General features: G+C 45.7%; 3 protein-coding genes across 5 annotated transcripts; 2 read left to right on the top strand and 1 right to left on the bottom strand.

Annotated features, from left to right (window-relative positions):
• The first annotated feature begins 12478 nt into the window (after window positions 1–12478).
• CCND2 (cyclin D2) lies at window positions 12479–39486 on the top strand. The gene is made up of 5 exons (XM_082280034.1): window positions 12479–12838; window positions 14294–14509; window positions 17027–17186; window positions 28217–28347; window positions 38597–39486. Exons 1-5 carry the CDS (start codon window positions 12644–12646, stop codon window positions 38750–38752), a joined length of 858 nt encoding a protein of 285 aa, XP_082136160.1. The 5' UTR covers window positions 12479–12643; the 3' UTR covers window positions 38753–39486.
• An 8011-nt stretch (window positions 39487–47497) lies between these two features.
• TIGAR (TP53 induced glycolysis regulatory phosphatase) lies at window positions 47498–58236 on the top strand. Of its 3 annotated transcripts, none has more exons than XM_082280971.1 (6): window positions 47498–47652; window positions 49044–49081; window positions 50948–51069; window positions 53661–53738; window positions 56234–56344; window positions 56775–58236. In XM_082280971.1, exons 1-6 carry the CDS (start codon window positions 47621–47623, stop codon window positions 57231–57233), a joined length of 840 nt encoding a protein of 279 aa, XP_082137097.1. In that variant the 5' UTR covers window positions 47498–47620; the 3' UTR covers window positions 57234–58236. The 3 variants fall into 3 exon arrangements, with proteins under 3 accessions (XP_082137097.1, XP_082137099.1, XP_082137098.1); XM_082280973.1 differs by having other exon boundaries at window positions 56234–56349; window positions 56775–56879; XM_082280972.1 differs by lacking the exon at window positions 53661–53738.
• Window positions 58237–64698: 6462 nt separating this feature from the next.
• Window positions 64699–68119, bottom strand: FGF23 (fibroblast growth factor 23; the record flags this gene model as incomplete). Its single annotated transcript, XM_082281165.1, has 3 exons — window positions 64699–65136; window positions 65597–65700; window positions 67891–68119. The coding sequence occupies 3 exons, from the start codon at window positions 68117–68119 to the stop codon at window positions 64699–64701; spliced, it is 771 nt and encodes a 256-aa protein (XP_082137291.1).
• Between the last annotated feature and the right edge of the window lie 2240 nt (window positions 68120–70359).

Genomic DNA, 70359 nt, shown 5'->3' with positions numbered 1-70359 from the left:
ATATTCTGATACTCAGTGCATACTGTTCCTATTGCTCTCCAAGAGACTTGCAAACAGCCTTTCCCTTTCCACCTCATCAGAAACTTCCCCTCCAGCTCTGTTTGGCACTGAAAACTTTTTATTTGTCACTTTTTTCTGAATATTTCTGCTGGGTTAATTCTTTGTGGGGAAAAAATAAACCAACAAAACACCACAAAACAACAAACAAAACCAACAAACAAACAAAACCAACAAACTAGAAAGTTTGGAAGTTGTTTGATGAAGAACCACTTTTAAGGAACAACAGTGAAGTAAAACTCCCTGTTAGTGCAGGAGCAGACCATCTCAGCAAAGTCCTTGATCAGTTTCCCATGACACTGTTCTCCCATGCCTTTTTGGGGGGTTTTCATGAAGGATTTTCTTATGGAAAGCTGAAAAATTTTCTGAGCTCTGATGGGTTGTTGGAAATCAATGGTGGATGAACCCCTCTGTGCTCAGCACCTTTGCTCAGCAGCCTGTGATTTGCAAAGGACTTGCCTTGGGGAGGAAGGTGATCCCTTCTAATCCCATGCTAGTTTTTAGAGCAAAATTTTTGTTCCTCTTGTTTACAAAATACTGTCCCCATTAAAAAGTTTTTATAGATAGTAATAATTCCTCAGTGCAAAATATTAAGTCACTGTGCGAGCAATCTCTCCAAGACACATTGTTTTCTCTAAGTCTTTAACTAAAAGCCTTTATAGCAGTTGGGTTGTCTCCGATACGTGTTCTTTCACCTCAGCTCCTGGGTTTACTCAGATTACTGCCAGATTTCTTAATTCCCCTTTGTGCCAGCTGAGATGGTGCAGTATCTGTGGGCCAGTACCACACTGTAGCCTGTCAAAATGCGGTGGGAGATGGCCCTGAAGCCTCCCTGACTTAAACTGCAGCTGTCATTTTCCATCAGTCCCCACTGCTGGAGCTTAGCTCCTGCTGGCACAGCACCCTAGGCACAGTTTAAGCCCTGCTTTTTCCTGCAGGTCTCCATTTTTCACACAACGGACACATTTTACTCTCTCCCCCTTCTCTTCCCCAAGAAAAGCTTCCTCTTGTTCCTCTGACTGTTCTTCTCTGGCCCTGTTCCTTCTGTGCCTGAGGTCCCATATGCTTCCTTCCCCTCACTCACACCCCATCCATGCTTCCACTACAGTATTAAGCCATAATTAGTAGGAATAAAAACCAAAAAGCTTCCAAGGAACCCCTTCCTCCATTCTCAGTGTTAGAGGAAGCATATTTGCAATTAGGTAGGTCGAGCAACATGTCCCCAGCATAAGACCCCACTCTTAGAATACTTCATCCACACTGCCTGGAGAGCTCTGTCCCTGCGGGGCTGGAAACCACAGCCCAGGCTCCCATTGTGTGCCTGGCCACACAGGCAGCAGGACAATGAGGGGCAGCAGGTGGGGCTGCAGTGGAGGGCAGGGAGCCCAGGGAAGAAATGAGCTGGGACCATCCAGCATGCTGAGCAGCAATCACAGGACACCGGGGGCATTGCCACTGCCAAGTCTTTATAGGGGCCAAGGGAGACAAGAGCAGCATGGAAGGGTCTGTGGGATGGTGAAAAGGCTCAGCACCTTCTTGTGCAAAGACCAGTACAGGGAAAAGTGCACATTTGTTGGAAAGTGCCAAAAGTGGATCAGTTGTATCCCAAATACCACTTACCCCTTCACGTTTCTTTTCCTCAACCCACTCAGTTACAGGTGCTGATCTCACTGAGGGGATGAAGACAGGGAATAACTTTTCCAGAGCAGAAGCTGGCGCTCTGGCTTTGTGGCAATTCATACAAGAGCTAACTCAGCCAGACTATTGCATTTTTACCAGCTGACCACAGGATAAACCTTCCACAAGTCTGACTCTCCTCCACAAGGCCACAGTGCCCACAGGCCTACCCCAACAAAGCAGTGTGTCTGGGCAGGCTGACATTTACCCAGGGCAGGCTGCACTGTCTAAAGCTGTTAAAAATCATGTCATGCTTTCACTCGGCCCTTGTACCACCTGTAGGAGGGAGAATGCCACGGAAGCCTTCACATATTTCACTACAGGTGTGTAACACTGGGGCTGCCCTAAGAGAAGTGGAGATGAGCCTGGATCTCCTTGCTGGCACACGGACAGTGTTTCCTCAGGTGTCTGACTGTGCTCAAACACAAATCAATGGCCCAATCTTTTAACCTTGCAATGCTGCACCTGAGACAAGAGACAGATGAAGCAAAGTGGGAAAACAATCGGACACAGCTGAGCCAGTTCAGCCCAAGGATGCACCTAGCCCTGTATTTCGTCTCCAGTTATTCTCAAATTTCTTTTATTGCTTTCTTTTTGTGTTCCAGCATCAGGCCTGGGTCTGGTGCTCCTCCTGCCTCTCCCCCTGCTTACCCCAGAGCCCACCCTGGCAGTGTCCCAAGCAGCTGTGACACAGGGAGCAGAGCTGGCCATAACCCTTCTACCCTCCCTTGTCCATCTGTCTGTATTTGCCTCCCCCATCCTGAGCCCACACTCCACACACAAATGTCCATGCTGGCAAAGCCCCTTGGCAGAGGGGGCAAAGGGTGGCCAGCTCTGTGCCAAAGCCATTGCTGAACACTCTGGCCTCTTCTTTTCCTCCTCAAAAAACTTCCTGTACTTTCCTTGGGGTGAGATGGCCAGAGAATTCCCCGTGGTGTCCTTTCCCATTGCACTAGGATCTGTCTCTGTGTGATCCTTGTGTCCCCCTTGTCCCCCTGTGTGCAAGAGTGGACACTGGATGGTGGCAGACAAATGGGTCCGTTGCTGCTGATTTGCAAATGGTTTTATTCATATAAGTGGAATAATTACTTCAAGAATGGAAAAAGAAGCTAAGGACGCAGGAAAAACAAACAAATAAAGCTGCTGTCCCCAGGGTCCTCAGGCAGAACCCAAAGGAAACGTGAGAGAGCTGCAGGAACAGGACAAATGTACATTCAACTTCCCCACACACGCTCCAATTCCCATCCCCTCGGGACACAATGGCAGCCACTGTGCCTGGCTGGGCCCAGCAGCTGAACAGCTGGCAAAGTGCACAGAGTCCAGCCTCAGAGCAGGGCTGAGATGGACATCCATCCAGAGAAATGTATCTGCTTCCCTTGGAGGCACAGGGAAGCTCTGGGATTTGCACGTGCCCCATCTGGAACTCCGGGGAAAGGCCCGATCCTCCCTGAAGCTCTAAAAACAGGGGCTCTCCTCAGAAGGGCACATCCAAGTCAAATGGCAGATAGAAATGCAAGCATTAGGCTGGGAGATAGCACTTCCCCTTCTGTCACATGAAAGATGAGTCCATTAGGGAACATCCTCTCTGGAGCCTGTAGGGAAAAGCTTGGAGGCTCACAGATAAAGCAGCTTGAGTTATGTCTTCCTTGGCTTTCAGTGAGGACAAGTACAAGGATTTCCATTGTCCGCACTGTTAGCAACATTGCATCGTCCAAAAGACCTTGTTCATTTATCAGCTCCCTTAAAAATCTTTTGTTCACAAGCCTGCTTGTGTGTGAACACAGAAAAAAATCCAGCTCTATCTAGTATCAGCCTGCAGCTGTTCACTGACAGAAGGACTCAAAAGCTACGGATATGAACATGGGAAAATCCACCCAAAGCAGAAGGAAGACACAGTAAGCAACAGCTGCATGACAAGAAAATGCTGTTTCTGTGGTGTGAGGGGGGGAAAAAAAGCTACAGTTACAATAAGCATCAGAAAGTTGTCAGCAAACATTATAATCACTATTCAGCTCCAAAGATAAACCAAATTACTTCTACTTCTAACTTTCTCTGGGTATCTGATGCTTTTCTGGACATATGTTCTGATTCCCATCAGGGTTTGGAAATTCCAAGCCATCTCTGAACCATCTTCTAAGTGCTGGAATCAGCAGATATCAATGTGTCCCTGACTTTCACAGGAAAAAGGACAAAATGAAAAAAAAACCCCAAACCTCTGTCCCCCAAACCTGCTGAGTCCTTTCAAAACCCTACATATAATACTTTGATTATTCATAAGAGGGTTGTGTGTGGGACATGGCAGATGGTTTTTGTGCTGCTTTAAACCAAACAGATCCCAGGAACAGGAGTTTTCTAAGTGTGTTCTCAGGACACAGCTCCTCCCTTGAGTCCTCTTTCCTGAGACCCCACAGCCAGCAACAGGGCTTTCCCAGCTCTCCAGGAGTTCCAACTCATATTTCTGTTTGCATCCCACCCTTGCAGGCTGTCTACTTTATAATTTACCACCTCAGGGATAAATAACTATTAAAATACATAGCAGAGCAATTGTGTAATGTTTGTAAAAATGATCACGCTTTACTTGTGATGTGCAAGAAAATCTGTAGAGCCAAATAATGCAACAGCAGAGCCTATCTGCATTTCCCTGCCTCTGGTTCTTCACTGTCCTTTGCCAGCCAAATCCTCTTAGGACAACCTTATTTCATTCCTGGACATCACATCAAATTGAAGCCTTTCTTCTATAGCTCCCTTTCACAGGTACTTGATTAAAACAGATTCTCTTCTGCAGAGTTGTGTTCCCTTCTTGATTTTTTACCTTCCCAAGCTTTCCTTGCAAATGGCTTCTTAGCCCTGCTTCTAAGGGAATGCTTGTCCCTCAACCCCCAGAGAATCTACATAACCTGATCTTCTCCAAGATGGAGCAATTCCTTTGTTATCTGAAGATAACAAGCCCATTCAGGTGCCAACAGTCTCTAATAGTCCATCTATTCATAGACAGAGAAACCAGTTGCCCTCCCTTCCTTCCAGTGCAACATTTGTAAGATAGGGGCACAAGAGAAGGTGGTGCTAGAACACAAGTGTGGAAATCATCTGTAAAACGAACCTTCCTCTCTGATGAGGGAGGTGTTTCTGTCCAGGAACCGCTGTTACACTGGAAAGGCAGTGCCACTTCACGATGTGCCATGGAGCTCATGTAAGACATTGCTCTACAGCATAGAGCCTCAGATGTTTGTAAAACAGAAATGGTGCTTTCCTGACCTGTGGGAAGGTTCTCTTTTGAGGATGGTGGTTGGCATCAATGAGCCTTCTAAATAAAAATTTGAAACCCAATAAAGAAACAATCCATGTCTGGGCATGAGAACCCGCTCAGGCAAAAGGGCTCCAACCCAGCCAGCAGACAGTACCTCGGGAAGAGCTCAAGGACAGCATGAGGAGCTACCAACATCACCCCAGGAACCTGCTCCAAGAGGTTATTGCCATGTCAGGATGAGGTGAAAGCCCAGGTGAGAGTTTCAGCACACAGAGAAATGAGACAACAGCACAACAGTTTTGCTTGGGGTACAGATTTCCACCACTAGGGATGAGGAAGGACCAAGAACGGAGCCAAGGGAGGAGACAGTGGAGGAGATCTGGAGGTTTTAATGAAGGAGAGCAGCGTGGGACATGTGTTAGTGATTTTTTTAGTTACTAAGGCAATTTCCATTCACCTATAAAAGCCACACTACAGATCCTGCATGCTACATCCTGAGTTATGTATATGAAATTATGACAGTGGCCAGCAAGCACCCACCACTGCTTCCTTCTGCTTTTCAGATACTCAGGAGACTTCAAGGAGATGGACAAGAATTACAGCCAGGCAAACTCTGACCAGCCACAAGGATTCTTAACAGAGAAGCAGAAGTTCTTAACCTTTCTTAACAAAGGTTCTTTACAAGGTTCTTCCATCTGACACTGGTGCAGCACTGAGGCATTACCCAGAGAGACTGTGGGATCCTCATCCTTGGATACTTTGGCTGCACAAGGCCCTGAGCAACCCAATCCAGCTTGGAAGGTGGCCCTGCTGTGAGCAGTGGACTGGACTAGATGTCTTCCAACCTAACTCTTTATAGGAGCAATGTTTCCCTCAGACCTGTGTATATTTACATGCAGTAAAACATCTGGAAGGCAGCATAAGGTCGTGCACAGGAAGTTGTGTCTGTCAGTTAACTCCAGCTCCAGATTCAGGGAAAACAGCAGTGGAGCAAGAGGGTTTCTTAGCTGAGAGTAAAAAGCCAGGTGCTGCCAAGGTGAGGTAGCAGAGCTGCAGAGAGGGGAGGACATTTCCTCAGACACCCCTGGAGAGACGCAGCCCTTGAGAAATCCCTCACCACTGCCCAGCTGCTGCTGAAGTGTTCTGCCCGTGTGGAGTGATGGAGGAGATTTGGGAGCTCTCCAGGGGCAGCAGCAGTGGATTTCACAGACACCTGTGAGAATTTCTTCACCAGGAGGGCCACTTCACCAGCCTTCCTGTCTCTGCCCAAACGACCTTCTCACCCACATCAGGAGCTTTGCCCAGACCAAACAAGGACCTCCTCAGACTTTGGATGGAACTCAGACAAAGCAGACGTGACTTTGATCATGCCTAGCAAGACACCTCAGTCAGCCAAAACCTGCCTGCGTGTAAATGCTGGGAGCTGAGATCTGAACTAGCTGAGGGCTGAGCTTGGAACAAAGATGTTTGTCACCCCCCCTGAGCAGAGGGATAGTCCCTGAGCTCCTGTTTGCCCATCACTCACTCAAACGCCCAGCAAAGCCTCACCACGGGCAGCAGTGCTGAGCAGAACGATTTGGGGAAGCCAGGGATGCTGAGTAGCTCATGGGTGACAGGGTTTTCTCACTGCCCACGCTGTCTGAATTCTCAATAAAGCCATTTATTCAAAAGCCATGTGGCACCTGGCCAGTGACTGAAGGCTCTGGCTGTAAGTGCCACTGTGAGAAGGAGCAACACCTTTCAAAATGCTTCAATCTGACCACTATAAAATGCATAGTTTTGGAGCACACTGGTGTTGGAACACTCTGTTATGAGATTAAAATGCTGCATTCCCAAAAGAGAAGGAGAGGAAAAAAAAAGCAAATGATAGCACTGCGTTCAGGTGGTCATTAATATTATATGCAATGTAGTATTTTAGGCTATTAATATTTTAAAAGCAATTAATTTTCCCAGGTGTAGGTGTAATCGATACAGAGCCGAACAGTAAAATATCCTGGCAGTTTATCCATGGGAACAGCTTTTAATTCAGCAGTTTTGGAAGAGGAAATTAACAAGTAAAATAATTTACATCAGTAGAGAGAATTTATTTACACCATTTTATTTTGTGATATTATTGTTTTGAGGGTTTTATGTGTTTGTCTCTTTGTCAGGCAATAAAAGTTTATTCTGTTTGTTTATCTGATCATGTTAAGAAGACAAAAGTCAACAGATGTAGAGATTGTCCCTGGAATGCAAAGGGGACATCCAAAATACTGGTTGAGAGCCAAATATTTCTTCATGGACAATTTTTGATGCTTTCACAGAGGTAACAAGACAAGCTGTTCTTCCCTTTAAAAATCCTCCTGTTTTCAGAATTTGGATGTTCTCTACACATTTGCACACAATGAGAGGTCCAGCTTATCCCCCTCCCACAGTCATTCACATGGCTTCCAAACCAAAATCCCACCTTGATGAAGTTCCATATAAAACATCTCGTTCTTTGCCAGACAATACGTGCCTCATATGTTTCAGCAAACTATTCAGTGCGGGAACCTATGGCAGGATAATTCTCTCACTGCAGATTAAGAGAATCAATGCACTTACCTTTCAAATACAGCTGCTCTCCTGGGAGTAAATACCGTGATTATTTAGCAGTTCGCAGCACTGTTAAGACAACTAAGATATGCCCTTCCCAAATCCCCATAAAAGGAGCAATTTCCTCTTAACATGTTGCTTTCCTGTTCCCTGTTTGTACAGATCTGGGTGTGCTACACATGTGTATGAAATATAAAATCTTTGCCTCAGTGTAGACAGAAAGCAAATAAAATGGAATTGAAGCTCCACGTTTGTTTTAGTTAGAGCAGAACCACCTGAGAGACCACAGAGAAAAGTCTGAGCATTGCTTTTGAAAGAAGGAAGGAAGCTATGTCACAGCAAGATGCTCTAAATATTGGAGCTCAGCTGAAGGTTTGGGGGCAGAAAGTCTTTTATTGATCTCTCCTAATAGTCTGAAAAGAAAAAAAACCTCATGCATTTACGTTGAAGCCACTCTTGAACTAAGGACTGGTACAAACATGCCAGCAGGTAGGGAATGCAAGAGGTTAACAGCAAAGCTGTTTTAAGCAGAAAAGGAAGCTGATTCATAGGCAGTGAGGAGAAAAGGAAAAAAAAAAGGGAGGGGGGATTGTCACCTTCAGATTCTACCATATTATTAATGATGAAATAGATATCAGTGGTTCATACCTGTAATTTATCAGAATCGTGCTTGCTCTTTCAAATATCTGCTCCAAAAGCAAAAAGAAAAAACCCAAACCCAAGAAAAGAATGACGGTGTTTCTGTACAGTTCTGCATGCCAGGGTAAAAAATGTCACTTTCCATTGACTTCCTGACGTGTGGGAGGCACCTGTTCCCTGTTCCTTGTTCTAGTAAACGAACACAGCCTTATCACCCTGCCCCCCCAGGAGAGGAGCGCGGCGGCAGCAAAGGACGCGGTGCTCCAGATAAGGCAGTAATGTCAACCTGGGAATTCTTTGGGCTAAATGCGATGAATTTATCGAGTCTTCCAGCATAAGACATCAGTCCCATGTACATGACCAGCTTTTTTTTTACTCCTTTCCCATCCCACCTAATAAAGAAATCTGACTGGAGTCGTGCACTCTTTGCACAAACACAGTTTCTAATTACTGCTCTGAAAAAGCTTGAACTAAGGAATGAGAAAGGTTAAAGAAGAAACTTTGCACGAAACAGAAAGGAGCAATTATTAAAAATATGTTAATCAATCACAGAATACAATAGTTAATGCTGTTAACTACTGAGCCTGCATAAAATCACCCTTTAAAGGTAAGAATAGTTTTATTACAGGGTATGTTTCACCTGCTCAGTACTTATGTTGTTGGATATGGCTGTTAATCATAAAGCTGCTACCCTACAGTTATTTAGAGTTGAAAACTACCTCTACATTTAAAATACTCCTTGAAAATACATGGGTGATAAGCAGCAGATCCTGTGCTATTCAAATCCTTTCCTAGTCTTTAATCAAAACCAAGAGGAAATAAAAGATATTTTTTATCATGTTTTTCCTGTTGAATTTACAGCATGGAATTATGTAATATACCTTTAAAGGGCTAAAAACCAGATATATTTTAAAAACCCCAAACCACTAAGATAGACTATTTCCAGTGACTGAAGCCGGAATAATTTTATTTCAAATATATTGCACATTTTATTATTCATGGTGTTTGTTTGCTTTCAGGGCTTTCCTCAGCTTGGACAGTGGAAACACGTTCATCCGATTCTTTTTTGGCTTCCAGTCGGTTTCACTTTCAGATTCTCATGTTTCACACTCCAGCCTTCAGGTTTCAAGCACTGCAAAGGAATACTTATGCCATTTAAACAAACAAAAACCCCGCGGCTGCCGGGCGCACTCACACCCTGTCTATTGCTCTGCAAAGCTGAAGCCCATCCTGTCCCCGCAGCACCTTCCTGATGGTTCTCTGGGATTTGCTGGGAAAAGAAATTAAATAAAGAGGAGTGATGACGAATTTAGGATTTATTAAAAAACCCCAAGAGCTTTGCAGCGGTCTCCAACAGAGCCCAATAAAATATCATTACATATTATCGATTACACGATAACCGCGCGTCGGGCTCGTGGTGAGGAGCCGTGACACCGACTTGGTGCCCTGCAGAAGTGTCCCAAGACCTAAATAATGCCGGCGGTGTTGCCACCCGGCGGCTGCGGTGGGGTTGGGAGCAGCACAGCCCCCTTCCCTCGGGGCTGCAGGGCTGGGAAGGAGGAGCGGCTGTCCCGGGAGCGCGGTTCCCCCGCGGCCGCGGCGGCAGCTCCGCGGGAGCGCAGCCCGCGCACATCCCCGCGATGTTTGATTTAACTATTTATGCTTTAAAAAGGGTGAGGCAGCTCAGCTAAAGGAGGGGAGCGAGTGCGAAAAGGGTGGGTTTTGCTGTTGTATTATTTTTTGTTATTATTTTTTGCCTTTTTTTTTTAAGAGGGGGGGATGTCGGGTTTTTTGGTGGTTTTGTTTGTTTTGTTTTGTGTTTTTTTTTCTTTTTTTTCCGGAGGAAGGGTGGTATTTAACATATGGCACTCGGTAATCTCTACACGGAGGCTGTTAAAACATCTGCTGCCTCCAAATGCATGCAGTAGCGCCCGTGGGCACGGGGACAAGGCGAAGGGCTGGCTTCCGCGGCCGCGGGTCCCTGGCTCCCTGCCCCCCGGTCGCGCTTCCCAGGGACGGTGTTTCCCCACTGGAAACGGGCACCGAGCACATAAAAGCCGTCGCACCGGGAGAAAGTGTTTTGGTTGGGTTTTTTTCCTTTTTTTTTTTTTTTTTTCACGACGTTGCTGCAGATCAGCGGCACCTCCCGTGCAGAGCTGGCACGCTTCCATTTAATATTGATTTAGCGAGGGTTTTTTTTCCCTAACGGGACATCCCCATCACACGTCCAGCACGGTGGCCCGCCCGCGGTGCCCTCGGCTGCTCTCCCGGCTGCCGCCCCATGGCGGGGCGCGGGGGGCCCCGCATCCCTTCCCCGCCGTGCCCCAGACATCACCCCACTTCGGAAAGTCGCTGACGGACAATCGGGACACCCGTTGTCTTCCACCCCGAAACCCACATAAATCACAATCGCTGCATTGTCGGGCTACAAAGCCAGACGGGAGCGCTTATGAATTTAAGTTTGGAGAAGGAAAACGTGCGCTGACACAACACGCTCCCTGTTCGCAGGAGCGGCCAGGAAGGGGAAATGAATGGTGGAAGTTAAAGAGCCTTTCATTGCGGAGCGCGCCGCAGCGGGTCCCGCTCGCCGCCCTCGCCGTGCGCCGGGGGGTGCCCCCTCCTCGCCGCTCCTCAAACGCGAGCCGTGCTGGGTACAGCTCTGCCCGGGTCCCTGTAACCCGTGGCTCGGCTGCCGGGGCCACACACGGTGCCCGGCAGCTCTCCACATCCCGGCTGCGCCCGAGGGCTGCTCGCATCGCAGACGGGACGAGGGGTGCGCGGCGCTGAGTTTGTAGGGAGATGCTGCTCTCGGCTGTCCCCCGATACCGGCGGAGGGGGGCAGGGGGAGAGCGGGCGACATTCCCGCTGGCTTTTTGCTGCCCAAGTAGCCCTTTGCTCCGACGGGCGGGTTCGCTGCGGGACCGCGTCCCAGCCAGCTTTTGCCAGGGCAGCCCTGCTGCTGAACTCCGGCAAGACTCGGCGAAGCTGGTCCCACCCCTCCCGTCCGCTCTGATGCAGAGGGCGAGGGCTGGCGTGGGAGGCGGCGCCGGTGCCCACTCGCGGGCAACGACGGCCGCTCGCCCGCCTTGCGCCTGGGGCCGGCAGAGCCCGTGCGGCTGTCGGGACCGGCGGTGCGCTCAGGTGAGGGGGCTCCCCCTCGCCGCCATCCCTCCAAGCTGCTCTCGATGCCGGGATATCATGCGCCCTTAAAATATAATCTGCCCGGTAACAATCAGCGCGCAGCGGCGAGAGCCCCAGAGCTATTGGCTATGCAAATAGCGGGAGGGGAAGCGGCGCCCCTAAGTCCCCGCTCGCACTTTTAAGGCGGTATTTCCGTGCCCGCCGCCCCCGGCCCACCCTCCGCGCCGGCCGCGGCCGGGGGGCTGAGGGGCAGCCGCTGCGGGGACCCCGCGGGGCTGCGGCCGCTCCGCGCCCGCCCCGGCAGCGCCTTCCCCTTCGGGAGCCTCTGCTCTGCCGCAGCCGGCAGAGACTTCGCAAAGTTGTCACATTTTGCAGGCGAGGAGCGACTGCCGGCGAAGTGCGAGCAGGGTGGAAGTCACCCTGTGCGGGACATCTCTCACCTCCCCCCTCCTCCCCAGCCAGTTTTTCTCCCTCCTCCCGCCCTCCCTCCTCCCTCCCTCCGCTGCGTTTCCTAGAAAGTTGTATCAGTGTGGCCGTTCAGCGCTAAGACAGTTCGCCTGCTCGAAACACGAATGTGTGCCGGCGGAAGTAGCGTGGTGGTTGGGAGATTTCACCCCGAAGACGCCGCGGAACCCCCACCCCTCAAGGGTTTTTTTGGGGTTTGCAGTTAGCGGAGAGCTCTGTTCCCCTCCGGCTGCAGGTTAAGGGGGTGCCGGAGCAGGGAGAGCGAGACATGGATCTGGCACCCTGCTGTGCCAGGGCATTTCACACTTCGCCCCCATCGTCTAGGTGGGTACCGAGGGGAGCCCACAGTTCCTTGCAATAAGAAAAGGGGAGGGAAATTGATCGGGACGGGCTCCCTCAGAAGGAAAGTGTGGAGCGGGTTTAATTTCGTTGCTGGAAAAAAGCAAAAGAGAAGCTGTCATTTGTGTGTGTGTGTCCCTATACGAGGGCCTCCTGGTTCCTTGTTAGCTTATAGAGAGGGAAAAAAAAAAAAAAGCGCGTTTGATGTTACGTCTGACCAGCTGCTGTTCTCCATAATAACAAGAGAGAGAACTGCCTGCCCTGGCGAGTTGCGTCACTTCGCTTCAACTTTAGGCTAGAAATCAAGAGAGGGAGAGACAAGTTTCAAGGGAGGCAGGAGCGAGCTGGAAAGCCCTGCCGTCTTCCTCCCACCCACCTACCCCTCCTCCTTTACCCCTCTCCTTTCCCCACCCCCTTCCCCCCCTCCAAAAAAAAAAAAAAAAAAAAGAAAAAAAAAGGAAAAAACCTTTCCCATCAGAGAAAGAGGGAGATCTCTTTGGAAACATGGAGCTGCTGTGCTGCGAGGTGGATCCCATGAGGAGAGCTCTGCCTGACCCGAACTTGCTCTACGATGACCGCGTTTTGCACAACTTACTAACCATAGAGGAAAGGTATCTGCCCCAATGCTCCTACTTCAAGTGCGTCCAGAAGGACATCCAGCCCTTCATGAGGAGGATGGTGGCCACTTGGATGCTGGAGGTTCGTACACCCCGGCCCCTCGGAGCGGGGGGGAGGCAGAGCGGCCGCGGGCAGCACCCCGGCCCCTCTCCCCTTGCAGCCCCTCGCTCTTCTGGTCACCGTGTGGCTTCTTGTCGATCCCCTCCCCTCCGTGTACCCCTCCGGAGCTCAGCCGGTGCGGGAAGGGGCGCGGGGGACACCGACAGCCCGCGGGGGAAGTCGCCCCTTCCGGGGGGCTCCGGGAGCGGGGTGCAGGAGGGGAGGAAACGCGGCGTGTTGGCGGGGGGAGAGAGTTGGAAAAGTCATTTGCAATTAAAAGCAAAGAAAATCCGCCTCCGGGAGCGCTTGAGATTGAGGCATTCCTGGGAAAAGGGAGCAGCGCCCGGGGCAGGGCGAGGGTCGGGGGCTGCCCCGTGTGCCCCGCGTTCTGCCCGGCGAGGGTTCCGTGCCCACGTATGCAGTGGGGAGGACGTGCCTTTTTCTCGCCATGTTGCGCTGCATGCGGACTCTGCTCGCAAGTGCCGAGCCCGGCTGCCCCCGCTCCTTTCCGGGGGTCTCGGGAGTGCCCCCCGCCCCCGCGGAACGGGACCCCCGGTATGTCGGGGCCGTGGGGCGGGCGCTGAGCCCCCTGTTCGCCCCGAGGCTTCAGGCAGAGCGGCAGCGGGCCCGCAGCCCCGCCGGCTCGCCTGCCTTGCTCTGGCCCCACCAGCCATCCTTTGCCCCTTCGGATCTCCTTTAAGGGGGACCTTTCCCGAGCCAAACCCCCTGGGTTGGAAAGCCCAGACTCCCCGCTTGGTTTTCATGTGTGATTTGTGCTTTTCCTCCGCGGCTCCGATTTTTGGTAAATTTTTGAAAGAATTTTGCTGCTCGCTGCCTGCTAAAAGGATCCAGGCGGCTCGGGCTCTCTCTCCACCCCACCTCGCCCTCGCTATGTCTCCCGTCCTTCCCCCCCAACGCGGGATTGGGGGCGCAGGGCTGGGGGACACGCGGCGGGGGAATTTTTGCAATTGTCGGAAACGATAGGGGATCGTCCCGGGATGCCATCAGCCCCAAAATCGGGACCTCCGGAGAAGTTTTGATATTTTTTATCGATTTTTTGAAAATATGACGAAATAAAAAAGAAAAATTGGGTCGCAAAAAAAAAAAAAAAAAAAAAAGTCTGAGGCTGCTCGCTTGCTGTTGGATGGGGCTTTTCGGCTCTCCCACACAGTGTCTTGAATTCATTTCTTACTGAATGAACTAAAGGAATGTGAAAGCCGATTGACAGCCTTCCCAGCCTCTCCAGAGATCTCCCCCTCCCCCAAAATTTAGCTCCCCGGGAAACAAAAATAGCAGGAGCAAAAGCAAGGGAAGTAGTGGTCTGTTTGGTGGGTTCACTCATTTATTTATTTTTGCCTTCTTGTCTCTTTCTCTCTTCCCACCCCCGTTTCCCCTCCGACTGCCCCATCCTTCCCTCCCCACGCTCCTCACTTGCAGGTCTGTGAAGAGCAGAAGTGCGAAGAAGAAGTTTTCCCTCTGGCCATGAATTACTTGGACAGATTCTTAGCTGTGGTGCCCACTCGGAAGTGCCATCTGCAGCTGCTGGGGGCGGTGTGCATGTTCCTGGCCTCCAAGCTGAAAGAGACAATCCCCCTCACAGCCGAGAAGCTGTGCATATACACGGACAATTCCATCAAACCCCAAGAGCTGCTGGTAAGCAGCCCCATTACTCCCTCCTCTCCGGCACAGCAGCTTTCTCTGGCTGGCACAGCACCCAGCACTTCGCCACCCAACCCTTGTCTTTAGAAAAACCCACGCTTTTCCTGCGTTTCTGAACGGCCAGAAAGTCTCGGGGGTCAACGCTGAGGGCGGGGGACACCCGCGGGGACATCCCTGTCCTCCGAAGCCGCCTGGCAGTACCATGCGGCGCTCCGGCCGCTGCCCGCCTCGTGCGTGGGCATGGCGCTGCCGCGGGTTTTGGGGTTGGTGGTGCCGGGCGTGGGTCCGTCCCCGCCGTGTCCCCGCCGTGTCCCCGCCGTGTCCCCGCCGTGTCCCCGCCGTGTCCCCGCCGTGTCCCCGCTGTCCCCACGGGGGACCTCGCCGGGCGCACGTGCGCGGGCGGGCGGCGCGGCGGCGCCACCTGGTGGCAGGCACGCGGCGGTGCGGAGCCGGGGACGGGGGGGCCCCGGGATGCTCGGGGGGGGCCCGGGATGCTCGGCCGTGCCCAAGAGGCAGCGGGCACCAGCTGATGGCCAGGGAGTTCCACCTGAGCACGAGGAAGAACTTCTTCACTGTTCAATGACCGAGCACTGAACAGATTGTCCAGAGAGTGTGTGGAGTCTGCCTCACTGGGGATGTTCCAGAGCCGTCTGGATACAACCCTGTGCTCTGGGATGGCCGTGCTGGAGCATGGATATGGGACCAGGTGCCCCACTGTGGTCCCTTCCAGCCTGACCCATGCTGTGTGATACGGCTCAGTTAAACCACCCCGTGTCTGCTGCTTCTCTCAGTTCAGACACAGTGGAAGCAGAAGCAAATTGATAATTATTGAAGGAAATAAGTGACGTTTACATCATGATGTAGAGTGCTGGACATGCATCAGGGCCCCTTGGTGACATGGATACTAGGTCAGAGACATGGTTGTAGCCATCCGAGTTGCAGGAGAATTTTTCCTATGAATCACTGGGAATTCCCCCTGGGGAGGGGTTGGGGTTGGGAGCTCATGCTTCCGCTGAGTTAAAGAGCCTTGCCCTCAAACCCTGCCTGGCTGTCAGGGCCATGAGGTGTCCCGTTGGTGGCACAGACAGGCAGGGGAAGTGCCATGGTCCCCATATGTAAATATGCAGAATGATGTCCCTACCTTCTTTTGCCATGTGGATTTAAGGATGTGTTTAAAGTGCTGCCTTGTATTTGGTCCTCTGGGTTGACTGTTCACTCTGAAAACATGTCACATCAGTAATGCTGGGAAGAGGAGGCCTTAGTTCACATAATTGCCAACACTGTTCAACATTTTACAGGTTTTCTTGAGAAATTAAAAAAACCCATCTGGTTTCTGCAGCCTTTTGCATATATGTGAGATTTTTCAGGCCATGGAGGGCTCTGTCATAATCCAGCAGGAATGTCCGTAGGAAAGTAACTCGCTGTTAAAGTGGGCATCTATTCAGGGAAACGGCTGCAGAAATGGCATTGTGGGGTCCATGTTTATGGTTTCTCAGCAACGCTGGTTGACGTCTCCTCGGCTGCAAAATTAAAGGACTTTTTTTTTTTTTTGACTTGCCAGCTCTGTGAGCTCAGCTGGGGCTCCCCACCACGCTGGGCTCCATCAGGCATCATCAGGAGTCGGGAATCAGTGCGTGGAATTTAGTTAATAGCTAATACTTGATGGATGAGACAAAGGGGAGTCGGAGGCCTAAACTTTGCTCGCTCTGTGGGGCACTGTAAGGTGTTCAGAACTCAGTTTAAATGTTGAAACATGCAGGTCATGCAGCCCGTGGCTGGATCTGGAGATCGGGTGCTGTTTGCACAAGGAATCCCATTCCAGGGAATGGCCGGTAGTTACGTACACACCCAAGTTTTCCTTTGATTGCAGTGGGAGTTTTGGGCGTGCAAAGAATCTGGGAATGGCTCCTACATGATTTACTGGCAGATAATTTACACAGGCTACTTCTTGGCTGTGTTGTGTGTGTTTCCTTTCTGCAGAGCCTGTCTTGGAGTAGTTTAAGTACCATCAGATTTATCTGCGGGACCTTTGGAATACAGTTTTGGGAGGGAATGCCGTCAAGCCAACTTCCCCAGTTTTGAAAAAAGGAATGTATATCTAGGTTATTTTTGTGCATGGCTGTCCCTAGGGCTTTAAATGGCTATAAAGTAAGGACTATAGCCATTTAAAAGAAGTTACTAGGGAAGGACCACAGTGACCTTGGCAATATCTAATTGCAGGCTAAACTTTCTGGGTGGGTATTCAGCACTGGATACAAAAAAAAAAAAGTAAAACCTTGGCAGGAGCTGCCAGGTCTCATTATTTTCAGAAGAGCCTGACATTTCTGGTGTTCAAAAAACAAAAAAGAATATAAAGTCAACAACTTCAAAGCAGTAGAGGCGTATGGAAAAAAGGGTTTGAGCAAAACGAATTTAGCAGTGATAAAGTTATAATAAGAAATAAGCAGAGGTTTTTTGCAGGCTTTCTTATGGCTTTTCTTCTCTTTTGCTTTGCCTGTCCCCCCTCTGCAGGAATGGGAGCTGGTGGTGCTGGGGAAGTTGAAGTGGAACCTTGCAGCTGTCACCCCACATGATTTCATTGAACACATCCTAAGGAAGGTGCCTCTCCCTAAAGACAAGTTGCTTTTGATCCGGAAGCATGCCCAAACCTTCATCGCCCTTTGTGCCACAGGTAGGCTCAGCTGCTCTGGCTGCTGCTGCTGCTCATGGTGTGGCTGGAAGGGCAGATTTGTTCCTGGTGGTGCATCATCCCCTCTGTCCTTACGTGATGTGGGAAGAGCAGCTGAATCCCATGGGACTGTTTGCAAAGGGTGTTGTGAATCAGGCCCCAAAACCGTGTAAGGACAGATTCCTTGCAGTAGTGACCCGGAGTGCAGCTGATGCGTGTGGTGCTTTTGCAGTGACGTCTGTAATACTGGATTAGACCATCCTGGGTTTTATTTTGCCATTCACTGCTTCTTTTAGAGAGCCACGGATCATTAGTAAGGACAGCTCAAAATATAGAAGCTGTTACAGCACATTAGCCCAAAATGTATTGAGCTAATGCACTGCATGAATGTGTTCATAAACTTTTCATTAACTCGACTCTGTCCAGATAAAAGGTAAAATTGTGAATTTTAACATTTATGTGATACTGCCATATCCCTGAAGCATAGGGAATGACAGATTAGAAGGTAATTACTTTTTTTTAAAGACATTTGGATTCTTAACTTCAATCCAAGAAAGCAGTAAAACTACTGTGTTTTGTAGGAAACCATTGCACTCCCTTTTTGTCATATGGCTGAACACAGTTTCTGAAGATTTAGATGAGAATAATTGCCTCTGTGGAAGAGAGGCTTTTTAGTTTTGACCTGTCTGCAAAACACTGGTTTTTGTATGTGTGTTGTTTTGTTGTTTGGGTTTTTCTTCCCTCAGTTACTTCTACAAAATAAGTGTACTCTGAATTTTCATTCAAAGGGTTAATGGTAAGACTACTTTTTAGAAGCTAGAGAAACACCATGGAGTGTTTTCCAGAGTCATTACCAAGTAGTGGATGGCTCAGTTAGAATTCACCAGTTTGACATACCTAGTCCTTTGTGATAGGAACTGTTCTGCCTGCATGTTTGCAGAGGGGAAAGGAAGACTGGGTGCAACTTTTGGGTTTGAATGTCTACTTCTTGGTATTTAAGATGTAGTGACTGCTTTTACAATGTTGGCCAATTCTTCCTACCTCAGTTGATCTGTTGTAGAGATTTGTGTATGGGCTGTATTAGGGTAATTGGCTTTCTGGTTGCTATGATGTGCAGGCTTTCCCTTCTTTTCCTACTGCTACATGATCCTTTTCAGACCAAAGACCACAGGACTCAGTAGGAATATTGCTCAAATTTTGCAGGATCACTCTTGATGATTCCTTGCCTTCTCCCCTTACTCAGGATGCATTCACTGTTCTGCCTTATCTGATATGGAAAAGATGGTCTTTCCCGTGGGCATTTCCCTGGATCTTCACACCATCAGCCATCAAACTCCAATATACCTCCGCGTTGCCTTCCAAACCAGACAATCTTCCCACTCTTTTGTTGCTTTCACTTTTTACAATAGTGTTTTGGTTTGTTTTATTTTTTTATCCAGCACAACATTTTCTTGAGAGCCCTAGAATTTCATTATGATTTAACTTTTCAAATTCTGGTCCATAATCCTTTGCCCTTAAAATTTTCCATATAACCAAACCATTGCAAGACTGTGGGCCATGAAAGAGTCTCCAAAATCTATGGCTTCTTTCCACTCCATGAATTCTTTGGTGGTTAGGTCCATGCTCTAGAAGTCCTTTTACTAAGATCCAGACCAGTGCCCCCTTTCCAGCCCTCAGCCCAGTCATGCAGTTCCCTCATGTGTCCTCCCCCATGTGATCTGCCTCTCATGTTATATGTCTCCAGTGCACGAAATGAAGTCCTTTGTGTAGAGTTTAAAGAGGCAACAGGTCAAGAGTTTCTTCTCTTATAAGGGAAAGACATAATTGCTGAGCACAGAGCTTCGCAAAAGCGAGGGCACTGTGGTGCTGGCTGGAGATTTTCTTTTCTTCTCATCCCATTGTCCACAGACCACTGTGTAGTTTTGAGGAGGACCCATAACCCTTTGCCATTTCAAAAACAGAGCTCTTACCCAGGCCCTCAATACCACATTCCCATTTTACCTGTGAACTGCTATCTCAATTCCCATTGTGGAAATGTTGTTGTTACTACAGTATTTCCCTTTCACTGACACTCTTTGAAGAAAAGCACTTCTCATCAGACTTCCTTCCAGATCCAGTTGTCATTTCTTGTCCTGTTTGTTGCAGAGGTCTCATTGGCTGCTCTGTTTCTTCTTTCTCCCTCAGAGCTGCTGCTCTCTGCCAGCCTGGGTTAAGCCTAGTGTTTCATTTCCCCATTTGCCTCCTTTCAGCAACAGGACCTCCTCTGACATGTGGCTCCCTCTTCCCTTGCTCCCCATGTGTGCTTTTAGCCTGGGTTTGACTCTGTACTATTCCCAGATCTTACCTGGCTGCCTGGCTAACAGCTCTGGTCTGGAGCACAGCAGTGAATCTATTCCCTGATTCATCTTGGCACAGCTTTTTCTGCTTTCAAGTACTTTTTCTTTAAAGTATCATACAAAATCTGGCATATTTTGGACTTTTCTCCCCTAGCCTTAGTTCTTCTTCACCAGCTTCTCCATTTTAATTTCCCAGCAAAAACATTTTACCAGAAATTCCTGGGTGTTCCCTGCCTGTACAGAGCTGGCTTTGATCTCAGTCCTGCAGCACTTTGGGTCAGCAAATGAAGAGGGAAGCAGCCATGAACAGTTACTGGATGTTGTGCTGGATGTGTAGGATCACTGTGATACTCGTCCCTCTTCTCCTTTCCATCTGAATGTTCCCCAGAAGGAGGTGATACTCCATTCTTCTGCATATTCCTTTTAGTCATGTTTGGTCACTTTGGCACTCTCTCTGTTTCTCTGCCTTTATTTTGAGCCCAGTTCCTGAACCAAGCTGCATGAATATAAACCCACGGCCTCTCCCCAGTCCTTGCAGTGATTAATGATTCACATGAGCATGACTGGAACTGGAATGTCTCCCTCTTTGCCCTTGGTCCCATCGGAACATACAGCTGCTGAGCAGGATAGAAGCTTGTGTGTCCTCCTGAATAAAGAGTTTTCCATTGCTCTGTACTCACAAAGGTTTCAGGAGTCTCCTTCTCCATGAGGAGGGTATGGAAGTGGCATTTTCCTCCTGCTGCCTTGCTCACTGCACAGTGAGAGTGCATAGATGAACACTATGCACTGGCATAGCCTGATCTGTCCCCATGTCATTTGTTTTCTCATCCCACTGGTGGCTCCCCATGCAAGCCAAAGTCTCCTTCAGAAGGCTTCTGAATTTTCAAGGCACCAAGAGGATGCATTTGGGGCCTTAAGTGGTGCTTATGGCTTCTCTCTTATGAGGAGAGACTGAGGGAGCTGGGCCTGATTAGTCTGGAGAAAAGACTGAGAGGCGACCTCATTAATGCATGTAGATATCTCAAAGAGGGTGTCAGAGGATGGTGCTAGGCGCTTTTCAGGTGACCAGTGACAGGATGAGGAGCAGTGGCCATAAACTAAAACACAAGAAGTTCCATTTCAACATGAAGAAGAACTTCTGTACATTGAGGATGGCAGAGCCCTGGAACAGCTGCCCAGGGAGGGCCTGGAGTCTCCCTCTCTGGAGACATTCCAAACCCACCTGGACACATTCCTGTGTCACCTGCTTCAGGGGACCCTGCCTTGTCAGGGGTGTGGACTGGGTCATGTCCAGACGTCCCTTCCAGCCCTGATGATTCTGTGATCCATCAGCATGGGAGGTTCCTGTTTATCTGTGAGCCTAATGGAGATCATTCTTGTTTTGCTTGCTAGGATTGTGTTCCTTTTCCACTCTGCCCACACCTCCATCTCTTTACTGTTCTGCACCCTTTGTTCCTCTGTCTCTTTGCACAGCGCTGCACAGCTTGGAAATGTTCTCTCAGGGGTTGGCCATTCGCCTGTGCTGAGCTCCAAGCCAAGGAATCACTGCTGGAAAGAGTGGGAGAGGGCAGTGGTTATAGAGTTGTGTGCAGAGCCTGCCACGCTGCTGCTGGAAAGAGAATCATACATTATTTCCTTACACTTCAATGTGCTTATCGTTTGCAGCCTGTTCAGAGTCGCAGATGCACAACTTCTTCCTTGTGTTATATTCTCCTCTCAGAGGCTGTACATGCTACAGTTTTGGTGCAGGATACCCCTTTTTTATGTGAGAGTCTGTAAGGGAATGGTTTTTGAGGGAGGGGAGCCTGTGCACAACAGGCTTTCAGAAAGAGGAGCTGTAATGGAGACACTAATCTCTATGAGGAGCTTCGCAGGATTTTAGTTGGGTGGCAAGCAAAACTTAGAAGCAAAAACCTTTTTTTGTGGACTTGCAGAAATAGAAGGCAGCTTGTGTAAAACCCTGGACTCAGTCCTTTGCGTGGCCTTTTCTGTGCTTCAGCTGAGTCCTGTGGCAGGTGGGATGTGCCCATGGTGGATCCAGCATCTCAGGCCTCAGGGTCTTTGTCAGTACAGAGGCCAAGAAAGAGCAGGAAAATGTCAGCTTTTAAGTCCGTTTCGTACAGTGTGCCAAACCTCTGCCCACTGTTTCTGGGACATTAAACATCTACACTTGAAAGCTGAGAAGGCTTTTTTTAACTTCTGGGCCAAATCCTGCATCCTTCTTCAGACAGTTGTTCTGTGGAAGTCAATGGGAGTGTTGTCTGAGTGAAGACTGCAAGATGAAGCCTACAACCCTGGTAGTGGTCTGCAGAGTGACCACATAGAATGAGGCCTGTTTGCTCCTCAGGATTCCTGCTGGGCAGTTCTACTCTGCATCCCCTTTTCATCCAGTGTAAGTTACTGGGGCCTGTCCTTGCAAAGTGTGATACAAGTTTTATTTGGGACCTGTTCTTTGCAGAGGGGAAGAATGAAGCCTGCAAAGGCTTCATTGTGTAAATTAATGTCTTAAGAAATAAAACACATGTTGCAAAGTGGCAGTGTTTGCAGGAACTTCTTGCATAGGAGAAGAAACAATAATTTACACTAATTTATTGCTAGACAAAAGAAGGCTCTTGCTTGTTCCAGGGAGAAGCAGCTCATATCAGTATTTCCAGCCAATGGAGCCACAAGAACCAAGGAAGTGCCATCAGCAAGTAGTCAGGGCCTGGGGAATGTTTCATGACCAGTCAAGTCTGGCAAGAGGAGGTGGAAGGAAATGGAGAAAGAGAGCATGTGCTGATCCAAGCTGGCATCACTCCAGAGCTGCCAGAGGAGTTGCCCTCCTTTCTACCAGCTGCAGGTCTGTCATTTTGGTGGTTCAGGCACTAACATCATCCTAATCCTTGGTTAGGAAGGTGTAGAATAAGTGCAAATAACCAGTGCAAACAGTTGTTCAGAAATAGGATTTACCATCAGCTAATGAGCATATTGTTGTGAATGCTCCTCTACTTTGCATAGGTTGTTCAGTGTATTTCCCTGTCTTTACTTCTCTTGGACGGTTGTGATGAAGCATTAACGTTTAGGATACTTCAGACCCATTTGTATAAGGGCTAAATGCTGCTTGCTTTACTGTAGCCCAGGAACAGAATTAGATGTCTGCCCTCCCACCTACTCAAAGGATGGAAGCACGTCTGCATCCTGGTTTACTTGACAGTTTTGGGTTTGGTTTGAAGGGCTGAAGCGTCATCTGGTTTTGCCTTTAAAAGCAGAAATAGTTAACGTGAGGAAAATTTGCAGTGTCTTGGAGAAATACGAGAGCAAGAGAAAAAAAATGGCTGATGCAGATACAACCAACTGTATTAGAAAAAAAAAAAAGAGTATTGCACTGACCCTGGAATTGCATTTGGATCAAAGCAGACAAGAATTAAATTCACTACTTCCATTGTTTATCTTAGACTTTTCTTTTAGACTGCGATGGTTAAATACAGCTCCATGCTTGTCTTCATAGTACAGGCATTGGTTGGGTGAAGTTTGAGGCTGGCTGTGACCATTATCTATATAATTTTAATGTATCAATACCTGTTTTCCTGATGGAGGTAACATACCTTTTTTTCCCCCTTTTCTTCCCCCCCACCATGGGAAGAATTACCTTCCTTAAGACAGCAGTTTCCAACTCTGTAAATAAATATCTATCAAATTACAGAGATTAAAACTGGCTGCTCAAAAAGCCCAACCAGCAGCAGAGCAGTACCATGGGTCGTTGTAAGAAGGTAGAGTTCCCCCACCTGACTTTGGAACACCGAGCACGTTCAGCCTGGGTATTTGTCAGTGCTCTTTTCTTTCCAATGGTTTTATTTATTGGCTGCAAGTTAAGGCTTCCCCTTGCAGGACCTCTCTGGGTTCCTTCCTCCAGTTCCCTCCTGCTTTGGACTGAGTGTCAGCCTTGCATTTTCCTGGCTTGAAGGTAGTGAAGACCACTAGATTGGGAGAGAGCCAGCAAAACAACTCAGCCACGGTGCTCGCAGCCCTGGAACGTCGGCATGGATTACGTGTGCTCCACTGGCAGAAAAACCTCCTCATGCCCTGGCTGTGTCAGCTCCAGGCTGAAACTGGGGGACAGGATCAGGGTACCCTGAATTTGCTTGATGACTCTGGCTGCCTGGTCCACAGGTGGCTGTGTTTCAAAGGGTGCTGTTTCTTGCACTGCCTTTTTTTATTCCCAGCACGGAAGTCAGTGCGGTTGTGGCCTTGTTTTTTGAGATAGTTTAGGAAATAGGTGATATTAAAATGGGGATGGGATGGTTTCTAGTGTTTATTGCCTGGGAATAGAAAGTAAAAGAAGTTGTGCTTTCTAACAACCCAGTGTCTTCCCTTGAAGTGTTCGTGTGCTCAGATTCTCATAGACCACGTGCTGTGGCACTGCTTCTCTAACTTATAATGAGACTCTTTTGTACTTTTCCCATGGAATGGCATAATCACAGAATCAATTAGGTTGGAAAAGACCTCTGAGATCATTGAGCCCAACTATAAACCTATAAATCACAACAAAATTAGAGTCAGAGCCATGCTTTAGATGCAGGCTCTGGGTGCCTGTTAACCAAGTTTGCACACAGAAGGATTTAGCCCATAGCCTTGCTTCAGGTGTCCAGGGAGAAGTGCTTTTTATAAAATTCCAGGTGTCCAGTAAGAAGTGCTTTCTATAAAATTTCCTCTGTAGTTCAGGTTTCGTCATCTCCTACAAGAATTTGCAGCAAATGCATATGCTTCAGCTCACATTTTTAGGTTCTCACTCCGTGCCCCCCCCTTTTTTATTAAATTTTTTTTTTAAATCTCAGGGCAAATTTTTGACCTAGTTTGGGCAGGGACAGTTTTACCTGGGTGAAAACTGAGTGAGGATGGCAAGGCTTGTCTTGTTGTCACAGTAGAAGCAGTGATAGAGATTTATAATTGAAAATAGCAAGTAAAAAGCTTGTTTTGAATTTCTCAATGGAATCTAAGAGACTCGGGGGGCGGTTCTGCATCCCCTCAGATACGGTACTTAATATTTATGCTTTCATTGCACCTTGACAAACATTTCACGTAGTTATTGCTTTGCTTGAATATGGAAATATGTTAATTATGGCCTTTATTGCGCTGCCTGCTCTTTTCCTCAGCCTTTTCTATTCAACCCTCTAGGTGGCCCAGCACAATGTGGCTTCTTTTCTTTCAATGAGCTCTTTCCACACTAATAGGGTCCAGGGTGATGTGGAGAACCATGTGCACAAAATTGGTGCACCACCCCCCATTCCTTTGTGGGCATGTCAGGTTAAATTCATATCAGCAGGAGGGTCACTGCCATGATTTTCAATAGCTCGAGATGAGGTGATGACTTCAGACAATGGTGCCACACTCTCCAGTTGGAGACACTTGCCTCACCAGTTGCAGTAGTTAATTAATATGCTAAAAATAGAAGCCAGTGATACAAATCGCTGCCTGTTGTACAACAAAGACTGGGCATGTGTAGCTTTGATAGCCAAGTTTATGGTGCTTGTTATGGAGGGAAGTTAGTTTAGAGCTAGAGGCAATGTAAGACTTTCTGGATGCTGAGCTTTAGTCACTCTGGGCCTCTGGCCATTCGCTCGCTGTCTCATTTGCATTATGAATGACATTAAGGGAGCTAACAAGGTTATTGGGCATAGAAATGTTCGCATGTGACCCCACGTGGAAGCAGACCTACAGCAGTGCTAGTTGGCAGGGACACTGTGCCTCTTTATTCAGCTTCCTAGGAAGACAGTTTCGAGAGTGGATCTAAAATCAGCCACGAGAACACTGGTGTTTGGATAACGTGGAGGTCGTGATGCGAGGCAAGGAATTTCAGAGGGCAGGTGGAGCTCTGTCCTTTGCTCAACCCACTCTGCCTGGCTGGACATGGGAGCTCCCTGCATCATCTTTTTACTACATCCTGCCTGAAACACAGGATAAGGAGGGGAAGATTATGGAAAGTCAATTGCTACCCATAGTTCCCACGCATTAGTGAGAGACAGTTTGGTATGTCCAAAGATCAAACATGGAAGTTGCTTCCCAACTTAGAGGTGTGGTTATCCCTTACATGTGTTTGTATAAATCCATGTGAGGTAAACACGAAAACTATTTTGATCATAGAATCATTAAGCTTAGAAAAGACCTCTAAGATCATGGACTCCAGCCCTAACCCAGGTTTAACCCACTGCCATGTCCTTCACTAAACCATGGCTTCAAGTGCCACATCTGCGCATTTTTTGAACACTTCTAGGGATGGTGACTCTACCACTTCCTTGAGCAGCTGGTCCAATGCCTGATCACTCTGAAGAAATTTCTCCTAATATCCAATCTAAACCTCCCCTGGCACAACTTGACACTGTTCTCATCTTGTCCTGTCCCTTGTTCCCTGGGAGCAGAGCCTGACACCCCCCTGGCTGCACCCTCCTGTCAGGGAGTTGTAGAGAGTGAGAGGGTCCCCCCCGAGCTTCTTTTCCTCCAGGTTAAACACCCCCAGCTCCCTGAGCCACTCCTCATCAGACTTGTGCTCCAGCCCCTTCCCCAGCTCCGTTCCCTTCCCCAGACTCACTCCAGCCCCTCAGTGTCCATCTTGCAGTGACAAGCCCAGAACAGGACACAGCACTTGGCGTGAGGCCTCACCAGTGCCCATGACAGGGGGACAGCCACTGCCCTGCTCCTGCTGGCCACACTGTTGCTGACCCAGCCCAGGAGCCATTGGCCTTCTTGCCCACCTGGGCACACGCTGTGGACCAGCAGCCCCAGGCCCTTTCCTCTGGGGCTCCTTCCAGCCACTCTTCCCCAGCCTGGAGCTGCTGGGGGTTGTTGTGACCCAGGGGCAGGACCCAGCACTTGGCCTTGTTGAACCTTATCTCACTGGCCTGGGCCCATCAATCCAGCCTGTCCAGATCCCTCTGCAGAGCCTTCCTGTCCTCAAGCAGATCAACACTCCCACCCACCTGGGTGTCATCTGAGAACTGACTGAGGGTGCACTCGATCCCCTCATCCGGGTCATTTACCAAAGAGAACTGGCCCCAACACTGAGCCCTGGGGGACTCCACTGGTGACTGGCAGAAAGTGCAGTTCTGGAAGTGTAATTCCCATTCCCTTGCCATGTGCTGAGATCAGCATCCTCTGGGCTGTATCCCGCACTGAGAATTTGGGAGTCAAGGTTCTCCTGTTGTCCCACTCATTAATGGGGGGCAGTGTAATTTCATTTCCAAGAATCAGCTTTCCTATGTACAGTGGGTTCTTACTATGACAATAGTGCCTAATTACTATTTTTATAATAATGGCAGTCCATGTTCCTTCAGCCAGTGGGAATTTGCTCTTCAGAGTGGGATGTCTGGTAGGAAGCAGTGTTGGGCTTGCAGGTGGTAACCTCCTGGTGGCTTTGTGAGATAGAGAAATCCATGTCAGGGTTTCAACTACTCCTTTTGTCTCCCCACTTCTAACATCATTGCTCTGATCCATGTGGGTGAATGTTATGTCCCAAGTGCCATTCTTACTGGACTGCTTCAATCCCAGGGATATATTCCAGCCTGGAGAAGAACATGCTGTCTCCACAGCTACTGAAGTATGTGCCAGCTCTTGAGTTTGGGAGGCTGAGAACAACTCTCCATGTGTCTAAAACCTGATTGGTTACACAAACATCAGCAGGGTTATGGAATTTGTGAGCAGAGGGGATTTGGGATCTGCAGCTGGGCAGTTTTCTGTTATCTGTTTCTATCAATGTAATGTATTGCTTGTGGTTTATTTCTTACTATGTATTACTTTGGTTTACTCTTCCTTCTACTCCAGTCCCCCCAGCGGAAAACTGGTAGAGAAAGGTTTGTTAGTACTGAAAATTGGTAGAGAAAGGTTTGTTAATGAGTTACTGTTGAACCAAAAAACTTGCAAATCAAATTTCATTTTAGGAATATATCAAGATGTGGCAGATCTGGTATTTAGCAAGAGAAACTAGTGCTGCTAAACCAGTGTCTGTGGCAGTATCATAAACCATAAAATTGCTTTATAAAGATGACAGGATTTTATTTTAATTTCTCTTCTGATTTGACAGATGTGTGAGAGGAAGTTCTGAAGTGTATTTTCAACTTGTTTATTAAGAAGCAGTAGTAATGACAAATGTGATCTTTGTTCTTTGATTTCGTAGCTATGGGCTGTAAGTGTTCTCACTTCCTAATTGCTAAGGTAGCAAAGATGAACCGTTAATTAAAATCTCTTTCCCGGACAGGTCTTTAAATGCTCGAATTAATTAACTCTTTAAAAATTGACATGACTAAAAATCTCCTTTTGGTCCTTTGTGATACCTTATTCCAGTTATTTTCTGGTTATACAGAGAGGTCTAATGTGACCAAGACCCAAATTTCTGAATTACAGAAAGCCTCCTTCTTCTCTTTCCTTTTCTTTAAAACTAAGGAAAGACTATTAAAAATTGTCCAGGTTTACTTTATGCATCAGTGAAAATAAAAGACTGAACCGCATTTCCATTTTAATTTGCAGGTCTGTTCCCCCTCCTTTGACTGCTTGTGATGAGCAGTGTGACTAATGAGCTCCATGGGACCAAAAAGAGTGGCACTTTTCCCTTTCTTCTACTTCCCCGGGTTTTATTCTTGGGTGTGGTTTTTTTTATGTTGCTTGCCTCTGATGTTTTGCAGCTTTTCTGGTCTGGGCTTGGACTAATTCCCAGATCTGTTCTTGCAGATTTTAACTTTGCCATGTACCCACCATCAATGATAGCAACTGGAAGTGTGGGAGCAGCCATCTGTGGCCTTCAGCTTGATGATGGGGACAGCCTCACAGACCTCCTGGCCAAGATCACAAACACAGATGTGGTGAGTGTCCCACATTCCTCTTCTCCTTTCACTTCCCGGGGAGTAGTGGAGAACTGGGCCTGATCCTGAAGGCTGAGTGGAGCGAAGGAAGGGGGTGCTTCTGCAGGGAGTGAGTTGTAGGTGTGGACTCAGCACTTTGGTTTGAGTCTCCAAAGCTCCTTGATCTCCTGGAATTCAGTTTTTATTCAGGCTTGGTGGGGAGAGCCTGCTCTGCCTGCCCAGGCTGGTGGTCCAGCAGGCTGAGCCCCCTCAGAAGCCCTGGGTGATGGGGTGGGGTGATGGAGCAGGCAGCATTCCCTGGGGGATAAAGCAAACCAGGAGGTGTTGTGCTGCTGTTGGTCCTGTGCTTACAACCTTGAAACTGCTCTTCTGACCCTCCTTCAGGTATCACCTAAAAATTCTTGTCTTGGAGGAAGTGAATAATGAGCTAATTTTGAGGCAGGACGTGAGACAGGCACAACTCAGGCTGTCCTTAAGCTTTTAATTCACATAGTAGATAGGTGTAATTATTACATCTGTGGTAGCATTGTTAAATAAAGATTTGGTTTTGTGATTTGGTTAAAAAGAAGTAATTAGTCCAGTTTACTAAAAAGGGTAGAATTTTGGTATTTCTTTTTTTTCTTACAATCAAATTGATCCTAATTTTCAAATGCAGTTCTAGGGTTTCCCATTTATTTTGATTCAAATTGCATTTGGACAGAAAAAGGAATACTTCCTATTCAGAGTGCTTAAAGTCCAAACCATAGAATCACAGAATGGCCTGGGTTGGAAGGGACCTTAAAGATAATCTCATTCCAACCTCCCTGCCGTGGGCAGGAACGCCTTCCACTATCCCAGGTTGCTCCAAGCCCTGTTCAACCTGGCCTTGGACACTGCCAGGGATGGGGCAGCCACAGCTTCTCTGGGCAACCTGTGCCAGGGCCTCCCCACCCTCACAGGGAACAATTTCTGCCTCATATCCAATCTAAACCTGCTCTCTGTCAGTGTGAAGCCATTACCCCTTGTCCTGTCACTCCAGGCCCTTGCCAAGAGTCTCTCTCCATCTTTCCTGTGGGCTCCCTTCAGGCACTGCAAGGCCACACTGAGGTCACCCCAAAGCCTTCTCTTCTCCAGGCTGAACAATCCCAATTCCCTCAGCCTTTCCTCACAGCAGAGCTGCTCCATCCCTCTGATCACCTTGGTCCCTCTGAGAGAAGGGGATACTTTCTGTGCCTGAGAGACTTGGGTGTAAGGCCTACAAGGCCTTTTTGCTGCATCTTGCAAATTGGAAAAACTTTGTCTACTGTGCTGATCTTTTCTATCGAGATTATTTAAGTCTGAAAGAAAATACCTACAAAAACATCTTAGTAGTTCTTAAGTGGTTAGAAGATGGGATTGGTTTTGCGCTAAAAATTCCTTCACACCTTTCCTTTTAAATTTAGCAGGGTTTTTTTGTCAAAAGTGTGGTTTTTGCCATCCTGGTGAAAATCTTCCCAGATCTGACTGAGCCTACATTCTTCAGAAGAAAAAATTAATACTCTTCCCAAATAACAAAGAACTCCTAACATTTTACTGTTCCCATCTCCTCTCCAAGAGACTGTCAGCACTGAGTAGAGACCAGCCTCCTTCTCTTTGCTCCTGGTCTCAGCCCACAGCAGCACAGCCTATAGAGGAGAGTCTCACTCATCCCCCAAATCATAACAAACTCAAGACAAAAGGAGTTTCTGGATAATTTAATTGCTAAAAAAGACAAGCCTTTGCAGAAATTAGAGGTGCTGTTATTTTTTTCAAGGTGTTTCCATTGTTGGGGCAGAAGTAGCCTTAACTCTCTGCAAGCTTTGAAGCCCCAGCCTAATCAAAGGTAGCCAAAATTTTTGAACTTGGCAAAATAGTGTACTTTTCATTAGCCTGCTGTTTCAATTTGGGAGAAATATTTTGCTAGGTATTTTCTCTGTGAGTTTTGCATTGGAAAAATACAAAAGGGCCCAGGACTGGAAACTTTCATCCCACATGATAAAGCTTGAGAGAGAGAGAAGCAACAGAAAATAGGGTCTTAGAGAAGCATAGGGCAGGCTTAGCAATAGGTAGTAATACCAGCCTCATGTGTAAAACGTATTGTTGGAAAAAATGTACTGTCTGGATTGTGTAAGACTTGGCCCAAGGCTGTGTTAATAAAGAGTAAAGACTATTGTAATATATTTTACACTGGGACTTAATTAAAGTTGAATGAAGAGCTTCAGTTCTCTCACTTCCGAATTTCTGATGCCTGAGAGCTGTTCCTGCAGTGGCACAATTAATTCATTGTCACTGTGTGAATGAATTTGTTTTCCAAGGGGGGCTTAGGGAAGAAGGAAAAACGAGAGTTCCTAGGCTTTAAGATCATCACATGGGAGAAAAGTGGGGAAGCCACAGAAATTAACAGTTCTGCAGAGGAAAACCTTCTGGCCCCCCTGTGCCTCGTGGTAGCCCACAGGAGCCATCAGGCAACTGGGGAAGAGTCATTCCCAGCCAGAGGGTGCCAGGGCTTCTGCTTAATTTTTCTTTTGGAGTGTGTGATTGCTTAGCATGGAAACAGATGATAGGACTTTCCCACTGACTTTTCAAAAAATATCACTGTCTGAGGTGAAGCACGTAAAATCTCAGCTTCAAAGCTGCAAGCAGATGAAAAGAAATAATAGTAATGAAACCATGATGCAACTTAAGTGCAGTGAGCTTTTCTGAATTTTCACTGTTTTATAATGATAATTTAAGGGTGCAGTCTCTTTGCTGGGAAATAGCAGCATAAACCAAGAGGCTGAAATCAGTGGTGTTATTTTAGATTTACGTTAGTGTAACTGAGACTGGAGTTTGGCATTTACGACTAATATGAATGTTTTTAATGGATGTTTCATTAAGAATTAGACCAAAATATGTTATTAATAAACAACATGTTATTTAGAGCCCAGCTGTTGGGTAAGCAGACAACCAACACACGAGTGTTTCTTTCAAAAACACATTGGTGTTGGATATCCTTGTATGAATCCAGAGCAGTGCCCCAGACTTGATATGGGGTTGTCCAAGGCATCCTGCCAGTGTCATTTTAGGGATAACAGTTATTTCTCATAAATAGCTGCCCTGGGCTGCTTGGTGAGGGTTGAATCACATGCTGGAGAAAAAGTGACAACAGGGCCAGGCAAACGCTGGTTTCATTACTCCTTCCACCTACCAAAATAAACAGCAGGGAGCTGCTTGTGGAGAAGCTCAACAGCCTGAAGGGTAGTGAAAGTAGCTCTGCATGGTGCATCTGAACTGCCTTCTCTGATTGTTACTGTCCCTAAGAGCCACTAAGAGCTAATCCCACACAACTGAGGGAGGGGATTCTCCCCCTCTACCCTGTTCTTGTGAGACTCCACCTGGAATACTGTGTACAGTCCTGGTGCCCCCACCATAAAGAACTGTTGGAGCAAGTTCAGAGCAGGCCATGGAATTGATAAAGGGAGTTGGAGCAGCTCACCTGTGCAGACAGGCCAGGAGAGTTGGGGCTGTTCAGCTTGGAGAAGAGAAGGTTGTGTGGAGACCTCAGAGTACCTTCCAGCATCTGAATGGGCTACAGGGAAGCTGGAGAGGGGCTTCTCACCAGGAACTGTAGTTACAGGACAAGGGGGAATGGCTTCAAACTGAAACGGAGTATGTTTAGCTTGGATATTAGGAAGAAATAAGGAATTAGAATTAGAGAGGGTGGTGAGGCCCTGGCACAGGTTGCCCAGAGAAGCTGTGGCTGCCCCATCCTTGGAAGTGTTCAAGGCCCGGTTGGATGAGACTCTGAGCAACCTGGGATAGTGGAAGGTGTCCCTGCCCGTAGCAGGGGTTTGGAACAAGATTACCTTTAAGGTCTGCTTCAACCCAAACTATTCTGTGCCTCTGATTCTAACTTCACACAGCTCTGCAGGATGGGGATTGCATGTTCCAGTCTGCTCTCCTGCCAGGGGCTGGGAACATTTCCTTTGTGGTTGCTTGAAGAGGAGAGGCTGGTGAATGAAGAGTTAACAAACCTACTGGCAGGAAGCTGCAGAGCTCCCTGTGCATCTCTTGGTGGGTCATTGCAAAGGAAAAATAAACAACTCAGGAAGTCAGGAATTCCCATAGCATCCCAGACCAGCACTCCAGTGCGAGCAGTATCCTGTCCCTGGTGGAGCCAGATGCTTTGGAGGAGGATACGAGCATCCCTGCTGTGCACAATTACGGGATGTGAGGAAGGATAGCTAAATGGGTAGGGGACATTTTAAGACCTTACAATCAATATTCTGCTTTGCTTGATACCTTTCTTGGGTAAATCTATTCCCTCACCTCCTGGAAGAGCATCCATCCAGGTTGCATCTGGATGACACACGGTGTTGGTCTCTCCCGCATCAGCAGCCAGGGAGAGGTTTTCAGGCAGAGCCAGTGCCTGTATGTGGGCAGAAGTCATCTCTAAAAGTCTGTTCCCAGATGGTAACCGGTGTGTATTGAGTGGTTTGGAAAATCTAAAGCATATCTAAGGGCCCGAAGTAGAAAAAAAGCAAGGAACCAAGCATTTTTTAAAGGCTTGTTGAAACAGCTGGCTGTGAGCCCTTAAAAATGCAGAGTGGGGCTGTTTTGGAGACTGGATCCATAATAAATGGCATTTAAAGTATCTCCACTTCCATGTGCCACATACGTCAGTGTCGGGATTTTTTTTTATTCCCAAGATCAGAGACGTCCCTTCATAAAGATCTTCAGATTTCTGCACAGAAACAGAAGTGAAGAACCACCATGCTCAAGAATTCAGAGCTGCAGTAAAAAAATCATGGAAATCTATCTTGAATGGATTGCATTTGAACATTGTTCCTACAGCACATACACCATTTATCCCCTTCTTTGTAGTGTCTAGGGCCTGTGGTTTTGGAAGCAAGAAACAGGACTCGCTGTATCTTATCCTGCCTTATTTGTTGCAGACCGCATTTTGTATGCAAGGAAACAACAGGCAAAATAGCCTCCCAGAGAAAGGAAGAATGAGATAGTTTCCTAAGTTGTCTTTGCTTGAGTTGGCAGCTGCTCTGTTTCATTCAGCTTTTTGTTCCCCAGTGAGTGCTGTGCGTGTGTAGCAACAATGGGGCGATGCAGTGACACCGCGGGCTCATGGCGGAGTTCCGTCGGGTCCATTGACAGGCGCGGCCGCGGCCGGTGTGCCAAGGGAGCCGGGCGCCCGAGGAAGGGCTCAGCAGCTCCCATGGATCGGCCACTCCAGTGGGGAATCCCTGCTCAGCTCCTGCAGCTCTGTGTAATGCAGGCAGATGATCCTCCCAGCTTTTTGAAAATCCCCTTTTTTGCTAAACACTCAGGGTGTTTGTTACAACAGCGTAAATCCCACACCTTTTCACTTTTTCACCTTTTCACATCTTCGGAGTATTACCTGGTAGAAACTACCAGAAATCCCAAGTCACGTTGAGCAGGCCGTATCATGGCATCTGCCCCTGGATCACCGTACTGGTGTGTTGGCTTTACTCTCGCTTTTCCCAGTTCTGCAAACATTGTCCTCTCCTGTTTGCAGTGAGAAATACCCACAGCAGCAACAGGAAACCAACAAACTGAATGGTGAAGCAAACAGTGGAACTGAGTCTAGAAAGGACACTGTTGAAACTGCTGAAAAGACAAAAAAATTGCAAAGAAAAATGCCCCCTATTTCAGATTCTTAACGTTAGTCACCTTATTTATTGCATTATTGCAATAATGTGGCAACAGTAAGTAGAGAAGCTCTAGCATAAATGAGTTTTTTGCATTTCTTTTTTTTTGTTTTGTTGAATGAGATGTCCTTGTTAGTTCACATGAAGTGCCTTTTGGAACAGCAAATTGCTATTTTCTGTACTTCCAGATGGAAAAAGATACGTAGATTCTTATCTGTGATTGATGCTCTTTGTTACAGCAGCAAAAACACACATTCAGGAGGGAAAATATTTCTGGTTTTAAACTGCATCCATTAGATGCGAGATCACTGTAAATACAGTAAATGGATAAGATATTCCCACAGCAGCTTTCCAGGCCCTTGCTTTGGAGAAGGTCAGTGAGGTAAAGGCCAGCGCTCAGCACACAAAGGCCCCGCTTTGGGAAGGAATCCCTGTTTATGTCAACAATGAAGCATGTGCTTTGGAGAGGTCTGAATTGGGGCTTAAATGTGAACCAGTGGAGGAATCCAGCCGGCTTTTGTGTGTAGGAGTACAGATGACATGTTCCACACTGGAATTTATGTAAATCCCAACTCTTTAATGCATGTCTGATTGCTGCTTTCTTAGATTATTAAAGCAATGCATACATGATCAGTGAACAGTATTGCCATTTTGGGTATCTCCAGCATCCTTTCCATTTATCAAACCAGATCCTGCACCTAAAAGATGTCCTTGTCTGATTTCCCTTTTGCAATTAGTTTTAAGAAAGAGGAAGAGATTGGAGGCCTTAACACTTACTTGTGAAGTAATTAATGTATGTGTGGAAAACTAACCATCCTTTAACACAAAAATGCCAGAAGGCTTTTTTAGCATTTCCAGCTTTTGGGCAGTGCAAAGCAAGAAGCCTGTTGGTTGAGTTGGGTTGAGTTGAGTTTGAGTTGAGTCCAGTTGGAGGCCTTCCCTCATAGCTTGCCAATGAACCATAAATGCCAGTTTAAAACTGAAAGATGGGGGCCAGTATAGGATGTACATATACCATAGAAGTGTTGAAAAGTTCAAGAAAGTGAATTATGTGTAATATTCTGCAGGATCTTCACTAGGGCTTGTGCTTTCGTTCAAGATTGTCATGAATGGAAATTGAAATCTTCAATGATTATTGACTTGAATAAGTAGCTCATGCCAAAGAGCTGCTGATTCCTCCTTCCAGCTGTTTTCACTGCCAGCATTTCCATCATAGCCAGGTGGCTGCCCCTCATCAGACACAGGAAAGCTTTTCTTTTCCTTCAAATGCATTTCAAGTGTGCTAGTAAAATCACCTAGGGATGAAAGGGTTTCAAAATGAAAAAAAAAAAAGAAACCTGAAAGTTAATTGCCTTTTTAGTTCTGTACATGCTGAAGTAAAAATAAAACTATGGAATGGAAAGTACCAGAACTATTTTAATCATTAAAACTACTAGACCATATAGAAGAATGGGGAAGTTGATCCATGTGACACACACTTAAAAAAGTTTTTTATAAAAGCAACAAAGGCAAACCCTGCAGTATTCTGAAGGAATGGCCGTGTCCTTGTATTGCAAAATCATTACTGCAGTGCATTATAGTGTTCTTTCAAGGAAGATTTGTTGAAAATAATGCAATTCATGGGTTTTTTCTTTGATATGTTCATAAAACTTAATGCTCTGTGGTCAGTGCTGTCTAGAGCTTGCCAAATGAAAGTCCACCACTAAAATATGTACATGTGCAGCAAATCCCCATGAAACTTGGAGGCATTAAAAATACTGTGTCATGGGAAGGACAGGCTGTTTGTCCTGATGGGTTTTTGGTAGTTTTGGTATCATGTCCCTTAACTTTGGATTGACAGAAGGTTCCAGTGGTGCCCTCATCTATACAATAAAGCCACTTGCCTTATCACACTGGGACAGCTGGGCTGACCAGATACTCTAAATTAGGATTTTTTTTTCCTTTCACCTGTGAGGTTTAACATCCAAGGAGCTTTAGTATGCAAATAGCAACACTTTTTTGGAAAACTATTTCATGCTGAGTGCAGTGTGCTGGTCATTTTACTGTAGGTTTCTTTGTTTTAAAGAATTCAATGGTTTTAGGTTCAAAACCTAAGTGTAGACCAGAGAAATAATACACAGTGGCCTGTGGATTCCCATATGAAGTAAAATCCATGTGAGAGTTCCAGTCAAGGCCACTTAATAGATTTTATGTACAAAATGAAGACACCAGAAATGACCCGTTTCTCTATAGGGTTATCTGAAGATTTCAGCCTCTTCATACCTGAATTGAGTCATCACACTGCCTATCAGAAGTTTGTATAGTGATGGTGTAAATGACCATACATGAGGGTGGTTAGGAACAGACAAAGCTGACTCCAAATGCTCAAGCCTCATGTTCCGCATGTCACCACCCTTCCTTCCCCAAGCCTGCCTGCAAGGAAATTGCCTCATTAAGCTTTTCAGACTGAAGCTGCTTAAAAGAAATCTGGCTTGTTTTCAGAAGGACACAGTACTTTGAAACTGTGCTTTGAAAGAAGAGGTTCTTACACCCAAAAAAAGCACATTACAAGTGTCATCTGTTACAAGAGTCTCCAAACTGCTGCCCCCCACACTTGAAAATGCCTTGACCCACGCATGATTTGTTGTCATTGCCCTCTTACACACAGGTGAATGCTTACAATGGATCTAAAGCCCTCCCTAGATGATAATGGGGGATTTTCTATATCTGAGGACAAGATTTTGCAGCCAGCAGCTGCTGGCTGGTGGCCAAGAAAAATGGGTGTTCATTACCCACCAGAGCTAATTGTACCCATCACGAACGTCAGCGTCGCCAGCGGAACAGATCCTCTTTACCTGATGTGTTTTTCCCAGTCAGGCTGGGATGACAAATCAATCCTCCACACATGAATATTTCAAACTGTCCCAAATAACCTGGTACTGTGCAGAAAAAGGGATGTGTTGGTCAGGGTCCAACTCCTCAGTGTTGCAGTCACATCCCCTAGTGGGTTCACAAGTGCCTGTGGAGGTCAGTGCCCTGTACTGGTCTTCAGCTCCCCTGCCTGACAGTGGGAATGGTGATGCTGAGTTTCACTATCCCTACCAGATGCTGTGGGGGATCTGGTTAAAGCACTGTGCTGTGAAAATCCTCCTCCCAGACCCTGCATTGCTCTATTTCCTGAAGACTCCTGGAGAGACCCAGCTCTTAGGCAGACTGAGGCTGCAGGAAGTTTATGGTATTAGTGCCTTTTCCAGTAGGGCTCCTCAGGGCTGCCTTTAGAAAATGCCATTTCTTGTAGCACCACGTGTCCCCTTGCACAATGTCAGATTGATACTCACAGTGCCAGCACACTGAACGTGGTTGGCATTGTGTTCATACAGTCACGGCTTGGGTTTTATTTTTCATTTTCTCCTATAACTCAGGGTTTGTCAAGGTTTTCTCACACTTTTTTTTTTGTTAAATTACCACATTATTTGGTCTTCCAGTGTATTATCAAGAGTGTGGAACATCCTTTAAGTATTTTAATAGTCATCTTCTTCATTGCTGCATCTGGTTTAAATGTGGTGAACCCTTCACATTTATTTCTATATTTATACTTCATGTTTATTGGGGGACTCCTGATGAACAGGCTCCCATATTTATGTGGCTGTACTGTACCCTGCTGTTTCTCTGAATGTTCTGTAGTTTGTAATGTAGTGGTCTCTTGGAACTGGTTGTATGTTCAGAAAATTATTGGATATGGCACTCAGTGCTCTGGTTGTCAAGGCGGTGTTTGCTAAAACGGTTGGACTTGATGATCTCAGAGGTCTTTTCCAACCTGAATGATTCTATGATTCAATAATGCAGCTGCATGTTTGGGACTTGTGTGAATTTTCTCTTGTGTGAATTTCCATAGATAAACTGACCATTTTGCCTTTGCCTTGGGGACCCAAATGTGTGACAGATAAAACTCAGCCCCAGAGCACCATGCTTGTTCAGGGACCTCAAAAGTTCTCCAATTTCCCATCAGTTTGCTTTGTATGAAGTGCATCTGTCTCTGTGATCTTGGTATAGCATGTGGAGGTTATTTCAGGATAAAGTTGCAACTTCTTTTGTAGAGAAGACCCACTTAGGTGGTTTAACCCTGCATAGGAGAATGAAAAATTATTTCTCTGTAATAATTAGGTTCTTGCTCAAGAAGACCACATAAATCACATAATCATAGAGTCATTGAGTGGCTTGGGTTGGAAGGCACCCTAAAACCCATCCAGTTCCAACTCCCTGCCATGGGCAGGGACACCTTCCATTATCCCAGCTTCCTCAGAGCCCCACCCAGCCTGGCCTTGAACACTGCCAGGGATGGGGCAGCCACAGCTTCTCTGGGCAACCTGTTGAGCAAAGACCAGTAAAAAATACTAAGATGTAGAGCCTAATAAATACAGCATTAACAGTGTTTAACCCAGGGAGTTTGTACACAGTGATTACCTCTCAGAATTCAAGGCTGAGTTGTGTCAGAGCAGGTACTTCTCGGAAATACCTGACTGGTGTTCTTCCAACTTCTGCTAGCTCAGTATAGGAAAAATAACCACCTTTATCTTTACTAATAGATAAATTTGCTTTCTTTTCTCTAGGACTGCCTTAAAGCTTGTCAGGAACAGATCGAGGCGGTGCTCGTGAACAGCCTGCAGCAAGTCCGGCAGCAGCAGCAGCAGAGCAACCCCTCGAAGACAGTGGATGAACTGGACCAGGCCAGCACTCCCACAGATGTGAGAGACATCAACCTGTGAGGACATCGGCACACAAAGTCACGCTTGCTCCCCCAGACCCTTTATTTTTGTTATTATTTTTAGAGTGAATTTTTTTTTTTAATCTGCTCCCACATAGAACATATTTAAAGCTCTTTTAGGTAAAAAAAAAAAAAAAACCAAAAAAAAGTACAAAAACTGAATAATGAAAAAAAAAAAGCATTTGGTGCCTGTGATGTTTTACAGAAGGGAATCCCACAATATATTTGGTAATTGCTATTTGATTATGTATCAGTGATATTAAATGCTTATAAAAGCATACAAAGTAGCTAGGTCAATGTAAGCCTGCATTTGTGGGAACAAAGTAGAGTATACTTGTCTGTGTATTATGAACTAGTGCATACACCCCTTTTTTAGATTTAAGAAAGGAATTGTGTGTGCGATTTTATGGCTTGACTAGATTGCAAAGCAATAGAATAAGGGGTTTAGGGCAAAGTGGGAAAAGATCCCTGAAGCAATTGAACCATTTTGAATGCAGAAGAGATTTGCTGATCTGTCACCTCTGTTATTAGTCAGAAGTGTTTGTTGGATCTCTGTATGTTAGTTTTGTTTACTCTTGCTGTCTGTGGTAGCTGCTACCTAAGAAAGAAGATGCTTTATTTTACCAGCCAGAAGAGCAGGTGTCTTTTGGGCTTTTTTTAGTTGATTTATTTTTCTTTTTTTTTTTTTTTTTTTTAACTTCCCCTCTCCCCCTCTTGACTTTTTTCTACTTTTCCTTCCGAAATGGTTCATTCTAAACACAGCAGCATCTTTGGCATGAGGGCAATTCCGTTTACCCAGCCGTGGGCCAAGCCAAAGTTCCCAAGTGTTCACGGTCAGTGGGGGGAATGCACGCATTAATCCTGACCTGTTGGCTGGGCAGACCACCTCCAACCTTTGGATTGCAAGATGTGGTGGATCATCTAGGAAAAGCGTTATATTCCTTTACAGTGCTAATGCTTCACGTCCATGTTAACGTCTGGCAGCTTCTTAGCTTGGCCACAAAGACATTTAAATGATGCTCTGTCCATCTTCCCTTGTAACAGCCCCTCACTGTGTTAAAGAAGATGAGGTTTGGTTTGCTCCCTCATCTCTCTTCCCCCACTCCTCCCACACACTTTTTCAGCATTTCATTAACCTTATTGATCCACAGTGACCGTTTTTGTAAACCATTTCATTCGAAAAGCACTTTGAAAATTGTTCCTAAGGGATTAAATGAGATGGTTTATGACAATTTTGCCGAGGAAAGAAAAACAAAAAAACAAAAAAAGAAAAAGAGAAAAGAAAAAAAAAAAAAGAAGTCACAAAAGCAAGGCTTTGTATAGCTTTTTATAGTCAATATTTTCCAGTATCTGGTGTACTCGGTTAGCTGCGGTGTTGCTGGAAATACCAACACCCGCTTCAGATGACATTCCTGTCATGACATTCCGGATAAAAGCCTGACCATCTGTATTGTTCAGTGTCACAGAAGGATCTTAATACCACCTGTGTGCTTATCTATGGACAAGGAAAGAAAATTATTGGTGCAACAGCCATGGTGGTAAACATCGAGGTGCGTGACTTGGAGTTTTATTACAAAGGTGTATTCAGTGTACTTGAATTTATTTTCCTGCTCCACCTGTAACGAAGAGGCATTTAGATGGCAAAGGAGTTGGAGCAACTTTTGGTTTTTTGGTTTGTTTTTTTTTTTTTTTTTGCACAATTGTATTAACAGTTTGCAGATATCCAATATGAAGCTGTTGGTTGAAATGTTAATGTTTGCATTTTTAAGACAAAAATCCAGAAAGAACATGCTACTTCGAAGAATATTATATGTATGGACTCAGCCTGTTTGGCTAGATGAGGGTAGAAAATGGAGTAAGATTCTAAGGTTTTGTTGTTTTTTTGGTTTTGGGGGGTTTTTTGGTTTTGGTTTTTTTTTTTTTTTGCGCTGCTAAGAAGCTATGATTTGTTTCATTCTTATTCACATTAACAGTACTTAGCTGTATTGTTTCACTGAGTGTGCTGCTATTTTATAAACATTTTTATAATATATTATTTTACTGCTTAAATTTCAAATCCTGAAGTAGATGGTTAAGTGGAGATATGATGAGTTCTTTGATTTACTGGAAATGCCCTGTACAGGTTTTTTTTTTTCCTAATAGCGTGTTCATGATTATTTTTTTTATTTTATTTTTTCCTTCTTTCTTCTTCCTTTTTTTTTTTTTTTTCTCCTTCCTTCCTGATCACATCCTGCAAAGATGGTATACTTACCTCAGGTTTGCTGGACAAGAAATGGTTCCCATTTTCACAATACCTCACACAGTGACAGTTTGGTTGCCCCGGGGCCCGCCGGGGAGAGGTTGCAAGCAGCCGGGGCGGGGCACTGGCTCCTTTTTGGTCTCTGGTATCCTTTTCATAGTGGAAAAAATGCATTGACTCTCCACTTGTGAGCAGATCTGTCTTCCCCAAAGCTGCTGCTGGGCACAGCCTTGGCCTCGCCTCCCACCTCGGCGTTCTGCATTGGGAGCACCCGGAGTTCCGCGGCGGTGTCTCTGTCCTGGAGGAAAAAAGTAGCTGATGTTGTTGAAGCAAGACTGCAGAGCCACACACAGATCAGATCAGATCAGATCAGGTCAGGTCATTCCTTGGCAGCCCTGCCCTGTGGCTTCACAGGGAGCTGTGCCAGAGGGTCCCGATGGCAGGGTGACCTCTCTTGAGTGCTGGCGACGTTTCCATCATGTTGGCGTGGTTTGCTCCGTGCTGTAGGCCAGATGTAGGCAGGACCTGTGTTTAGGGTGCCTGCCCCTGCTCTTTTTCCCACGTCCTGCACGCCCCGGTCCCACAGCAGCCACGGGATCACAGGGATGATCCCTGCTGAGGATCCCAGGGGTGATCCATGCCATGGAACACAGGGATGAATCCCTGCTGTGGAACACAGGGCTGATCCCACAGTGTCACCCCTCTGTAGAACTGACGGGGCAGGGGTTGAGGGCCACCTCCATGGTTAGCTCCTCCATGGCAGGGTGAGGGCGGCCTGTGCTGGAAGGGGCAGTGCCATTCAGCATTCCCAGTCCCCCGCAGGGTCCTGGTGGGTTTGTGCGTGTCCCTGCCAGGGTGAGGAGTGCCCTCGGCCACAGTGACTTGCTCAACAAGTGCCAACCCTTTGGTTACAGCTTACTGTGTTTGAAGGCTGCAAATCCTACAACTTGAGCGCTTTCACAGTAGCTTTCAGCATAAAATTACTGCCTAGTACTTTCCTTTAACAGATGTTAAAGGAAGTGTGTTGTTAACTGCAAATGAGGTGTGAGATTTCCCCCCCCAAATTGCAGAAATCGTAAACCTCCCAATTGATTGATTAAAAAAGAATAAAAAATGTGTTGCTGATTCTCCCAAGTGCCAAAGGATTGGTACAATTGCTAAAAGTGCTTCTCTGTCAGCTTCCTATTGATGGTACTTCGATGATCTTCCCTCCTTCCTGTTACTGTAGTGTAGGAGCACCTCATAATGTATTTATTTGTATTTCCAACATGCTTGTGAAAAATAATGATTAATCCCATGTCAGTGTCTATGATTTTTGCTTGAGTAATCAGACAGCTCTTAATTACTCAGCAAACCACCTGGCCACTGGATTTTTTCCACTATGTTTATTACCATGTTCTCATGTACCTCAGAAATCACTCTCGGTTGCACAGTTTCTGTTCTCAAACTTTTTTGGGTTTTTTTTTTTTTTTTGGTTGGTTTTTTTTTTTTTTTTTTGCTTTACTGAGTGTGATGCCATATCAAGTCAACGTTATTCTCTCACAAATGTGCTCTTTAAGAGGTGTGGATGTTTATGTGGTCAGGGGATGCTAGAAAGTGTGGTAGTAGACATCAGTGTAAACAAAAGTATTTAGAAAGTACATGAGGTTGTTTTTGATGGATAAGACTCTGATACGGTGTAGTCTTGATTGCCTTTTTAAAGGTCTTTGTTCAGTGTTGTCATTTTTATTAATAACCTATTGTTTTGACTAGTTTAAAGATGGTTCTAAGAAAAGTGTTTTGGCGGGATTAGGTATGCTGTATGGACAATAAACTCACCTTGACCTAAATTTGCCTGCCTTGCTTTTATTCCTTTAGTGAATTTGGTTGTATCACTCACTCCATGGTGGTATTTCCTTGGTGGGATGTGATTCTAAAGCCTCTGATCTGGATAGATGGTGTTAGCAGGCACATAAAATGAAGGCTGCAGTCAAAAGAACAAGCCTGCCTCTAAAATGTAGCTGCCTTCCACTGGATAGGCAAATTCTGGCACGTAATCCCACGAGATTGAAGAAGAACAAAGTCCTAAGAAGTGGTAAATTGCAGGATCAAAACATTTTGTGGGAATTAAATTGAGCTGGTTAAAAGCCACATGCACATTTTTGCAATGAATTGAAATATGATTTAAATCTCCACGCAGTTGTTTGTTGCACTGGAATGCTACTGCAAAAATCAGGTGGTTTTTCTTTCTATGAACTTGGGGCAAACTGCAAGTAAAAGCAGTAGGATTTGTGGTGAGGCCAGTGGGAAGAAATGAGTCCATTGTCCAGAGTCTGCTTCCTCAGCCTGTGGCCAGGAGGGCAGGATGCTCAGCCTCTCCCTCTCCCGCATTGCCTGTGCATGCCTGCTGTGAAGTGACCAAGCTCCTGTGTGAGGTATTTGGCCTGACCTGTCCTCCACTGCCATCCAGTAGCAGTTTTCCCCTGAATTTCCAGCCCTTTTTCACCCCTGGGGAGAGCAAAGAGACCCTGAAGAATGAAGAAGAGGCATTTGGGCAGACACGCTGGGGAAACAGCATCATGAAGTGAATTACACTGCCAAACCCAAAGATAAAGGAATAAAACCCCAAAAGACATACCCCAAGATAAAATAAACAGGCAGAAGGAAAAAAACTCAAAAGGAAAAACAAATGTTGCTAAAGGGAAGAAACATATGAGCAAAAATAAACAGAAATAGAAAAAACAATAGATGGAAATATGAATTAATTATGAATTATGGAATGAATAGGAATTAATTAAAAATGAATAGGAAATAGGGATTAAATCAGGATGCTGGGGGTCAGGAGATACAGATCTTTCTAGCCATAATCACACAATCTTGGGACCTGTGGTTTTAGGGAAAGTCTCTGAAGATTTCCCTGCCAAATGTCTTGTGAGCCTCATATTTACCAGCTTATCTGCACCAAAGGTAGAGATTCTAAACCATAACAAGTCAGGGGTTTTCTCTGAGCACCATTGAACAGTATGACCAGCAATTTCTGGCATTTAGTAGGCTCAGCTTGGAGCCTGTGAAGGACTGGAATTGTGCAGTGACCGAGCCCTGAACAGATTGTCCAGAGAGGGTGTGGAGCCTCCCTCACTGGGGATATTCAGAGCTCTCTCGACACAATCCTGTGCCCTACTGAAGCAGGGAGGCTGGACCAGATTCCCCACTGTGGTTCCTTCTAACCTGACCCATTCTGTGCTTCTGTGATTGTGAGTCTATTTAAAAGGGTTCTCAAAGGTGAGTTGCATTCCAGCTGGGCAGCTGATGTTCCTGCTGATGCAGCCAGGAGACAGCACTGAAACTTGTGGGAGTCTCAGTGAGGACACTTGTCAGGGAGAACATCAGGTCAGTGCTCTGCTGGGCTCCGGGGGCACTGTGGGAAGGGCATCCCTCAGCAGCAGCTGCATTCAATTGAGACCTGTTAGGGTTACAAATTAAGGTGAGTAAAGCTGAGGTATTTACAATGAGGTAAGAAAAAATACTGAGTTTTGCTGCAACCTGCTAGAGAGAGAGAAAGGAGTTGATGCAAAGAAAACAATAAAAGGGAAAATGTCTGTCTCCTTAAATGCCTGTCCTTCTGTGGAAATGATGTGGTGCCTAGCTTGGTCTTGCTATTGAGTTTTCTCTAAAAATAAACTGGGTTGTTATTTGAGCTCTTCCAAAATGCAACATGCAGAAACTGCAAGAAGAATTAGGCCACAGCAGTGAAGGAGAGAGGGAAAGGTCAGCAGACAGGCTGCGTTTGGCTCCTCAGATTACTCAGGAACCCTTCTTAGAGCAAAAGCTCTGGTTCATCTGACAGAGGAGGACTCAAAAGCATCCCTGAAGAGCAGTAGATTGACCTTCCCGATGAGGGTTTTCAGAACTTGAGCAAAGCTGTGAGTGGGACATAACCAGCTGGAGGATGAGGGATGAAATCAACATTGTTATCCAGCACACCCAAACAAAAATTTCTCTCAATTTTTCCAGCTTCCTCACATTGTCTCTGAGGGGAGACCTCATCACAGTCTGCAGCTTCCTCACGAGGGGAAGAGGAGGGGCAGGCCCTGATCTCTGCTCTGTGGTGACCAGGGACAGAACCTGAAGGAATGGCTGGAGCTGTGTCAGGGGAGGGGTAGGGTGGATATAAGGAAAAGATCCTTCCCCCAGAGGGTGGTGGGACGCTGAACAGGCTCCCCAGGGAATGGTCACAGCCCCAAGCCTGACAGCTCCAGGAGTGTTTGGACAACGCTCTCAGGGATGCACAGGGGTGGACTGAATGATCCTTGTGGGTCTCTTCCGATTCAGGATATTCTATGATTCCATGATTGTAACTTCAACTTGTTTGCTTCTCTGAGAAGCTTTTTATTCCAGTTCCTTTGGATCAGCTTCTTAGACACAACAAAGTTCTGATCTCTTTGGTGTGCACTGATGGCGATGTTTAATCTCCCAGGTTTAGGTATTAGGGCTTGGCCTAACGCTACAGAGCTTTGCAACAGGAGGGCCTAAACCGCGGGTGTGAGTCTCGTCGGGGTGCAGCAGCGCCAGGGCCAAGGATGGGATCCGTGATCCAGGGAAAGACGAGGGCTGTGGAATGGGAAGGGGCGGCGGCGGGCGCTGCAGAGCGCGGGGGGAGGAGGGCCGCCAGGGGGCGCCGCGCACCGCGCACGGCCCTGAGGGCCCCGGGACAATCCAAGGAATCCCGCGCTGGGAAAGGAACATCCCCGGCGCTCCCACGGCTCACCTGAGCGCCCGCCTCCGCCACACAGCCCGCAGCCACAGCTCCAGCAGAAGGGATGGTGTTCGGCCAAGGGGCTGGCTCTGCTCCCTGCTCGCAGCCCGTATATCGCACTGAGAACCAGCTTAAAAACAATTACAAACATTCCCGAAGTCACTTTGCCATGAAAGAAATTCAAAGAACTGTGTTCTCTAGCCCGCCAAATTTGGGGCCTGTCTGCAGCACAATCTCTGTGCAGGATTGGCCAGGGTTATGCCTCTCTTCAGGCCAGCACATCCCTCAGAGGAGCATTACACAAGCAGAGAAGTGCAACGGCACAGAACTGAAGAAATTCAGCAAAGGTTTCTGCTGGGCGTATTTGTAAGCACAAGAAGCAACATCAGATCCCAAATGACAGTGGAAAAGGGAAAGCTAATCTAGTAGGCAAGCCACGAGGCTCTAAGTCAGAAGGTACAGGGTTTTCAAGCTGTTTTCTCACAAAGCCGAACTGTGTGACTTCAAAGTCTCTCTCAAACTTTGCCTGAAGGGCTGTCACTTTCGCAAACGGACCTGTATGGAAATATGCACTTACAAGAGAAGAGATGTTAACAGTGTTGGCTCATGTTTGAGACTTGGTCCTCTAAACCACGTGTGAGACATAGCTGGTGTTTTATCACCGCAGCAAAACGCGGTTGTTTTTAAATGGTGATACAATAGAAATAGGTCAGAGCTGAGTCAGTTGGTACTGGCTCGTTTGAAGGAGGGACGGTCACTGGTGTCACCCCTTGAAAATGTCAGTTCTGAGATCTGTGGAGGAGAGGCACTGCAGAAATTTGAGGTTAACACCAAGCTGTGAAAGGAAGATAAAAAGGAAACGAAACAGACACACTTGCATTAAATATTTACTTTCGCATCTAAACAGCTATCAAATGAAAAAAATTATGTTTCAGTCTTCATTTAGACTGTGTTTGGTGTTAAAGCACAAACCAGTTTGAAACTGAGGTCAGACCTCTGGGCAACCCAGAAGAATTTCTCTGATTTTTAGATAGGCTTTATTCTAAGTGGTTGGGAAATCCTGAAGGAAATATACTCAGCTGACCAACTAATATTTTGGTTAATCATATTGTCTGTAATCCATAAAACTTCAGCTTTCTGAGGACATCTGAGCCTCTGGTAAGGGAAACCTGGAATTGAGCCAGTAAGGAAACCTGGTCTGACTGTGAGTGTGGGGGATGCAGCTGGGAAGGGGCTTCAGTCCCAGCTCAGGCACTGCGAGTGTCACTCGAAGTGGCTCCGGGATGCTCAGACCAGGAAGTTTCCTTAACACAAGCGTCATGAGATGCTGCGTAACCCAGAGTTTTAAGGTGAAAGCCTCCTGACTGCAACTGCAAAGAGAGAATAGGGTGGAGAAGTCCAGGTGTAAACCTCACACTGCCACGCCCACCACTGAACCCTGTCCCCAGGCGCCACATCCACGCGGCGCTTAAAATGTCACCAGGGCCGCTGACTCCACGGTTGTCCTGCAGCCTGTTTGAATGCTGGATAACCCTTTGGGAGAAGAATTTCTTCCTGATGTCCAACCCGAGCCTCCCGTGAGGCCGTTCCCTCTCGTCCTGTCGCTTGTGGAGTGGGAGCAAGGCTGGCTATCCCCTACGGTCACGGAGCTGCAGGGAGCCATAAACGCATCCCCGATCCTCCTTTTCTGCGGGGAGACGTCCCTGCCCCCGCCTCCGGTGACGTCAGAGCGGGACGCGGGGCGGGGGCATGATGTCACGGCGAGGCGCGCGGCGCCGCAGTGCGGGCAGTGGGACCTGCGCTCACCTGCCAACATCTGGGCACATCTGCGCTCACCTGCGCGCACATCTGGACATACCTGCGCACATCTGCGCTCCCCTGCGCTCCCCTGCGCCATGGTTCGGTTCGGGCTGACGGTCGTGCGGCAGTGAGTACCGCCCGCGCATCCCCGGCGGTGGCGGTGCCCCGGGGGGCGCGTCCCCTCCTCGGTTACGGGCAACGGGAGGGGGAAGCTGAGCAAAAGCTCTCAGGCGGGGCAAGGAGCTCGGGTAGGAATGGTGGTGTGAACATTTTTCCCGTGAAACGTTAAAGAACTGGTGTTCGTGACTCGGGTGGAATTCCTAAGGTGACTTTTTCTCCCAGTCTGTTGACAGAGGTTTGTAGCTGACTGAACCAAGTAACTCCGGCTTCCTGCAGCAGACAGGAGAAAACTTCAGTTTGTAGGAAAGCTGAGCTTTTTTTCTCCTTCAGTATAAGGCCCATGGGCAGCAGGGGAGGGGGGATTGTGCCCCTCTGCCCCGCTCTGCTGAGACCCCCCTGCAGGGCTGCATCCAGCCCTGGGATCCAGCACAGGAAGGACAGGGAGCTGCTGGAGCCAGTCCAGAGCAGGGACACCAAGGGGAGCAGAGGGATGGAGCAGCTCTGCTGGGAGGAAAGGCTGAGGAAACTGGGATTGTTCAGCCTGGAGAAGAGAAGGCTTTGGGGTAACCTCAGTGTGGCCTTGCAGTGCCTGAAGGGAGCCCACAGGAAAGATGGAGAGAGACTCTTGACAAGGGCCTGGAGTGACAGGACAAGGGGCAATGGCTTCACACTGACAGAGAGCAGGTTTAGATTGGATATGAGGCAGAAATTGTTCCCTGTGAGGGTGGTGAGGCCCTGGCACAGGCTGCCCAGAGAAGCTGTGGCTGCCCCATCCCTGGCAGTGTTCAAGGCCAGGCTGGATGCGGCTCTGAGCAAGCTGGGATAGTGGCAGATGTCCCTGGCCATGGCAGGAGGTTGGAATGGAATGATCTTTAAGGTCTTTTCCAACCCAAATCATTCCATGAGTCTATGATTTCTTCTGCTCCGATTTCCTGATTTCCTTGATTTCTTCAAGGTGTGCAGCTCTGCTGCTACCCTTGATAATCTCTGAAACTGGTTCCCTGTAAAGTTCAGAGAACCAGCTGCCAACACGTGCTTGTCATAAGAGGGCTCCAGAGTCTTCCTGCAGCTTTGTTCTCTCCAGCACGGAGGTGTAGATGTTACAGATAAATTGTGCTGCATTTATGATAAATTTAAGAAATTACTTTTTTTACTTTTATTCCAGATGGCTTTGTCTCATTAAATACTGGCAGAATTGTCTACTTGAAAATGGTTTTTTATTCTTATAAAGTCCTCATAGGCATCATTTCGAAAAGAGTCTATGCTGTACTATATCTCCTTTTCTTTACATTCAGGCTCTGCTGTCTCTTGTTGGTATTTAATACAACAACATTTTTGAAAATCTACTAAAAAGATGACAAGTTAATTTTTTTTGTTGCTGTTTATAATCTCTTTCAGTGGAGAAACAAGATACAACAAAGACAAGATACTGCAAGGTTAGTAAGAGTTATTCTGTTAGCTGGTTAGAGATGGAAAATCATGGTGAAATCCTGTCACCAACTGCTCAGATGTTATCAAGTAATAATACTGTAAACCTTTGGAGACTTTATGTGTAAGTCAGGCCATGGCTTCCATAAATTTACAGAAGATTTTAAGTCACCCTCCACAGCATATCAACAGATCAACAATGGAGTATTAGAAGAGTTCCTTTTTCTACATGGGGATAAAATATGTTGCATGTAATCAAATAAAATGATAGCAGCACCTTTTACTAAGGACTCCATAGCACTGTGCTAAGTCCCAGTAATATGAAGCTTGGGAAAAGGGCTTCTGGGAAAAGGAGCTGCAGAAGGATGGATAAAGATCCTGATGTAAAGGAGGCTGTTGCCTTGAGAAGGGAATTTGTTACTTGCAATAAAAACCTGCTGTAGGGCACAGGAGAATGAAAAGCAAAGCTTGTTTAAATGCTTGAATTGTTCAGTCCCAGCTCTTTCTAGGAAGGCAGTCTTGATTAGACACATTTAAAACTAGACTTCACCTTAGTGACGCTGGCTTGTACACCCAGAACTGAAGACACTGAGCTGCCTGGATGTCTACTGTAGGAAAATCAAGGCTCACTGCCACAAGGAACCTGGTGGGGTTGTACTCGGAATAAATGAGCTTTCTACAATACTTTGTGTTGTGAGGGAGAATTGTGCTTCCAGATTTTCCTCCCTCTGTGACATTGCCATTTACAGTTCTTGCAACGTGGATTTGTGCTCATAATAAAATGAGTAAAGAATATTCCCCTGCTTTACTTGCTTAAAAATATCAATGATGTCTTTTGAATTCCTAGCTCCTTGGGTCAAATGACATGTAGTGGGTTCTTTTCCAGTGTAGAGAGAACATAGCTTCTTTTTTTGAGCAAGCCTCTTCTGTTTTGAGAGGTGTAAGGCCTTTACCATCACGATGGGGTCAGAGGTCTCACATGTCTGAATTACAGATGAGGTACTCAGAACTCAATGTTCTGGACTTCTGGTATCCTGTCTTTTGCTGTTGGGTTGTGCATTTTCTGGGTGGAAAGATTTTTTTTCTTTGTTCTGAATCTGATGAGAATTTCACTCTCTGCTCTGGTTTCCTGCAGAACTAGAATGAGTTGAAGGTGTGGATGTAGCCATTTGTTACACGTTTGTCCCTCTACCACAGTTCGGGGTTCTCCTGCAGACTCTGAGCTGTGACAGGAGCACACCTGTTCAACTCAGGTTGGATTTCCAAAGTGCTGCTTCTCTCAACACTATTCTCTGAACACTAGAGCTCTGTGACCAGTTACTCTCACAGACTTTCTGTCTGAAAGCAATTTTTGGGAGGTTTGCTGCTTTCCAGCTGGGTTTGTTCCAGCTTGCATGAGCGTTACTGTCAGTGTGCGAGGTGGAGAGGAAGAGACCACAACAGATGGTATTTGCATCTCATTCTCTCAGCTCTATTGTCGTCTTTCTTATTTACATTTAACAAATCTGTTTATAAAGTTTCAGCTGTGAGATACTTCTTGCAGGAAGCCAACCAGTGACCCTTCTGAAGATGGTCACATTTATTAAATGTAGGTCTCTGTTTTATATTTAAATTTGTCAAAGGTATAGATTAATGTAAGTATCATTGATAATGATCCTTCTATCTTCCTACACTTTATTCCTTGTTATCATTAAATTTGTGTGACTGAGTTTGGGGAAGACCAGAAGAGCAGTGACTTTTCCTAATGTTTGGCTTTAGTAGAGGAGAAAGATTTTGTTATGACTGGACAGTTTCTTTATTGCTGACATGTGTGGTCAGCTGCTAAATGGTCTAAAATCTGCATGTCTTAATGTTGTGGGGTTTTTATTTTGTAGGTCAAGGAGTGGATGAGCCACTCTCTGCAACTGGTTTCAGGCAAGCAGATGCTGCTGGTTTATTTCTCAGTAATGTGAAGTTTACCCACATCTTTTCAAGCGACCTCCTTCGAGCAAAGCAGGTAAGTGCTTCTTGAGGCAACAATTGGCTTCCAAATCTGGCATTTATTTGCTGTTGGTGATGCAAAACCAGTGCAGTGACACAGCCAAAAGCTGCCCCATCCCTGAAGTGTCCAAGGCCAGGTTGGATGGGGCTCTGAGCAAGCTGGGATAGTGGAAGGTGTCCCTGCCCATGGCAGGGGGTTGGAACTGGGTGATCTCTAAGGTCCCTTCCAACCCAAACCAGCCCATGATTCCATGATTTACCATTATTTTATATGTGTATTGGTTCTTGCTAAAGGAGTAATGGAGACTTTGAGGTATCACACAGAGAAATGAGTTTTTCTCTGAAGAAGCAAACCAGGTTGGCTGTGACATTGTTGTACTGTCCCAGGCACTGTGGCTGCGTACTGTGTTCTTCTGAGGAATTCAGACCAATGCAGGCAAGGTCAAGTTTTGCTGTGGAGTCAGTACAAGGATCATTAAATGTGCAAAGATGTTGGATTTTGTCAGGGATGTCACACCTCTTGCCTTGAAGTAGTAAATATACAATATAGATTAAATAAAGAGGAAAAATGTTAATTACTAAGTGGGATTACATGTGACCTTGTGTGCAGGATTATGAAATACTCAAAATTAGGGAACCAAAACTTTTAAAGTTAGAGATCAGCTATTCTAGGAAGGTCATGTCTCCTGTGGAGACCCTGTCTTTAATTCTCTCTTCTGGTATGGATTCTGTGGTTTCAGGAGACATGTAGGGGGTTGAAACTCCTAAGCCATTCTTGTTTGCTTGCTTTTTGCTGTGTTGTCCTGCTAAAAGTCTATGAAGCTGTGCTGTGAACCAGATCAACAAAAAGTAGTATAAATCTCCTTTTTTTTTCCTTAAAACATACACCATCAACATTGCTCATCAGTTTTGCAGTACAATTCCAGAAACTGCTGTAGCAGCACAACTTAAGCAGAAAACAAAAGAGGCAAGGAGGGAAGAGTGCAATAGTTGGATATTTTAAAAATGCAGAATAGCTGCCCGTGACTTCTTTTATGTGTGTGATGATATTTTAAAACATTAAGAGTGCTTTCTAACTTTCATAAAACTGTGCTGTGTACCTGTCTTATGGGGAATTGGTTTGGGATTTTTTTTTCTTTTATTAGAGGCAGCCTCTTCCATGAGAAGCATTTGCACTCTCATAATGTGAAAGACCTGAATTTTTCCTTTGCATACAGGAAGTGTGTTTTGTCATTTTTTTGACAAGCTATCCAGATGTTGGGAAGGCTTTCCCAAAGATGTGTAAACCTGAAGTTTCCGTGTGGTCGGAACTCCCTTTCTTGGCAGCTGCAAGTCTGTGAAGGGCCTGTTACTACACTGTCACTTCACAGCTTGAGTATGAGAGGAATGTATGAGTTCTGTTGCAAAAGAGGAAATTCCTGCATATAATCATACAAATAACTGTGCTGTGCATATACACAAGGAAGTGGATTCTTTGTTTCTACATTGTTCTTTGACAGGAGGTTGAAGTTCCAACATCAGACTTGTCCTAAGCAATGTGCTAAATGTGCCAATAGTACAACAAGACTGCTTATTTGTGCCAGAATCCAAGGAGCATTTTCAAAATGAGTTCTTTAAATGTCGAATTCATTGGGTGTGGATGTTTGCACAGCCCAAACTGTCTGTGAAGCCAGTGCAGCCTTCATGCTTGGGTGCATGTAAGAACCAGGTCAGCCGTCCTCTGGTTCCCAAGAAAGACAAGGAGCTACCAGAGAGGACCCAGTGGAGGCCACAGAGATGATGAGGGATCTGGAGCATCTCTCTTATGAGGAGGGACTGTGGGAGCTGGGCCAGGTTAGTCTTGAGAAGACTGAGGGGGGATCTTATTAATGCTTATAAATATCTCCAAGGGGTGTCAGAGGATGGTGTCAGGCTCTTTCCAGCAGTGCCCAGTGATAGGACGAGGAGCAATGGACACAAACCAAAACACAGAGAGTTCCACTTCAACATGAGGAAGATTTTTTGTACACTGAGGGTGGCACAACCCTGGAACAGCTCCCCAGGGAGGGCCTGGAGTCTCCCTCTGGAGACATTCCAAACCTGCCTGGACACGCTCCTGTGTCACCTGCTCCAGGTGATCCTGCCTTGGCAGGGGTGTGGACTGGGTGATTTCCAGAGGTCCATTCCAGCCCTAAGGATTGGCTGTGGCAGCCAGACAGGTGTCAGATGTTTTTTCAGTTGGATTAACTGAGCAGTTTTGTGGAACACAGCTGTGAGTCTGGCCCGTGTACTACACGTGAAGAAAGTGTGGACATGATTGCTCTGTGTTCTACTCAAGAGAACATGTTGCTCTTATCCCAGTAAACCCTGCTGCCCACCTCTCATGGGTGCTGTGTTTTCAGCTGGACTTTAAATTGGGAAGGAACTGCCAAAAGATTGGAGCTTTTCTAATTTTGTGGCCTGGCCTGGGCCATCTATCCAATTCTGACAGACTGGTAGCTGAAAAGCTTTCCATTTTGTTGGTCTGGGTTGTTGGATGCTGCTGATGGGATTCACCTTGGCTGTGGTGGTATAAGGTGGTGTGTCTATGTTCTGTCCAGTTGATGTGATTGTATATTCACTTTTTAGACTGCTGCTGCCATTCTAGGGAAAAACAGGTTTTGTAAAGATGTGGAAATCAAGTACGATGCAAGACTGCGAGAGAGAGTAAGTGTCAAAAGAATTTGTTATCAAATATTGAACAATTTGAAAATGTAACTTACTGCTGATGAGTATCTCGGCTTATTGAATGGTAGAATTAACAGTGCAGAACACTATTTGATGTATTTTTAATCACTGAAAACTGAACTATTCACATCAGGGACAATAAATTGTTTGCATAATGGTGAAGCAGAGCCAAAATCTAGTGACGAGCATTGTAACTGTGATGCTTTAATGATTTAAATAAGGTACGATTTAGTCCTTAAGGAGCAGCATGTGATTATAGCATTTCCTGTTTGGATGTTTTTTCTCTCAGAAATTCCAATTCTTCCCCTGAAATCAGCAAGACCTTATTATTTACTTTCAATGAGGAGGGTACTTTTGTGGTTTTGTTTCCTTTTTTTTATGTCTTTTTCAAAACTTCTGAATTGAAAATGGATCCATCCTCTCTTGTGGAGACTTCACAGGTCTTTAGAGAAAATACTAGTTTCTAACATGTGAAAAATAATTCCCTGTAGCCTTTCTGAAAGCAAAGAGTAAATGGCGTTTATCCTCATGTGAAGGGCTATGTACATGTAATGGTTTGGTTCAAAATATCCATTACTTATTTTCCTTCTGTGAGATAAGAATTAGGAGAAAGCAAAGCAGCCACAAAACTTAAAAGAATATAAAGAAGTTTATTAACTGACCTAAAAGAAAGAAAAAAAGTCAGACCACACCTTCAGAACACTTTTCCTCCGCCCCCACCTTTCTCCCTTCTCCCACTGACAATGTAAAAAGACAACCCTTGAGATTTTCAGTCATTTTACCCCTTCTATAATAACCTTTTTCAGTTCACTTAGGGAGAGGAGTCTCTCTTGCTCATGCTATGGAGACATCTCCACAAGAAGTTCTCTCATGGCTTCAGTGTCACAACAAGACAGCCACTCAGGATGGTTTTCTGCTCGCATGTGAGAGTCCCTTCCCTCGACTTACAGCTTTACCCACAACCGCTTTTGAGGGTTCAATCTTGAGCTAATGGGGTACCATTTTAAGGTTGAGCTGTTCAGAAACAAAGGTTCTCTTCACCCATCTCTGGGAGCATCTTCAGCTCCAGGAACAGAGGCCCTCCTCCTCCCCTGGGAGCAAGGGTCTTCATCACTTTGATCTCTCTCTGTTCAAGCTTCTCATCAAATCACAGCTACTTCAACATTTGCTTATTTCAGCACAGGTACTTTTGCTCACAATTACAATCATTTGCTTGTTCCAGCACAGGTACTTTTGCTCACAATTGCAGTTTGAGTGCTCCACCCCCCATGCTTTCATGAAATTACAACGGGTACTCTGATGTATCATAGTCCATCACCATAGCTTTACAACAGAATTTCAGCTTCTAGGTTTGAAGCATCTCTTTCTCCTCTCTTGGGGTTTCAGCTCTTCCTTCTTCACTGACTGTGGTGTCTTTATGGTGTTTTCTTCACATGCCTTCACCTTTCCTCTTCCTCTGACTCAGGAGAGGATTGATGTCTGCAGGCTTCGTCTGTTCTGGAGAATCTTACAGCACTCGAAGGGTTAATCTCACCGGGCCCCGCAGCTGGAATTCGCCTCCCGCTGTTGGTCACATGAGCTTTGCCGGGCAGCGGCCTCAGATGAATCTCGGCCGCACTGGGTGAGGGCCGGCCTGGCCGCGCCGCTGGCCCGCCTGCACGGAGCAGGGCCACAGATGGAACAAGGCCACTCGGCTCCGGGGTGGCTGTCTCCCGGCCGGCCCGGCCCGCACTGAGGGGGCTGCACCGGGTGATAGCGAGCAGAAGCGGCTGAGATCTCAGCCAAGCCGCGTTGCGGCTGACCCAGCCGGGCCACACCGAGCAGGGCCCAGCCCGGCCCCGCTGGCCGCGCCGCGGGCCCTCAGTTACCTGTCCAAAAGCTGGAAGCAAGAGAGCTTTCCCGGGGTTTGTTCGTTCCTAAATGTGGATCACAGAGGTGTGTCAAGCTTCTTAGGCGGCTTAAAAAAGTTGCCAGTATTCAAACTAGCCAGTTGATTGGTTCTGTCGGGTCATAGAGCAAGCTGTAAGCACCTCTTTGCAAGAGAATTACTTCCGTGGCTGGAGCCCTCTTTAACTAAAAACCCGAACTATGCCAAACCATGACAGTACAGAAGCACTTGCACTGTGACCTCAGTCACAAAGACACTTGAATTTTGTATGCTGGGAATGAGTGTCAGTGGAAAAAAAAATCTCCAGGCAAAGATCAGCCTGAAGGTCATGTCGTGAAATGTCCATGCTTTAAATGAGATGTTGCTCTTAATGTATTTGTCTACCCAGCATATATCTATATCTATATCTCTGCTGTTTAAAAGGATATGTATAAAGATATTTCCTCGCCCAAAACTGGAATAAAATGTAAAAGGTAGCTAAGCCTTGAGAATGCAAGAAAACAAAGCTGTGAAGAGCTGTTTGCACCCTCTGGAAGGGGCACAGGAGACCTGACACATCCTGCCAAACCCCGGTTTTCCCTTACAGAAATATGGTGTTGCAGAAGGAAGGCCTTTGGCTGACCTCAAGGCTATGGCAAAGGATGCTGGAGAGCAATGTCCTTCATTCACACCTTCTGGAGGAGAAACACTGGATGAAGTATGGTATTTATTTATTTTTTTGTTTATGCCCTGCTTTCTAGGCTTTTTTATCAGTGCAATTGCAGCTATTGGGAGCTTTCTACTGAGAGCTCAGCCCAACCAGAGATATTTTCTAAGCTAAAAAACACTGCTTGGTCTGGTAACAGTGGCTGCCAAGTGCAGAATCTCTTTATAACTAAAATATTGATTTTGAGACTGACTCCTCATGAAGCTCTGGCTCACAGGAGGATGATAGCAATTGCTCTCTGGAGGGCTGAGGAGTTTGCACAGCAGTCAGTAGCTTACATTGGCTTCTGAGCCTTGTCTGAGAAATCTTTGTCTTTTAACTGAAGTAGTTACGTGTCAGGTTTCTGAAAGGCAAAATCTTTGCTTGCTTCACAGTGATCTTTTCATTCTTCACATGATTCCCTTCTGGCCTTTCCCTGCAGGTGAGAGAGCGTGCGAGGCAATTTTTTGAATTTCTGTGCCAGCTGGCTGTTGAGTTGGAGCAGAAGGAGCACAGCAAGCCTGGTGCACCAGGCAGGAGCTCAGGAACATCTGGAGAACAGTTTGTTTTCCCTTGGACAAACCACTGCAGTGAGGCAGAGCCGAGCTCTGAGGGCGGTGGATCTTCCACGGTATTAGATGCCAATATTTTGGTGGTGAGTCATGGAGCCTACATGAGGAACTGGATTGGCTATTTTGTTTCAGATCTCAACTGTACCTTACCAGCAAATTTAACCAAGTCCCAGCTGTCTTCTGTCAGTCCCAATACAGGAGTCAGTCATTTCATTATAAAACTTGGAAATGGGAATTTGTTAAAACCTGAAATCACGTGTGTCTGTCTTAACCAAGACTCTCACTTAGTGGATGTGGGAGCTGAATGTGTAGCTTCAAAAGTGTTTTAAAAGTCTTTGTGGGGGGGAAATGGGTTTAGATCACCATTTTGCTAAGCTTGGGAAAAGTATCTGTAGTAATTACTGGGATTGACTGGAATTGCTGACACTAAACTGCAAAAAGGGAGACATGCAACTGCTTGCTATCTTAAAAAACACAATTTACATGGTCCTAGTGCCCAGTATAAGTTGGCAGTAGCAAAATAAAACAAATATTCTCTGTTCTCAGAAACATAATACTTCCAGTCACTTGCATATCTGCTCCTACAGCACATACTTCAAACAACTCCTTTGCATTACTCCATAATTATTTTGGTTACCTCCAAGTGAAAGGTTTGGGGAGGGGAGTGGTACCTCAAAAGCTGAGCTATACTGTATTCTTGTTTTATTACAAAATGCTATATTGTAATATGAAACATACATGTTGTCTTAAAATAAATTTTTGAATGCAATAGTAGAACCTAGGAAGGAGCATTGCCCAGTGGGAAAGGTTTGGTGCAGAGCCAGGGGATGTGACTCTGACACTGAATATCTGTGGGACTCTGGGCAAGTCTCCTTTCCATTTGTAAAGTGGGAATGATGATAAACCTACCTCGCCAGGAGTATTTCCTAAGAAATTGTTCAGGTTGTCAAGATCTCTGTTGAAGAGCGCTGCACACAAACACAAGAGTATTTATTTTTAAGCTGTGAGCAGGATGAGGAACCTCATGTGCATGTAGTAATGGTCTCTTTTCTGGAAAAGGAATTTTCTTTCTGGGGTGAGTTGTACCTGGCTGGAATCCTTCTGTCAGCTGCAGTCATGCACTTGATTTTATGAATATTTTTGCCTAGAATGAGGCAAGTTTGATTGTTTGGTGATTGCTGGTGTTAATACTGCATTCTTTCCCCACTGGGGTGTTTGTGGTGTTACAGTGTGAGTTTATCTGGTTTCTGTTATTTATAAGATTCACATATTTTTTTCTTCATTTGCATATTTTAAGCCTGTTTTAAAAAAAATTAAATATTAAAGGCTCCTGAATAGAACTCCCATTTCATCTGTATTTCTTTTGAGGTAAAAATCTTTCTTAATATTCCCCTGTGAAGCTTTTGTTCAGATCACATAACTTCCTCTTTTTTCTTCCTGAAAAACCCCAGGCTGGCCTTTTACTGTGAGAAAGACTCTTAGGGCTGATGTTGTTTAAAACTGTCCATAGCTCTTTTTCGGCAATAAAATAATTCCTTCTCAGTATACTGAAGGAAATAAGTTTTCACAGGAAACTAAAATGGGAATGTATGGACTTTTGCATGGACTCCTCAAGCTCTTTGTGAAATGCGTCTTCCTAGAAGGCTCCTCAATACTAAATTGATGGTCAGAGCCAATGAAGATAGAAAAGCTTTAATTATGACTTCTAACAGAGTTAATGGTCGGAGAGTGGGGCAGGAGTTCATTCTGAATTTGCCTGTCCCTGGGTAGTGCCAGTTTATTTCAGGCAGGCCACTTACATAGCAGGGAATTCTTCTGTCAGTGCTTTAAACAGCTGAAACTCCCATAGAATTGCCACGTCCTGAATTTTGCCAGTCATTCCATCAATTCTTCTTGGAGCCAGGCTAATGGAATTGAAAATGAGGGCGGATGAGTGGAGAAGTGACAAGTTTTTCTCCCTAAGTCTGTCAGTTTGTCACATATTTCAAAACACACTAGTGATTGGGGTGCTTCTCACTTTAAAAGGCTTCTTTTGCTTTCTTACCTGCTCTCAAGGAGGTAATTAATATTTTGTTCTTGCTGATGATGCTATAACTTAGGAGAACATCTACTTCTTTGTTAAGTGCTTTGCCACTGCTTGGGTAACACTATTCCCAGAGAAATTTTTGACTCTTCCTCTATAATATGCTGTACCTTCTTTTTTTTGTATGTATAGGTTGTTAAAATTTAGACCCAGCCTAAAAAACCTGTGTGATTGTTTTCTTCAACTTACTGTTACCAAATTCTTTCCTCTTGTAACTCTCACACAGGGCAAGCAGATGGTACAGTGGTGAAGGAAGAATACCAAAGGGTGAAACCACTCAGGTTTTCTAAACAGCTCCTAACTTAATGAAGTCACATTTTTCAGTGAAAATGCATCAGAATCTCCCAATTCAGACTTTGTAAAACACACTAAAATGCTGCAAACACATCTGCTAGTGGCCAAGGGAGTACAAGCAGTCAAGAGTGTCGTGCAGTTCCCCAGATGTGCTTTTTCCCTCAGTATCTGCTCTTGATGTTGCTGGAGACAGGACAACAACCTGGCGTAGCCTGCTGTAAAATAGTTGCACTTGTTATTTCTCCTTTGTTATGTCAGATGTCAGGTTCCCTCTGCATTAAAAAGTCACTAATTTTGGAAGCTTCTGAAGCTAATTCTTAAAAGCTGTTTTCTTTAGGTATATGTATAGTACTCCTCTTTCTAAGTTTTTACATCAACATTGAGACTAAATATTTTTTTGGTCAAGTGACTCTTGTGCATTTGTACAGTAAATCTGTACAGTTTATTGGGATCATGGAAATGGAGCTCTGGTAGTATCACAGTTTCCCTCCTCTAAAGCAAAGATATTTTCTCTATTTCCACAGTTCTCTGTTGAAGAATGTTTTCCAGACATAGCCCTGCCTTTGCAATAGGAGGAGGTTTTTCCCTTTTATTTCTTTTTTTTCTTTTTTTCCTTTTTTTTTTTTTGGTCTCATTTAGAACAGAATTTAAATCAGATGCGTTCTTTACCCAAGCTTTTGGCTGCCTCAGATCCACAGCCCACATGCACAGACTTAAAATATGTCAGTTTTCCCCCAGATATGTCCTGCTTTTGAGGGCTTTGGCTGTGAGCCTGAGGTTTTTGGATCTTTGTAATCCCAGGCAAATGGCAGCTTCATGGGCACAAATGAACTGCACAGTGATTTGTGAGCTGCTTTTCTGGCATCCATGGGTATGGCAGAGCCACTGCGGGGGATATGTGTGTGTGTGGTGACTCCAGTGCCATTCAGGAGGGTCTCCTGTGTGACAGACAGCTCTGGTGTCACCTGCAAACAGCTCTAGGCTTCCTGGGCTGCAGGGACCCCGTGTGGCAATGGATTACTTACCTGAATGCCAGAGGCTGGCAGCAGGGCTCCCGAGGGCACAGAGGGTATGGCACAGGAGGGTACTGGGATAAAACCCTGAAATCTTGAGCAGGCTGTTACTGGTCACCAAAGGAATGCACCTGAGGTCCAGGCAGAACTCCTCTGGGGGCATAACTGAGCGTAATACTCTTTCCTTCTGATGCCCGGTTGGGTCATCCAGCCATAGCTAAATGGGAGCGGGGTGCTGCACCAGACTTGACTGTAGGAAGTCCTGAATGTATTTTGGAAGAGCTTGCCATTGAAAAGTGAATTTACCGAGTTTAAATTTGAGGTGAAAAAAGGAGGTTTGATTTCAGAAGGGCGGGAATCACAAAATTAGTTCTAGAATCATGGAATGTCCTGAGTTGGAAGGGACCCACAAGAATCACCGAGTCCAGCTCCTGGCCCTGCACAGCACAGTCCCAAGAATCACACAATTCTAGTTCTCCAAAGAAATTTAAATAATGGTTTATGCAACAAATTCTGAAAGAGAAAGTAAGTACAGATAAGAGAGGTAAATGAAACCTAGAATATAGTTAAATGAATTTTTACCATAAGTAGTTCACTCCAGATTAACTGGGTAGTTCTTTGATGAAGTAACTAAACTATAGGCAAGGGAAAAATTAAATACAATCTTGCTGAATTTTAATTGAATGCTTAATGCTGCAATGAAACCATCAGCTCAGCTGGAAAAGATAAATGTTGTTTAGGAGAAAAAAAAAAAGGGTGAAGTAGGTATGCAAGGAGTTAGTGGGCATAGAAGTAGTAATGTCCAAGGGCAAGCACTGTGCTGGAGTAAAGCTGCTAGTTAAGTCCCTCAGGGGGCAATTTTTTGTAATGACTTAGAATAAAATTACAGAAATGTGGAAATATTAGTGAGAAGTCATCATCGATAGCTATGTGGGGCAGAATAGCATGCAGAGGAGGAAACTATGAACTTCCAATCTTAAAACTGCTTGAGTCTTCACAGAGTGGGTCAGGCTGGACCCTGACAGTGGCTCATCTGGTGCCACCTCCCTGCTCTAGTAGGGCCATCCCAAAGCACAGGGCACAGGATTGTGTCCAGACAATTCTGGAATATCCCCAGTGAGGAGACTTCACACCCTCTCTGGACATTCTGTTCAGTGCTCGGTCACTGCACAGGACAGAAGTTCTGCCTCCTGTCCAGGGGGAACTTCCTGGGATCAGTCCCTGCCCATTCCTCTGGTGCCATTGCTGGGCCCCCCGGAGCAGAGCCTGGGCCCTGCTCGGAGCCCCCCCTACAGAGGCTTTTAATTTACCAAGTATCTTTTATCCCGAGTTCTTTGCGCCAGGATCACAAATAATTCCCAGCAGGACTGAACTGACAGACCAGTGCGTTCCCATTGCTTGTAAAAGACATTTCCCAGTAGAGGTGAAAATCCCTTCATGGTCAGTCTAGACCTACTGAGACACCATTTTTCTCATCATCTTTCACAGAACTCTTATATTTGGAGTGCATGAAACACCTAGGAAGCTGAAACCTGTGAGGCTGGAAGTCACAGGGGACAGCAGCACACAAACATTTTCAGCCACTGCTGTTACCATTTATTTGTTCACTCAAGTACTTCTGGAAGGGGGAGCTTGAACAGAGAATGCAGAATCCACCATTTGGAGAGAATGGAAAAGTTTATTGGTACTTTTATAAAAGGAAATAGTCTCTATAATACATTATTATAAATACTTATAAATATTCTGCGGGATTTAAGACCCACTCAAATAAATAAATAAATATCGTGACATAAATAAGTAATGCTTTCTTACTAGCTGGTGATTGCCAGCATCTCCATTGAAGAATAAATTCTTTGAAGTTTTGATACAGTTGCCTATAGTTACAAATAAGGTTTTTTGATGGAAAATCCACCCTGTATTCAGTCTTAGCTTACTTATCCCCTGGCTACTGATAGAGTGAGCAACCCTACTTACTTGTTCTAATGTAGGAATATAGAGATGGTCTGTAGATTTAACTCCACCAACATTTCCCATCAAAATTTAATGTGGACAGAGCTTTTAAGGATTCCAGTTGTTGTAAGGCAGTTGCCTCAGAGTCCTAGAGAGGAGCTCTGTGGAGTTTCCAACAATTAATGCAAAATGCAAACTTTGCTGAAGTCCAGAGTTCTCAAGGATCAAAAGCCAAGAATAATGGTATAGGGATCAAGTAAAGTAATCAAACTAGAACATAAATAAAATCAGACCTCTCCACTGTATAGACAGCAAGTTAAAAAGTCTTGCTGTATTTTGAATAAGCAAGAAAAAGCACAACTGTCTGCCTGCCTGCAATTCCCTTAATTCCTTAGAATCACTCCTTTCCTTCAGAAATTAATCAAAACCACGATGAGTTTAGAGAAACAAATTCCAAGAGATGGAACTCTTGGACTAATCCTGATCATTTGTCTTGTCCTGTGCTTCTGAGTATTTATACTAATTAGGAGTCTCTCCGTGTAGGAAAACTATTCTAAGAGCAGAATCAGGACCTATGGCTTTTCCAACATGAGTTGGATGTGGTAGATGAAGAGATACCGTGTATATATACATATGTGGGGGAAAAAAGAGAGATTATTTTAAAAGCTGTCTGAAGTCCTGCTGCTGTGCTAAATCCAGAAAAAATTAAATGAAAGCAAGAAGCACGGGGGGGGTCTTACTTTGATTTTGTTGCTCTGATGTAACTCCAGTGGCTTCAGTGAACTACTTCAAAAAAAAGAGCAGCAACCAACCTAATGTTTTTTGTATGTTGCTATGAGCACACTGAGGAGCAGTGTACCACTTCAAGTTGTTGTCAGGCTGATAAATACTCTGAATAAACAGAGTAGAAGAATCTGTGTCTTGACACACAAAAAAACCCCCACAAAATAAAAATCTCTTCTCAAATCTCTGACACACTGGATTTTTGTGCTGCTCATCAGTGCCTTGCACCTGATTTCTGCAGAGTTTGTCAAGAATAGCTTTTTCGAAGTGAACTTACCCAAAGCATAAAGCAATCATGGGAAAAGGTTTTGTCACCATTAGAGATCTCCTGATTAACAGTAATTTCACTCCTACAAGTATAAAGCCTCTGATACCTGCTCAGAACTGAATACAAACATGGATGCTAATTGGCTATTCCATTTCTAAACACAAACCTAATTTTCACTCATTAGACAAGAGTGTTCATTATAGTCCAAATAGTAATAGTTTGATACTTATAAAAGATAATTTTTTTATTTTTCCCCCTGTAGAGTTCAGTATTATGCAAAACAAACCATTCTGTTTAACACACTATTGATTATTATTAATCCTGGTATTTCTCTCTGGGTTGGAAATATGCAAAACTAATGATCTTTATTTCCATATTGGGATGCTAGAATTTAGTAAATGTACAACTGTGATAGAGAAGCACTTGAGAGAGAGTGAGACTCTCCTCTTTTTTTTAAAACCTCAGCTTGGATTCAGTGTCAGAAATTGTTCTTTTTCCATAGAACCCTTTAATGCTGTCCTGTTTTCCTGTCAGTTCTTCGTTTTCCATGTCTGCTGCTCCTAGTACAGCAGAGTGACCTTTTTTTGACTCTTATGGGTGAAGAGAGAATGAAGCTCCAACTTAAAAGCTAAAACTAAAGAATCACAGGATGGGTTCGAAGGGAACTTAAGGCTCATCCACTCCCACCCCCTTCCATGGGCAGGGGCACCTTCCACTGTCCCAGGTTGCTCAGAGCCCCATCCAGCCTGGCCTTGGACACTGCCAGGGATGGGGCAGCCACAGCTTCTCTGGGCAACCTGTGCCAGGTCCCCACCCTCACAGGGAACAATTTCTTCCTGATACCAAATCTAAACCTACTCCTTGTCAGTGTGAAGCCATTCCCCTTGTCCTGTCTCTGCAGTTTCTGATGAAGATCCCCTCTCCAGCTTCCTTAAAACCCCTTCAGATACTGGATACATGACATATGTAGTAATTTTTATATAATAAAATGACACACCACCTGGCAGTTTGTGCTTGGACAGGATGGTGCTAGTAAGAGGATTCCCTGTTTCTGCTGGAACCTCAGATGCTCCAGGTCTCTACATCAGTAACATAACATCAGTTTCCCATTTCATACAAGGGATTTCTTTTTTTTTTGTTTTCCTCATTAATGCAAACTTAAGGTGATTCAGACCCTAAAAGGATTCTTTTCAAAATGGATCTTCTTTCCAGTAGGGCCCCAGCTGAAAAAATCCAACTTGTACTTACAGATGGCAGTTTACTGACAAAACAAGATTTGAAGCTAAGGAACTTTTTCCAATGAATGTCTCCCAGGTTTCTAAGGGCTACTTTGTCATTCAGGCTGAGTGTGACAGACAGCTTCTTTTGCCCCTGTCTTCACCTGGCGAGTACGGGGGCCGCAGTTATCTCGTGATGTAGAAGCGGGGGCTTGGGTACCTCCTGGCCTCCATCATAGCGTGGGGATCATCAGGGTTCACCACATCATTCTGGTTGATCCTCATGGGCTCCCTGGGCATGTGGGGAAAGTCTGCTGGCTGCTGCATCTGGGAGCCAAATGCTGGGGTCTTCCTCTGTGGGACCAGGATCTGGTGAGGATCTGCTGGATCAACATCTACGCTTCTGGTGTTTCTGTGCGGCTCAGGGGTGTTGAATCGGAACAGAGGGATCTCATTCCTCCTGGACAAAAACTGGGAGTATGGTGGTAGGTTCATACCAGGGGAGAAGGCTTGTTTAACTCTGCCTAAGCTCACCAGGAAGTGGTGTTTGGGGGATTGGTACACGTCGTACCCGTTTTCCAGTGTCCTGTGGTTGAACACACAGTCCTCTTGGCTGAAGTAATGCTGAGGGGAAAAAATAGGGCACCTGTGAGCAGAGGGGTCTGGTGAATTACAAACACTGGTTAAAGAGGGAAAGAGGGATGAGATCTTGCAGCAGGTGTTTTTCTAATCTCCCAGGTCTGTATCTGACCCAAATGTAGATTGGAGTTGCATGTCCATGCTTTCAGCAAAGGAATTCTAATGATAAACCCTGGTTTCTCCCAGACGGTCCCAACCCACAGCTCTGTGCTACAGATTGGTCCCTCACTGGATCTCATTTTGTCCTCATTTACCCAGGCAGGACCTCAGATGATTTTTGTCAGCTCTACAACTTAATACAATCAAAGGAGCTAAGTGTCAGATCCTCTCTTACATTTCCCCCTCCACCTGCAGCTACCCAGGTTTGCCCTGGCTGGGGAAATGGGCACCACAGCAGCAGAATGCACTGGCCATTCAGCCTCAGGGCTTAGGAAAGGTCACTCACCGAGCCAAATATGCTTCCTTTCATGTCCATACACAGGTAGCGTCCACTCTTCACACCAGTGATTATAACTGAGCCAGCACCCTCAGACTTGATCATTAGGGCACCTGTTCAGAACAACAAAAACAAATCCAAGATCCAGTTCAACACTGCATTTACAGATCCACGGATGGTCTGGCTGGAAGTGACCTCCGGGGGTCCAAACCAACCTCCCACATGACCTGGGACTGTTGGCCACCCTAAATCAGGTTCGCTGTGGCTTTGGAAAGCTCCCAGGATAAAGAGCACCTCTCTGGGTGCCCTGTTGCAATGTGGCACTAACCTCCCAAATACAACTTTTTTTCCCTCTGAAGTCCCAAATCGTGGTCTGAGGACATTGTCCACAGTTCTGCCATTGCCCACGTCCAGGGGGAGTTTGTCCCACTCATCTTTGTGATGGCCCCGTGGTATTTTTTCAGTGGTGCCCAGCAGTGGCACAAGAGGAATGGGGAGGAGCTGATCCCAGGAAGTTCCCCCTGGGCAGGAGGCAGAACTGTCCTGTGCAGTGACTGAGCCCTGAACAGATTATCCGGAGAGGCGCCCTCACTGGGCATATTCCAGAGCCATCTGGACACAATCCTGTGCCCTGTGCTCTGGGATGGCCCTGCTGGAGCAGGAAGGTGGCACCAGGTGACCCCCTGTGTGCCTTCCAGCCTCAACCAGTCTGTGATTCTGTGATTACATTGCCCTTCACATCCCTTTTGCTGGACTAAAACCACAACAGATCATGATCAAGTCCCACTGAAAACCCTCTGCCAGACCAGCTCCACCTTCCCCTTAAAACTAACTTGAACTGGGGTTGCTGTAGTGCTCCAAGAGCAATGTCACTGGTGCCAGGTAAAGTGGGAATAACAACTTTCCTTGACCTGCTCCTTGCATTTGACTCAGTGTCTGTTGTCTTGTCCCACCCAGGAGATGTGTGCACACCCAGGCCATACCACCCTGGTGCAGAACTTGGCACTTCCTATTGTCTGGTGGCTCAGTGGCAGCAAATCAGTCACCTTCCCTCTAAATAGCCCTTTTGTTGTCTGATTTCCATCTTTCCTGCTCCATTCCAAGTCCTGCTATACTTGTTTTATGGCAGATACAGGAAAATGTGATATTTTGCTGTCTGTTGTTCTCTAAAATCCCACACTGGTTCTTGACCAACATACCTAAAATGAATTTTATAAAATCTTTAAATATGTAGGAAGAATAACAAGACAGTGCCAGCATTTCTGTGAGTGTTTCATTATCAATTCCTTAAAAAAATAGGAGAATATAATCCTTTTTCCTCATTAATTAAATTATAACTTCAAAAAACATCTTTATTTACTTATGTAAAAGCTTCATTACCTAGGCTTAGATTTTTAACTGAGTGTATAAAATAGGTGTAAATATAATAGTAATAATAATAATAATAACAACAACAACAACTTGATTTTATGATCCATAGCTACTTCTGATTTGAGTGCTGCTAAGAGAGAAGTACTTTTAAAATGCTATAAAAGAACCCTAAGTCTTAAAACCCCCCACATTTGTCTCCTAACTAAAGAGTTTGGGCCAAGTATTTAGCAAAGGAAGAAGAATAAACTATTCTCTGTTTAAATAGAATAATAAAATATACAATAAAATAAACTGTGAAGACACAATTTGAGATCCTTTTAGTGATAGTAGGCCATAGTTTCTTCTCGTGAGCCCCAAAGGCTCAGCACTTCTTTTATGCCAGTCTGGTCTTTCATAGTTTTTCCTTTTTTAACTGACCTTTGCATGCCCGTGTTCTGTGCACATTGAAACTTAAGTTTTAGTAGTTTTCAGCCCTCTACCCCAAAATACAGATTTTATGGATGCCATCAGTTTTCCAGCATTGCTCTGGCAAGTTCCCTCAGTGCAGTTCCTTTGGTAGCACCATCAGTGGGAAGTGGCTATTTGGAGGATGTCATTATCAATCTCTAATAGGAACTTCCACCAGAAACTGGGGGCAAAATCATGAAGTGAAGGATAATTCAGGTGGTTTTTCCTTGCAGAGTATTACAGGAACCATAGGACTTTAGTTGTCCTAGGCAAGGAATGAAATTCCCCATCCACTAGATTTCTTTGGAGCAATTTTATTTGTTAAACAAAAGGAGATTTATAATGATGCATATTTTCCATCCCATGGCTCTGCTCCTCTGCCTGCCTGCCTAATGAGAAAAGGGGATTTTGTATAGGTGGTGAGGAAGTAAAACATCTCATTGTCCCTCCCCTACTCCCATGGAGGTCCATAGGAAGCCACTTACTGTAGATGGTTTGGTGAGGAGCGCCATCGACATAGCCGTCAGCGTTGATTTGGAGGTGGAAGCTGCTCCTCTCTGTGTCAGTGTAGAGGTGCATCAGGTGGTCTCCGTTCCCCCAGCTGGGACTCAGCAGTGGAGAGGAGTTGGGAAAGGCGAGGGAAGCCTTCAGGCTGCAGAGCAGCAGGAGCAGGGAGCTGCAGGGAATGCTCTGGTGAATGGCTCGCCGCTCCATGGTGGGTCAGCGTCTGCTCCTCGCCTGCCCTCGTCCCTGGAGTGTGAATCCTCAGACAGGATCCCTTCTCTGCAGAGGCTTATAAAGGGCAGCAACATGACATCACACAGGAAAACCTTCTCCACATCCTTGATTTTTGGCAAAGCAACATTTTAAGTGTCCCGAAACCTCAAGGGAAGGATCTCTGCCTAAGGTGTGTGTGGGGGAAAAATGTAAGGTTTCTAAAGACAGCTCACGAAAGCTAATCATATGTTCAAATGTTATCTACAACCCTCTGACATCTGAAAGCTTCCCACGCCCCTACTGTTGGATCCGGGAAGGGCAATCCACTGCACTTGAACTGAAGGGAATGACCCTTCGGACCTGAATTATCTTTCTTTTTTGCCAGACATGTTTATTCAGACTCCCACCTCTCCTCACTGTTTCCAAGCTGCATTCTGATTTAGTGGAAACATCAAATACAGCTAAAATTTTGTTGCAGATATACCAAAAGTTAATATTAAGTTGTCCTGAGCCTGACTCCCCCTTCATTATGTTGTAAGTTCCACAGCAACCCTGTTGGGCTGATATTTGTGTCACTCCATTTAAGCAAAGGGTACTTGATTTGAGCAGACCCTACTTCAAATAAACGGTACCTTTTATTTCTCCTGTTTCCTTCTGAGTCCCATAAATAATCTAAAATTGGCCCAAACCAGCTGAAAATAACATGTAAAACACTTAAAAGCTGGATGTTTGCTCCTGCATTGCACATCTGGATGGCAGTTTGTAAAAAATGTTCTAAGATACAAGACCTGCTTCTCAGGTGTCCTGCAAATGTTCTGGGTCTTTACAAACAAATTTTCTGATTTAAAAAGCAGGTGGTTCCATTTATTACATTCAAATGCTGTACTGATGGGACACTGTGTATGGGGGAATCAATGACAGCAGTGACAGGTCCCAAAACTAGACTGTGTTAAGGTTTCTTTCAAAATTTAATATAAACCTGACAGAAGTACCAAACAATAAATGAATATTTCTTTAATGACAACTGAGGATTTTAACTGTAGCAGTGTTAGGTTCAGTTTCAGTCTCTAGATGGACGCAGCATGAAAAATTCTTAGTTTCATTAACAAGCTGTGGAGCTGTGCCATCAGCATATAATGGATTGATAACATTAATGGATTGATACAACTATAACCCACTGCAAAAATGGATCTGATTTTGGGTTTTTTATTGTTTAAAATCAGTAAAACTGTGCCAAATCGTGCTGCCACAGCTGTGTAAATCCAGAGACTTGCGTCAGAGTATATTCACCTGTGTAAATGACAGCACTTTTTAGCCAAAGTGTATAAGGGTCAGGTCTTAAACTGAGCAGGCTGACAAAGCTGGCTGCACTAAAGACAATCCAGGCCTCAGATGTTTTATTGGCTATTACATCTGAAATGCTTTAAATGAAAGCGTAGCTTAGAAGGAAAGGAGGGATACTTTTTCTTCTCTTTTTTTAAAGCGATATCTCTATTTACTCTTGAAATTATCCACCCATATTTTTCACTCTGATCTTAGAACAAATGTTTGTGGTTTTTGGTTGGTTGGCTGGTTGTTCTGTTTTTTTCTTTGTCCCTCTTATTAGACTCCTATGGAAATGTGGATATTGATACTTCAAGGGCAGTTGTAGAAGTGTCTCACAGAGGCACTGTACCCTCTTGGAATATTCTGTCATTCTTTTATGACTGGAGTTTTTCTGGTTTGATGTTTCAGATTTACCATGACATTTTTCTGTGCTTGCCAGCATGCACTGATCTGATCTCTCTCCAGTGCCTTGGTGGCACAGAAAACATTCTAAGATGTTTGAAAAATTTATTCAACCTCGTTTAAGCACATGCCAGTTGTGAGTATCTGTTTCTCTTTTTATAATAGTCAGACAAGCAAAGATTACTTTTACAAGCTTAAATTGTTTGGCATTTTCTAAAGTTCCTCAGAGTCAGGAAAACTCCAGACTTTCCTAAATTCTGTTTAATCTGCTGGGATAAAGTGAATTTATTAAGTCTCTGCTCATGAGGATGTTAATACAAATTTTGTTTTTTTCATAGACTTTTTTGTTTTAAACCTATAAATGCCTACTGCATGTGGTTTGTTGTGGGGTTTTTTTTGTTTGGTTTTTTTTTACAGTCCATTTTTTTTATTTCAGGCTGATCCATTTATTCCTTCTGTGTGTATTTCACTTATTCTCTACCCATTCAGCTGTTGATGGGGTAGCCAGG

This window comes from Coloeus monedula (genome assembly GCF_965178545.1).
Source record: "Coloeus monedula genome assembly, chromosome: 4".
NCBI classification, from domain to species: Eukaryota; Metazoa; Chordata; class Aves; order Passeriformes; family Corvidae; genus Coloeus; species Coloeus monedula.
The sequence above is the reverse complement of the archived record's forward strand: the minus strand, read 5'-3'. Positions and strand labels throughout refer to the sequence as shown.

Bases quoted from the DNA above. Each gene is read 5' to 3' on its own strand.
- CCND2 (XM_082280034.1), top strand. From the start codon at position 12,644: ATGGAGCTGCTGTGCTGCGAGGTGGATCCCATGAGGAGAGCTCTGCCT. The intron at 14,510-17,026 runs GTAAGCAGCCCC...CCCCCTCTGCAG, and splicing joins TCAAACCCCAAGAGCTGCTG to GAATGGGAGCTGGTGGTGCT. The intron at 28,348-38,596 runs GTGAGTGTCCCA...TCTTTTCTCTAG, and splicing joins AGATCACAAACACAGATGTG to GACTGCCTTAAAGCTTGTCA.
- TIGAR (XM_082280971.1), top strand. From the start codon at position 47,621: ATGGTTCGGTTCGGGCTGACGGTCGTGCGGCA. The intron at 47,653-49,043 runs GTGAGTACCGCC...AATCTCTTTCAG, and splicing joins GGGCTGACGGTCGTGCGGCA to TGGAGAAACAAGATACAACA. The intron at 53,739-56,233 runs GTAAGTGTCAAA...TTTCCCTTACAG, and splicing joins ATGCAAGACTGCGAGAGAGA to AAATATGGTGTTGCAGAAGG.